Source organism: Eriocheir sinensis, unplaced genomic scaffold (assembly GCF_024679095.1).
Source record: "Eriocheir sinensis breed Jianghai 21 unplaced genomic scaffold, ASM2467909v1 Scaffold495, whole genome shotgun sequence".
Taxonomy (NCBI): domain Eukaryota; kingdom Metazoa; phylum Arthropoda; class Malacostraca; order Decapoda; family Varunidae; genus Eriocheir; species Eriocheir sinensis.
The window spans coordinates 15,001-82,500 of record NW_026111826.1 but is presented as its reverse complement, the minus strand read 5'-3'; the positions used below and the strand labels follow the sequence as shown (position 1 = coordinate 82,500).

The 67,500-nt window shown below is 46.5% G+C and overlaps 1 protein-coding gene across 1 annotated transcript; it reads left to right on the top strand.

The window, feature by feature from the left end:
* The first annotated feature begins 24,940 nt into the window (after positions 1-24,940).
* Positions 24,941-61,674, top strand: LOC126992611 (homeotic protein empty spiracles-like). The gene is made up of 2 exons (XM_050851421.1): positions 24,941-26,009; positions 60,674-61,674. Exons 1-2 carry the CDS (start codon positions 25,517-25,519, stop codon positions 60,919-60,921), a joined length of 741 nt encoding a protein of 246 aa, XP_050707378.1. The 5' UTR covers positions 24,941-25,516; the 3' UTR covers positions 60,922-61,674.
* Positions 61,675-67,500: the final 5,826 nt, after the last annotated feature.

Below are 67,500 nucleotides of genomic sequence, written 5' to 3'. Positions count from 1 at the left end.
GTGGTGGTGGTGGTGGTGGTGGTGGTGCAGGGTCTCTTTGTGTGTGGAGGTGAAGGACTTAACTAAATTTTCGCTCCCTCCTGAAAAGGCCGAAGCGACATAAAGGACAACACACCCGCTGAAGAGGGAACGGCCGCGGTGGGAGGAGGAGGAAGAGGAGGAGGAGGAGGAGGAAGGTGGAAGGTGTAGGAGGAAAAAGAAGAAAAAGAAAAAGTAGATGAACAAGAAGAAAAAAGATGAGGAAGAAAGAAAAGAATAAAAGGAAATGGAAAAGAAAAAAATAAGAGAGAGAGAGAGAGAGAGAGAGAGAGAGAGAGAGAGAGAGAGAGAGAGAGAGAGAGAGAGAGAGAGAGAGAGAGAGAGAGAGAGAGACTGGAATACGACCATTAGCAACATTCCATAAACAAAAACAAACACACCATTACCTCTTCCTCCTCCTCCTCCTCCTCCTCCTTACCGCAAAAGTTAATCCACCCAGAAATTAAACTGACAGAAGCTTCCGTAGGTAACATGTGAAGGAGGAGGAGGAGGAGGAGGAGAAGGAAGAGGAGGAGGAGAAGAAGGAAGAGGAGGAGGAGGAGGAGGAGGAGGAGGAAGAAGGAAGAAGGAAAGGGTACCAAACACACACACCTTTACACACACACACACACGCACGCACGCACGCACGCACAGACACACATCCTTCCTACCTCCACCCCCACTCTCTCTCTCTCTCTCTCTCTCTCTCTCTCTCTCTCTCTCTCTCTCTCTCTCTCTCTCTCTCTCTCTCTCTCTCTCTCTCTCTCTGACGCAAGGCAAATAGAGACACAAATAAGAGAGAGAGAGAGAGAGAGGAGGAGAAGGAGGGGGAGGGGGAGGTGAAGGAGCAGGAGGAGTAGTTGACAATGGCGGCCCCCCAGAGTGACGCCGGCCCCCTCCCCGCCATATTACCCAGGTCACTTATCACCCGCTAACCCACAACTCCCGCCGTCCCGTCCCGCCCCAACAAGTACCATCTCCTCCTCCTCCTCCTCCTCCTCTTGGGCCTCGCCGTCGCCTCGTATTTTTCTCGGCCTGATTACCTGGCGTGTCGTATATTTATTGTGGGCCTTGTTAACATTGCGTATTGTAATTGGCCGTGTTGAGATTGCCAGCGATGGTGAGCGGGATAAAGCCACGAGAAATAGAGGGGAGGGAAGGGAGAAGAAGGAGGAGGAGGAGGAGGAAGTGTGTGTAGCTAAGGTTGGTTGTGGGTGGTTAAATGGGAGAGAGAGAGAGAGAGAGAGAGAGAGAGAGAGAGAGAGAGAGAGACCCGACCTTTTTATGCACCATCCTTGATCCAAATGTTGCTCATCCTCATTCTCATCCTCCTTCTCCTCCTCCTCTTGTTTTCCTCCTTCCCACCTTCCTCCCCTCCTTCCCTTCCCTTCCTTCCCTCCCTCCCTCATCGTCTCCTCACTCTACGAGCCTGACACACACTCACTCAGGGGCGCCGGGCAGGACACACGGTCACACTAAGCACTCACAACCAACGTAAATGAGACGACCACGTTCTGTCCCGCCGTAAATATTCGCCTTACGCCTTACCCCGTGTGGTGGGTTGACGCGGCCACGGTGGCGTTTGTCATTTGCCCTGAGTGTGCGTGTAACTGTTAGTGGAGATGTCTGTTTGGGCCACGCGGGGAAGGAGGGTGGTTTGGAGGGGTGGAGTGAGGAAGGAAAGAGGAGAAGAAGGACGGGGGAGAGGAATGATGCGGAGGGAGTGAGGAAGGAAGGGTACCCTGGCAGGAAGGGAGAGAGGAAGGGAACTATTTTTGTGTTACTGTCCATTTGGCCCATGCTAGGATTGAAGGATGAAAGAGAGGAAGGGAAGGTATGTAAGAAGGAAGGCACAGAGGTAGAGAGGGTTGGTGGGAAGAGGGTGAGGAAGGAAGAGTGGGAGGAAGGAAAAGAAGGAGAAAGGAAGATGTTCGTGTTACTGTTTAGCTCCTGCCGGTATTGAAGGATGGAAGGGAGGAAGAGAAGGTATATAAGAAGTAAGATACAGAGATAGTGAATAGGTGAGGTTGAGGCATATCATACGTGGAACTGATAACAGATAGATAACCAAAAAGTAATGGAGTTGCAACCTAGAAAATAGAAGTCCCCGGGTAATGGATTCCTGCCCCATGCATACAAGCTCAAGGAACAGTGTGACGAAGACAGTACCGTGGTCTGATAACAGGCGGTGATGGCACGTCTGGTCCGCCACAGCCGCTGATTGTCTGCCGCCCACACCCCAATAACCCGACATCAGGAACCACGCCAGGAATTACCACGCCATCCATCGCCCAAAACCACCGTCCACGCGGCTTCGAGGGCAATCCACGGAGCTCACTTACCCCGATAATGCCATCACCCCGAGGTTCCCCCATCCCAGGCACATCAACGGCCCCGCGCCAGGAATTACCACGCCATCCATCGCCCAAAACCACCGTCCACGCGGCTTCGAGGGCAATCCACGGAGCTCACTTACCCCGATAATGCCATCACCCCGAGGTTCCCCCATCCCAGGCACATCAACGGCCCCGCGCCAGGAATTACCACGCCATCCATCGCCCAAAACCACAGTCCACGCTGCTGGGAGGGCAATCCACGGGGCTCACTTATCCCCAATAATGCCATCACCCTTATTAAATCCCGGAGTGCTCCCATGCCAAACACATCACCGGCCCAGCGCTGAGGTTATCACGCCATTCATCGCCCGAATCCACCGTCAGAGGGAGGCACACAGGGTTCCTTACTGCTTACTTACCTCCAATAGAGCCTCAAGTGTTCCCTTAGTAGGTCAGGAGAGGTCCAACGCTGAGGTTATCATGCTTTTCATCGCCCAAAACCATAGTCAGAGGGAGGCACACAGGGCTCCTTACTGCTTACTTACCCCCGATAGAGCCTCAAGTGCTCCCTTAGTAGGTCAGGAGAGGCCCAGCGTCGTTCCCCCAACCACCACCGCCTCCGTCCGTAAAAAGGATTGAGAGGGCTTGCTTACTATACTTACCACCGTTAAAGAGAGATACACAAGGTTCCTTAATGCTCACTCGCCCCCGATAGAGCCTCAAGTGTTCCCTTAGTAGGTCAGGAGAGGCCCGGCAAGGCAAATTTCAGGAGACAAAAATCTGTCACAAATCTAGTGCCTCTCTGTTGTCTGATGTCACCTATGTCCCTTTCCTTCCCAGCCGTTACTTTTATTTCCCATCCCATCCCGTCCTTTCCACTCCCATCCCTTTCCTTCCCTTCCTTTCCCTTACCATCCCAACCCTAACCTTCCCCTTCCTGTCCCATTCCTTCCCTTGCATTTGCTTCCTTTCCCATTCCATCCCTTCCCCTCCCATCCTCTACCGTCTCATCCCTTCCAACACCTTCCTTTCCCCTCCCATCCCACCCCATTCCTTCCCTTCCCTTCCCAACCCTCCCCTTCCCTTCCCATTCCTTCCCTTCCCATACCATCCTCTCCCGTCCACTCCCCACCCCGCTCCCGCCCTTTCCCTTCCTTGGACGCTAGGACAAGACGCCTACAATAATCTCCATCACCGCTCCCTCCTACACAAAGCCCCGTCCACGTCCTCTCCTCCGTCCCTTGGCCTTGCATTAAAAACAGAAGAGATAAGCCCCTGAAAAACACACACATCTTGGAGCGTCTCTGCCATGAAAATCCACGCGGGTCTTCATTGGTTTAATATAAGAGCGAGATAGTTTAGACCTTATAAGAGGCGAGGGTCGGTATCTGCGGGCCGGTTATGTCTTTATTACCGCCATAATGATCCGTAAACGCGGTGCAGGAGGCGGCTGGCGAGGTGCCCCGTCCACAGCGCCGCCGCCGCCCCTCACTCTCCGTCCATCCGCCCGGCAAATGGAGTATATTTACGCCCACTGTCCATTACCGGCCCGCTGAGGTAACCTGATATTTCAGGGGACTATTACTTTTCTTTTTTTCCTTTTTTATACTCTCGTGTCTGTCCTTCCTTCCTCCTCTTCCACGTCTTCGTCCTCCTCCTCTTCTTTCTTCTTACACCGCCTTTACGCCTTGAACGGGAAAAGTCACCCATGAAAGCCCTGTTAGTCTTCTCTGTGGCCTTTGGAAATAGTATTATAGGAATCATGGTAACGTTTATTAATATAGACTCAAAGACCAGGTCGCTCTACACTAAACAACTAGGCAAGGCAAGGCGAAAGACACACGGAGACAGAGACCAGAAGAAAAGACCTATACACATACACACACTCACACACATACATACACACACAGAGCAAGGCGGCGGACGGACGTTATCACAGCCGCCCCAACATTATTAGCCACTAAGCCTGGATGAGCCCGACGCCCTGGCTTATGGGGACTCGGGTAGCCACTAGCGCCATCAGTAACCTGGGCAGCGCGCGGCCCCGGGAGGCTAAGTGGCTCGTAATTCAGGGTGATACAGCCGCCCAGGACCCAATCTGCCACCTCGTGAACGGCAGTGAGGAGAGTGAGCGAAGAACTGGAGAGGATGGATGCTGAAAACGGTGAATGGCCTGTGTTTTGAGAGTTTTCGTATTAATTTAACTTTTTCAGTGTTGCTCGGAATTAAAGATGATACAGGAGTCTAAAACGTAATCTGCCACCTTATGAACAGTAGTGAGGAGAGTGAGCGAAGAATTGGATGCTGCAAACTATGAATGGCCTGTGCTTTGAGGGTGTTTTCGTATTAGTTCGAGTTTTTTTCGGTAAGTTAGTGTGGTGAAGGTACTCGAACTCTAATCTGACACCTTATGAACAGTAGTGAGGAGAGTGAGCGAAGACCTGGATGCTGGAAACTATGAATGGCTTATGTTTGAAAGAGTTTTCGTATAAATTCGAGTTTTTTTTTCCCTTGACATCTTATTTAGTTTCTTACTTGCTTTGATTTGCACCGTATGATCGTAGCTTAAAAATTAACCACTATTATGATATTTTTAACTTCTTGCGTGTATCTATTACATGAAAATAACCACCTTGAGAACCCATAAAGTCTTAGATCACTCTCAGGAAACAGGAAATCAAGGAAATATTGACAAAAAAAATAGTTTAAATGTATGCTTTGATTTGCACCTAATGATCGTCACCTTAAAATATAATGATAAAATGTCCCTTCTTAACATAGTCTTGTGTTCTGCAGGGGACCCATATGTACCACCCTGAGACATCCCCTGACGCGAGGCTGCCGCAGGAGACGCCGCCGCAGTGAAGAGATGGCTCTGGGAAAAATAATTGATTAAATAGTCTGCTTGCGTGGACGTCTCAGGTAAAGTTTTCTATAAGTATTCCTTAGAATCTGATTTTTCGTTTCTTGTTGCTTGGACTTTGATCGCTAATTACTAAAGGAATCTGGAAGTAATGAAACTTTAGTGTTTTGACAGAAATTGTGACATTATATATTTTTTATTTTAATGGACGTCTCAAAAAGATTATTATTCATTAGTTGATATTAGAAATTCCAGTTGAATCATTTTATTGTCACAGATAACTTTGAATAAAGTAACATTTCTTCTAGTGAGTGTCACGGTAAGTAAAGTTCAGTGAAGGTGTCGGTAGGAAGAGTAAAGATAAAAGAAAAAAGTGTAAAAACAGCGATCGAGGTGTTATTGAGATAAACTGAAGTAGATGTGTCGATATAAATGCTGAAGTGATTCGATAGATAAATTACAGTGAATGTGTTCATAGAAAAACTATTAATAAACAAAAAAAAAAGTGAGAGACGTGTTGCTAAGACAAAACTGAAGTGAATTTGTCGATAAAATTGAACTCCAGTGAAAGTGTCGATTAATGAAAATAGAAAAGAAGAAAATTAAAGAAAAAAGCGACCGTGTTACTGAGATAAACTGAAGTGGATAGATAGATAGATAGAGATGCTGAAATGTCTTGATGGATAAATAAGTGTGAATTGGTTGATGGAAAAATAATATAAATAAACGAAGAAAATTACAAAATAAATGAGAGACATGTTGCTTAGATAAACTAAGGTGGATGTGTCTATAGATAAAGAAAATACAGAAACAGAAGAAAATGTGAGAAAAAAGTGATAAAGGTGTTACTAGATAAACTGAAGTGAATGTGTCGATAGATAAAGAATTATAGAAAAAGTTGATAAAGATGTTACTAGATAAACTACAGTGAATGTGTCAGTAGAAAAAAACAATAAAACTCAAAGAAGAAAAAACAAAGTAAAATACAGAAACACGAATTATGAAAAGACGATAGATAAACTCCAATGAAAGTGTCGATAGAAAAAATAAATATAACAAACAAAAAAGCGAGAGGAAAAATTTGATACACAAAGGAAAAAAAACTAACATAGAAGAAAAAACGAAAAACCAAAACAAATACAAACAAATTAGGGAAAAAGAGCAACAAATAATTAACAAAAAAGTAGAGAAAATAAGAAAAGAAAACCAAAAACACGAACGAAAGAGGAGAAAGACAGAGCAAGAAAGAGGAGGAGAAAAAGAGAAGGAAGGAAGAGGAAAAGGACAATGAACAGGGAGGAAAGGAACAAGGAGATAAATAAGAAGAGGAAGAAGAAGAAAAAGAGGAAGGAAGGAGGAGAGGAGACAGTGAATAGGTCCACAGTGTTTATAGCTTAAGTAGTTTCATCTCCCGCTTCACACACACCACAGGATGAAGCGTGGGTCTGTGTCAAGCCCTCACACAACACCGAGCGAGTGGTGATGATGGAGGATGAGCGAGTGTGATGTTGACTGAATGGTGTGTATGGATGGTGAGGATTTGGTGATGATTTTAGTGGTTATTAAGAATAGAGTGGAGAAGAAATAGTTGAAATGGTGATAATGCTCGTGATAATGAAGGATGGTGATGGAGAAATGGTGCGATGGTTGTGATGTAGAATGGTGTAGTAATTGCCACTGATCTGTGTATATATATATTTTTTTTATGTATATGTGTATGTAGATATTGCTTTCCAGGATTGCTATGTATATGTGTGTGTATAAAAAAACAGTTGTATATATGTAGGGTAGTGTGTGGGTGTGCGTGTGTGTGGGTGTGTGAGGGCGTTCAGGGTTCTCCTCACGAGCTTCCTGCGAGTTGTGTGTGTTGCGGGTTGCTCCACTCACCACCACCACCACCACCATCACCACCACCATGAAGACGACGAAAGGTAAGGTCGAGTTAAATAATTGTACGTATTTTATTATTATTTTCCTTTGTCTTATTTTCTTTCTTCATCTTATGCTACCACTACTACTACTACTACTACTACTACTACTACTACTACTACTACTACATCTTTAAATTCTTCCTCTTCTTGTATTGCTATCATTTTCTTTATTTTTTCCTTTCTATTCACATTATCACCTGTTATTATCTTCATTATGTATTTTATTGTGTTCCTTTGTTGTTATTTTCTTCCACAGGTTTAAAACAGGTACGTTGCATGCGACTTATTTTTCCATATTAGTATTAGCATTGTGGGGGGGGGGGGGGGTTTCTCCATATAACAGTTGTCGCTATCATTATCATCACCATTTTTGTCCATCCGTCTCTCTCTATCTATCTATCTATCCGAAATTGACCGAGGCTGCCGCAGAAGTCGCCGCCGGGAAGGGAAGGCCCATAGTAGAGTATTTGCAAGAACTCGGGCAGCGGCGAGGGCGAAGGCGAGGGAGTGAGAGTCGTCGCCGGTGGACATAATGCAGGTGATGTTAAGGCGTTCTAGTATATGTGTTGTTGTGTTGATATTTTTTGTAGGGTAGTTTGGAGAGAGAGGGGAGGGGGAGGAAAGGAGGGGAGAGAGAGAAAGAGATTAATACATAACTTTGCGACATTGCTCCTGCTAATTTTCTCTCTCTATCTCTCTGTCTATCTATTTATTTATCTATCTACTTCCTTATGTTCGTGTTTTTTTGTTTTTGTTTTTTTGTAAGGCGATAAATGTGTTGATTGAGGGTTGAAACACACACACATACACACACACACACACACACACACACACACACACACACACACACACACACACACACACACACACACACACACACCTCGCCACCAACAATATGACGTAATGAAGTCGTCACAGAGAGTGTCGTGAAGGGGGAGGAGGAAGGGGAGGGGGCAGGATAGGGGGAGGGAGGGAAGGGGGCAGAGAGGGAAGGAGGGGAGGGGGAGGTTGACGTTATATGATACATGAGATCCTTTATTAACTACTCTCTCTCTCTCTCTCTCTCTCTCTCTCTCTCTCTCTCTCTCTCTCTCTCTCTCTCTCTCTCTCTCTCTCTCTCTCTCTCTCTCTCTCTCTCTCTCTCTCTCTCTCTCTCTCTCTCTCTCTCTCCCTACGTCTCTTCATCCCTCTCCCTCTCTATCTCTTTCCCTCCCTTCCCTCCCTTCCCTCCAAACCTCGTAATGATCCTCTCTCTCCCTCTCTCTCCCTCTCACTTTCTCTTTCCCTACGTCCCTCTCTCTCCCTCCCCTCTCCTTCCCTTCCCTTCCCTTCCCTTCCCTCCTCTGACAACATCCTAAATCACCCTCATCATCGCCACCAGTTTATTTATCACAGGTCGCCGTGTCCGTTTTTGTCCCTTTGTCCGATTCCGTCGAGTGGAAGTAAATAATGAACTCGTTAACCATCGCCAGGCGGCCCCGCGGCATTGTGGGGCGCAGATTTATGAAGTCCGGCGCACAAACGCTCGGTTATTAGCTGCCTATTACGGGCGCGCTTCGAGTTGAGTTGTCGTGAATCAGGCGGAATGTTTGCCGGTGTGTTATGTGTTGGTAGACGACCCAGGGCGATGAATGGATGCTGCCGTGCTCATCCATGCAGCGCCTACTCCTCTCCCTCCTCCTCTCCGTCTTCTCCTCTCCTCTCGAAAGGATGCTGGCTACCCTGCTCTTTTCACATTCCAGCATCATCTCCTCTCCTCCCTGCTCTTCCTCTCTTTCATACCGTACATGCATCTCTTCCTCCTCCTACTCCTCCTCTTCCTCCTCCTCCACCTCCTCGCACTTTCCTTCTCCTCTCCTCTCCTCTGCTGGCGCTACTCTGATCTTTGCTCTTCCCCAGCATCATCTCCCCTTCTCCTCTTCACTCCTTTTATACCATTCATGCTCCTCCACCTCCCTTCCTTCCTTCTCCTCATCTCTTCTCCTACCCTCCCTAACCATCCCCTTGTCTTATATTTAATACTTTTGGCAGTCTGACGGTTTCCAAAGCTTAATATACCTTTTATTATTATCATTAGTATTACACACACACACACACACACACACACACACACACTATTTTTTTTCCCCGTGGGTCGTCAGTGAGTCAAGGCTGTGAGGCAAACCAACACAACACTCTCTGAAGCGTGAAGGGATCGAGGCTGTAGTAGTATTTTTTTTTCTCTCGGTTTCAATATCCCTCCAGAGTGACTCCCAATACCCTTAGACCTTAGCCTTTGTGCGAGGGCGTGAAAAGAGGGTATTAATAGCATCTTGTCACACACACACACACACACAAACTAACTCAAAAGAAAGATACAGAAAGAGAGAGAGAGAGAGAGAGAGAGAGAGAGAGAGAGAGAGAGAGAGAGAGAGAGAGAGAGAGAGAGAGAAATAAAGAGAGAGAGAGAGAGAGAGAGAGAGAGAGAGAGAGAGAGAGAGAGAGAGAGAGAGAGAGAGAGAGAGAGAGAGAGAGAGAGAGAGAGAGAGAGAGAGAGAGAGAGAGAGAGAGAGAGAGAGAGAGAGAGAGAGAGAGAGAGGGGCCGCCATCGTTAGCCCTCCGTCCGTAAGGCTCCCAATAAATCAGCTCCATAATAATAATAAAAAAAAGCAGCTGATTAATACACGCGTCTGTAATCACTAGTTAAGAACGTGTATTGTACGCGTCCGCTGGGTGATGGATGCGCCGTTTAGTCTGTGTCCTCTTAATGGCGGGTGACCAACGAGGAGGAGGAGGAGGAGGAGGAGGAGGAAGAAGGGGAGGAGGAGGAGAAGGAGCAGATCTTGTTCTTCCAGAGGCACTTGTCGACTCGTGTATGTGTGTGTGTGTGTGTGTGTGTGTGTGTGTGTGTGTGTGTGTGTGTGTGTGTGTGAAAGAGAGAGAGAGAGACAGATACAAACACTCTCTCTCTCTCTCTCTCTCTCTCTCTCTCTCTCACCTGGCTCACACCGTCTCCAGCTGTCCCGCGTCGTCCTCTTCTCCGTGATTTACGCCTCGGCCGGGAAATAAAACAGGCAATAAAGTAGTTCTCGAGTGTACACCGTCTCAATTATATCCTTCTCCTCTTCCCACTCCTCCTCCCCCTCCTCGTCCCCCCCTCGGTCGCTGGCTCTTCTTCTTCTTCCTACTCTGTTTCTTCCTGCTCTTCCTTTTCCTCTTCTTTCTACTTATCCAGATATTTTTCCTGCTTCTACTTCTTTGGTTCTGCTCCCTCTTCCTCGCTCTCCAGGTCTTTCTCTGCCTCCTCAATCTTTCCCTGGACCTAATGCTTTCCCCTTCTAATTCATCAGCTCTTCTTACTTCTGATTCTACGTGTCCAGCTCTTCTTCTTCCTCTTCTTCTTCTTCTCTTTTTCTTCCTCCTCCTTCTTCAGCTCCTCCTCCTATTCTTCCTTCTCTTTCTCCAGTTCTTTTTTATGTTTCCTTCTTCTTCAGCTTTTCTCTCTCTCTCTCTCTCTCTCTCTCTCTCTCTCTCTCTCTCTCTCTCTCTCTCTCTCTCTCTCTCTCTCTCTCTCTCTCTCTCTCTCTCTCTCTCTCTCTCTCTCTCTCTCTCTCTCTCTCTCTCTCTCTCTCTCTCTCTCTCTCTCTCTCTCTCTCTCTCTCTCTCTCTCTCTCTCTCTCTCTCTCTCTCTCTCTCTCTCTCTTCACCCCTTCCCTGATCCCTTTTCATCTGTATCTTTGTTCCCGCCTCTCCCTTCCTCACTCCCCTCCTCCTTTCTTTCTTTCTCTCCCCGGCCTCTGTCTCTCTCTTTCTCCCCCTCTCTCCCTTCCTGCTCCTCTTTCCCGTCCTTCCCCCTCCTCCCTTCCCTTCCCTTCCCCATTATAAGAAGTAATTGGATATCATTCTGCGGAAGGGCCTCGGCCACTCTGACAATTACAGCCATATTGAGGTGCTTAAGACTCTAACTAGGCCCCGACCTGCCAACGGGTGGAAAGGCGACGCAGCCTGGCTAGTAAGGCTTAAAAACACGGGGAAAGTTAGGCACCAATCGCCCTTAAAAAGAAGCTGAAAGATGGTGACTCGGGAAGGTGGTGCAGAGGTAGCGGCTGACAGGATAGGAGGCGCCACGGGTGTGTTCTGGCCCTGGGTGACGTTAGCCTGTGTTGGCTGAGTGACCCTTGGAACCGATGATACCCCTTGGTGTTGGGTGTGGGAAAGGGTCCTGGATCGGGTGGAATTTTGAAGTGGTTTGGTTGACTCCTGATCTTCTGAATGTTATGGTGTTTTGAAGTGATCTTGAACGTAACCTGGTTGACGGAACTGTGTTGGTTGAGACCCGTAGAACCGATGAGACCCTTTGGTGTTGGGTGTGGGACAGAGTTCGTGACTGGGTGGAGTTTTTAAATGGTTTAGTTGACTCCTGATACGTGTTTCGCTATGTTGAATGTGATGTTGTTTTGAAGCGGTTTTGACCGTGATTTGGTTCGGCTTTTGTTGATGACAGGGATTTTGTACGTGGATAACTGTGTAAGGATGCAATCTACGGACGGAGCATCACGGTTTAATTACTGACAAAAACTGGGAGGATATTATTGTTAGTATTAGAATTAGTATGAGAATTTTAACGTCATATCAAAGTGTTCGTCTGTGATTCGCAGTAATAAGTAAATGGTCTCTATACGAACAGAGTGTTAGACTTTAATTACAGCAAAAAAAAAAATCAGAATCTCTTTGTCATTTGAAGTCCCAAAGAGCATCTCATTTGCATATCGCTTCCCGGGAGTCATAAGCCGCTCGCTGAGTCGCTAAAGATCGCTGATAACACTGACGCAGACTCCATTGAAGCCGTTTTGGAGGAGGCCCCGCCCAGCGCCCCCCTCCCGTCCCCGCCGTGGCCATTCTCCGCGCGGCGTCTGGCCGACCCTAATCCCCCCGACTTAGGATCAAACGATGCTCAGATTAGCTTAGTGTCAATGAGCGTCATAAGCGAATCAAGCACGTATTCATAAACGCCCGAAAGTGACGCCGGTGTTGCCAGTCGGAGAGCGGGGTATAAAGTGACACTTCTGCGCTTACATTTCTCATTTCACTTATACCTTTTTAGCTTTTTATTTAGTTTTGATGAGAAGATTTTATATGCCGTGAGTTAACGAGGAACGTCGCTATATTTGTGCGTATGTATGTTTAAAATCGAGAGCCAAGAGAAGAGGATTAGGTCGCCATGAGTGTGCGTTCGTGTATTTAAAATCGATAACCAAGAGAAGTTACAGATTACAAGAATACATCGCAATGCTTTACCGTTTGCCTATGTTTAAAATCGAAAGGCGAGTGTAGTAGTTTCATATTGTGTCATTATACGAGGAATACGTCGCCATGTTTGTGCGTCCGTGTGTTCGAAATCGAGAGGCGAGCGAAACTATATATTCGTAAAAGGAAAATACATCACCCTGAATTACCGTCTATTTGTGTTTGAAATCGAGAACCAAGAGGATAAGTTTCTGATTGTGTTTATAAGGAGGAATACGTCGCCATGTTTGTGCGTCCGTGTGTTCGAAATCGAGAGGCGAGCGAAACTACAGATTATATTCGTAAAAGGAAAACACATCACCCTGATTTACCGTCTATCTGTGTTTGAAATCGAGAACCAAGAGGATAAGTTGCTGATTGTGTTTATAAGGAGAAATACGTCGCCATGTTTGTGCGTCCCTGTGCTGAAAATCGAGAGGCAGGCGGCGAGGTGGCAAGCGCCCGCGTGTATTGTTGTGGTAATGAGGCGAGGGAGAGGGAAGGACTGACTGGCCGGCTGCTGAGGGCGGACCCCGGGCGACGGGCGACCATTGCACACACACACACACACCATGGCCCACCCTACCGCCCGCTCGCCATTCCCAGGACCACCGCGCGGGTACACACACACACACACACACACACACACACACTACGTTATTTTATTTTGTTACAGCGACTCGTTTTTAGCGACACGAAGACTCCCACGTAGTTCTCTCTCCTCCTCATCATCATCATCCTCCTCTATTTATTTATTTATTTATTTATATTCTTCGTTATTCATCACCGACACCATTACTTTCTTTCCTGATCATCATAACCACTATCTCACCGTTCACCACTCTCCTGTCACCATCACCATCACCCCAAACCCTCACCCTCACGCCACGCCGCCATCACCACACCTTTCACCAACATTATATACCGGGAACACCACCACCTCCACCATCAACAGCACCATCAACACCATCACTCATCCTCTCCGTGGTGATGGCATTACTAATTAATTACATACGAGAGAGAGAGAGAGAGAGAGAGAGAGAGAGAGAGATGTACACCTGCATGTAAATTAGGTGAGGTGTCGTTTCTGCAAGAGAGAGAGAGAGAGAGAGAGGAACATGACAATTAGCCTCTATATACGGGCGGCTTAATTGAACGAGAAGTAATAAGTGTTAATGCTGTGTTTAGGTCTCTATCAATTTATATTTTTCCATTAATGTCCTTTCATGGTTCTCAATGATAATAGAAATAGCAAAAATAATAAAAATAATAATAATAATGATAATAATAATAATAATAATAATAATAATAATAATAATAATAATAATGAGTGACAGCCAAAACGTTTATCACAAGAAATAATTTAGATTCATTATTGTTATTGCGTTCTTGTAAAACCGCGTATGTCAGGCAGAGACAGTTAGGTGGCGTGTGTGTGTGTGTGTGTGTGTGTGAGTGAGTGAGTGCCAATTTCCCATACTCAATTTCTGTCACAATGCTTCAGTAACGTTAAAAATGTGCCTTACCAGTAATTAACTCAAACTCAGGTGAAAGAAGAAGCGGCAAATTCCTTTAACACCTTATACCTATAGGGAGTCCAAAATGTTACGCTGAATTCATTAAGTCAGACTAGATTCTAAAATTAGCACACGTGATTTTGCGAAAGTGTGTGAGGTGGCGGAGGCGGTGGTGGTGGTGGTGGTAGTGGTGGTGATAGAGATGGTGCTTGAGGTTAGACGTTAGGTTAGGTTAGGTTCACAGGAGCTGCCTAGCATAGACCAACCGACCTCTTGCAGACCCCTTATGTAGTGGTGGTGGTAACGGTGATGGTGGTGGTGGCGGTGTTGATCGTGGTGGTGGTGGTGGTGGTGGTGGTAACGGTGATGGTGGTGGTGGCGGTGTTGATCGTGGTGGTGGTGGTGGTGGTGGTGGTGGTATCGGATCATCTTGCTTTATGATCCAGTTTTAAAGAGTCATAAGTCTCCTGCGGCCACTAAGGCTTTGAAATCTAGACTACTAATTTGGCCTCATTTGTATCGCTTAATTACTGGGTCTGCGTGCGGCGGGTGATAGGAGACGGAAGGGGAGCGAAGGGAAGGAGGAGGAGGAGGAGGAGGAAGAGGAAGAGGAGGAGGAGGAGGAGGAGGAGGAGGAGGAGGAAGAGGAGGAGGAGGAGCGTATAGTTTTGCTGTTATTCATTATTCTCTTTCGTTCTCGCTCTTTCTCTCTTTCTTTTATTCTCTCTTTTATTCTCTCTCTCTCTCTCTCTCTCTCTCTCTCTCTCTCTCTCTCTCTCTCTCTCTCTCTCTCTCTCTCTCTCTCTCTCTCTCTCTCTCTCTCTCTCTCTCTCTCTCTCTCTCAGGATCTTTTTTTTTTCATTTATTTACTCCTCCTCTTCCTTTTCCTTCCTTCCTTCCTTTCTCTTGGTCCTTCTTCTCCTCTGTTTATTTTCTTTCTTTATTTTTTTTTAATCTTTCATCTTAGTTATTATTTTTTCTTTTCTTCTTCTTGTGTTTTTTATTATTATTATTATCATCACCTTTAATTTGCATCCTCTTACTCCTTCTCCTCCTCCGCCACCTCAAAAAACAACAACTCAGCACCGCCAATAAGAAACATAATCCTTCGTTTTCCTCTTCCATTCGCCTCTAATTCACGCGCCGCCATGCACGAGGAATCAATATGCGGAACGCGGGACGGACCTGCGACACACACACACACACACACACACACACACACACACACACACACACGCACACGGACACCGCTCGCCTCGATGTTATCTCGCGTCGCCCCCGCAATTTACGAGGATATTTACGATGCACTGGATGAAGGAAGCCACCGGGACACCAGGCACCCGGAGGAACCGCTTATACTACTATTACTATTACTTTTTTTACTTTAAAGGAAGCAGCTCAAGGGTAAAAAAAAGAAAAATTGAATAAAAAAGCCCGCTAATCACTGCCCCTTTAGAAAAGTTTTGAAGTGTGGCCGAAAGTGAGGTCAATTTCGGGAAGGAAGTTCAAGTCGTAGGCAGAAGGTACTACTACTACTACTACCACTACTACTACTACTACTATTACTACTACTACTACTACTACTACTACTACTACTACTACTACTACTACTACTACTACTACTACTACTACTACTACTACTACTACTACTACTACTACTACTACTACTACTACTACTACTACTACTACTACTACTACTACTACCACCACTACAACATCCATCTATCCATCCATCCATCCATCCATCCCTACATACATACATACATTGATATATACATATATACATACATATCTCCGTACATGCATATAGATATATAGATAGATGATAGATAAATACAAAGATAGATTGATAGATAGGAAGGAAAATAGATAGATAGACAGACGGATAGATAAATTAAGTCATTAGCTGATTGAGAGATAGACAGATATTCATTATGTAATACAGACTGAAACTCTACAATATAATCAAGATAATATATGTTGCATAAATAATAGTGTGTGTGTGTGTGTGTGTGTGTGTGTGTGTATGTGTGTGTGTGTGTGTCCGTGCATGCGTGCTCCACTTAGTTTCACATTTCTTTCACAATGTTGGATTCTTTGTTTGCCGTAGATCAAAAACCGTTCGATTCCTTTTCCCTGATACTGCAACGCTCGTCCCAATACACAGCACACTGGAGGGTGGAGGGGGAGGGAAGGGAAAGGGAGCAGCGTGGAGGCGGAGAAGGGGCTGTGGACGAGCAAGAGGGAAAGGTGGGGGGACAGCGTGGAAGCTGGGCAGGGGAGAGGGTCAGCGTGGAAGCGGGACAGAGGAGGGGGGGTAGCGTGGAAGTGGAACAGAGGAGGGGGGCAGCTTGGAAACAGTGCAGGGGGGGGAGGGCCATTGGGTTGTCTTTTTTTTCGTATCTGCCTATGGCGCCGGTAGGTTTTCTTGGTGGGACCTGATGGTTGGCCCCAGGCCATTGTGGTGCAGGGAAGTGTTTAGAGTGGCGCCATCATGCTTGGCTCATGCTGCCCCCTGAAGCTCATCATTGACCCTCTCTTTTAGAGGTTAATTTAGAGTCCGAGTTGACAGGTGGTCTTCTGGACTGCATGAGGGTAGTCTTAGGCCACTCGGCGGTGACAATAATCCCAGCTGTGGTACCGGTCTGGGCGCGAACCCGCGTCCTGGACGCGGCGCCGTCAAACTATCCACTCAGCCACCGCCTACCGAAATGGAAGCGGAACAGTAGAGGAGGGGGAGGGTGGAAGCTGTGCTGAGGGGCAGCAGGGGGGCAGGAGGGGGACAGCATGGAAGCGGGGCAGAGGAGCGGTGCAGCGTCCATGGAAGTGGGGAGGGGTCAGTGTTGGGGTCAGCTGACTTAGCGCCACGTGCGTGAGACATAAACTAGCCCGGCTGGTTACTGAGCCTCGCCATGCAGCCTCGGCGTCTCATTTCTACACCAACTTATGGAGAGGCTCTTGAAATATACATGCGTTCTTTTTTATCAAGAAGGGAAAAGGAAAGGAAAGAAAGGAGTACAGGAGGCGGTTTGAGGTTACTGCACCCTGGTAGAAGTACGAAGTGAATAAAGAAGGAGGGAAAGAAGAGGAAAGCGGTTGAGAGGAGGGTAAGAAATTTTAAGAAGGGAAAAGGAGAGGATAGAAATGGGAGAATGAGGCGGTTTGAGGTTACTGCACGCTGGGAGAATTACGAAATGAACAAAGAAGGAAGGAAAGAAAAGAAAGGGGTGGAAAAGAAGGTGGGGAGGCGATTTTGGGCTTTCTTTTTCTGTTCTATCTAGTGTTTCTTTAGTAGGGAGGCAGTTCAAGGGCAAGAAACAAAAAGGCCCGCTAGACGCCGCTCCGATAAGAGAAAACAGGACGAGAGGCCAAAAGAGAGGTCAGTTTCGGGTAGAGAGGCGTCCTGATACTCTCATTTATTATTATTATTATTATTATTATTATTATTATTATTATTATTATTATTATTATTATTATTATTATTAACACCATTATTATTACTGTTATTTCACATCTTCCTATTCCTCCGTAGCTAAAGCGTCTCTGGGCGGAACATTCGGTCGGTTGGTTAGTGAGTTCTGATGATGATGATGATGCAGATGATCGTGATGTTACCCGCTCGTTGCTTCCTTCTCTCGTCCTCGTCTGTGTTGTGATTAATAGTCTGAGGATGACAAACTGTGCCCTGGTGGTGGTGGTGGCGTGCGGTGGGGGGCGGTGTTACAAGGAGTATTGGTGATAGGGAAATGGAGAAGAAGGAGGAGGAATAGGAAGAGGAGGGAGAACGAGGAATAACGGATGCAAAAAGAAGTTGAATAAGAAAAGGAGGAATATTAATAATGATAATTAGAAGAAAGAGCAGAAGCAGAAGAAAAAAGAACTAATAAAATGAAAGATAAAAATAAAGAAGAAAGGAAATAGAGAGAGAGAGAAGAGAGAGAAACCAATTGAGAGAGAGAGAGAGAGAGAGACCATCCATCATGCCCCCCTCGACACCTTCCTTCCTTCCGTGTAAAGAAATCCCAAACTAACAACACCTAATTTCAAGATAATACCACTCGAGAGAGAGAGAGAGAGAGAGAGAGAGAGAGAGAGAGAGAGGGGAGGAGAGGAGAGGAGAGGGGATGAGAGAGAGAGAGAGAGAGAGAGAGAGAGAGAGAGAGAGAGAGAGAGAGAGAGAGAGAGAGAGAGAGATGGAAAACACATCCAGCTGACAATATAATCAGCCGTCCTCCCTTCCCTTCTAGTCCCCTCCCTTTCCTTCTCTTCCCTTCCCTTCTCTTCCTTTCCCTTCCCTTCTTTTCCCTTCCTTCCCTTCCCTTCCTTTGCTTTTCTATTCCCTTCCTTCTCTTCATTCCTGTTCCCTTCCACATTCATTCCCTTCTCTTTTCCACTTCCCCTCTCTTCCTTCCTCTTCCATTCCATTTCCTCCTCCTCCTCCTCCTCCTCTTCCTCCTCTTCGTAGTCATTTTTCAAAGGGTCACAATTACCATTTCCCGCCGTGAACACCGACATTAGTTTGCATAACGTTATCTAGAAGGCGCTGGTGATCATCTCCTCGCGCTGATAAAGAGAACTTGTTTAGGGTCTTATTATCTCTCTCTCTCTCTCTCTCTCTCTCTCTCTCTCTCTCTCTCTCTCTCTCTCTCTCTCTCTCTCTCTCTCTCTCTCTCTCTCTCTCTCTCTCTCTCTCTCTCTCTCTCTCTCTCTCTCTCTCTCTCTCTCTCTCTCTCTCTCTCTCTCTCTCTCTCTCTCTATCTATCTATCTATCTATCTATCTATCTATCTAGCAGTCTATCTCCTTCCTTTCCTCTCTCATACTTACCTCCGTCCCTCCCTCCTTACCTCCTTTCCCTCCTTCCCTCCCTCCATACGCATATACGCCGCGCTGTCCCCTCGTTTAATCCTGCCATTACGACCACATCAACGCATGGACAAATTAGCAGAAAATTATACGCTATTTAATTGAATGACCGCGAGGCTGACATGCAATTAAGGGGCTGTGTGGACGTGAATTAAGACATAATGGAGGGGGGCAGGAGGGGGAGAGAGAGAGAGAGAGAGAGAGAGAGAGAGAGAGAGAGAGAGAGAGAGAGAGAGAGGTAAAGAAAAAAAAGAGAAGGGAAAGGAGGAAAAGGATAGAATAAAGTAAAAGATATTTTAAAAGAAAAGAAAAAAAAGAGGAAAGAGGAAAAAAAGAGAAGAAAGGCGATGAGGGGGGAGAGAGAGAGAGAGAGAGAGAGAGAGAGAGAGAGAGAGAGAGAGAGAGAGAGAGAGAGATCTAGGCTTTCTGTTTATCATAAAAGTGAAGAGAATCTAATTTATGTATATATGAGAGCTTTTTGTCATAAAGTAAGGATTGAAGTGATCGTGTGTGTGTGTATGTGTGTGTGTGTGTGTGTGTGTGTGTGTGTGTGTGTGTGTGTGTTCAATAGATTAGATTCTTTCAATGTTTGTTTTTAATGGTATAATGATCTCTTATATTACTGTTTGTTTTCTCTGTCTGTCTGTGTCTTTGTTTGTGTATGTGTACTTGTATATGTATGTATGTATATTTGAATGTATCTGTCTATCTATCTATCTATCTATCTATCTATCCATTCCTCACAACAAAGATCTCAAATAAATAAATTTTGACCTCTCTTTCGGCCCCCTCTTCTGATTCTTTTTAGGAGCAGCGAGCAGCGGGCTTTTTCATTATTATTGTTTCCTTTTTTGTGTGCCCTTGAGCTATCTCCTTTGTTGTAAAAAAAAAAAAAGGTCATTATATTCTCCTATCTCAAGTCAGCTCCATCACACACTACATAGTATCATTTCATCGTAAGCTCAGTGTCATTACTCTTTCTCTCTCTCTCTCTCTATCTATCTATCTATCTAACTATCTCTCACACAATCCTACAGTCACCCAGACCTTCCATTATCACTACCATTACCAGTTCTAGCTCTTTCAACACCACCCCCTCAATGCCACCACCACTACTACTACCACCGCTACAAGCACTACCACTACTACTTCTAACCACTCCCTCCAGTACCACCATTACCTCTATCTCTACAACCACCACCACTACCACCACCACAACCACCAAGCGAAGCCGAACCAAAGAATCATTAGTCAGTTCTCATAAGTCTTGTCTACCTCGAACCTCCTCCTCCTCCTCCTCCTCCTCCTTCTCCAGCTGGTCCATCTTGTCTCAATTACACGTTGGCGCCGCTAATTACCCCTCGCCATGATTGTTGGTAATGACCCGAGAGGAATAACTTCATCCCTCCCTCGTGGCAGTCAGTGATTATCATAATTTGGGCGATAATTCAACTTTAAGGAATAAGCAAACAAAAAGAGGGGGGGGGAGGGGTACGAATGTGTGTGTGTGTGTGTGTGTGTGTGTGTGTGTGTGTGTGTCAGAGAGAGAGAGAGAGAGAGAGAGAGAGAGAGAGAGAGAGAATGCTTGCCCTCCCTCTCTCTTTCTCTATCTCTATTAACGTGTGCGAGGGGGAGACTAAGGCGAATGTAAAGGGACGTACAGGTATTATTAAAGAGAGAGAGAGAGAGAGATGGAAACACACACACACACACACACACACACACACACACACACATACACACACACACACACACACACATACACACACTTCCTTCCTGCCTCTACCACATCCACGTTGATTGTTTTGTTCCTTCATAAGTACATTTTTTCCTCCACTCTCCTCCCTCCCTCCCTCTCTCCCTCCCTCCCTCCTTTCTTTCTCTCCCTTCCTTCCTTCCTTCCTTTTTCCCTCCCAGTAGGAAAGTGAGGATGGAATGGAGGAAAGACAGAGAGAGAGAGAGAGAGAGAGAGAGAGAGAGAGAGAGAGAGAAGTAGCCACATTCCCTCCCTACCACACCTCATTTTACCTCCATAACCACATCATCAACCACTCCTGATTTACTCCACACAGCTGCTCCTCTTCCTCCTCCTCCTCCTCTTCCTCTTCATCCGCATTATCATCATCATCATCATCATTTTTTCTTTTTATTGTTTATTTATTTTGCCTAAGACACTTATATCAACCTCCTCCTTTTCCTCCTCCTCCTCCTCCTCCTCCTCCTTCTCCTCCTCCCTTCTTCTTTCCTCTTCTTCCTTTCTCCTTATCCTATACTCTCCATCCCCTTTATTTATTGTACTTAATTTTCCTCTCTCCCTTTTTTTTCTCCTTCCTTTTCCCTTTCTCCATCCCCCTATTTATCATACCTACATTTCCTCTCTTCCTTCTGCCTTCTCCTTCTTTCCTCTCCTCCCGTCCTTATCCTGTGCTGGCGTGGGTCCGGGGCTCCACATAAGGGGTTCGGCCCACTCGTCAAAGTCAGCTGCCCCTCCTAGGCCTAGCCGCGCTTACGTACCTGAAGCTGGCCGGCCGTCGCTTACCCGCAGCCTCGCCGATTAACTTGTTCTCGCCGCCTGGGTCTCCGCGCGGGCGAGGGCGGCGAGGCGACTGACTGACCTCCTCGTGTTTAAGATAACGTCCATCAGGTTAATCCTTCTCGTATGTCATCTGCGTGTGTTGTGCTAACCTGCGATGCGATGTTGGGGAGGTCGGTGCTATCAGACGCCTCCTCCTCTTCCTTTCATGTCAACTGTTTTCAAAGGTCAAAGAGGGGGTCAATCGGGTTCTATTGAGTGTGTTTTTAGGTTCATGGTACAGAAGAAGGGTCCATCTACCACCAGGGCCATTAGAGTACTCCTAGAAATGCCCAGAACCCCTACGAAAGCCTGTCAGAGGGGATCAGTCGGGTTCTAATGAGTGGGTTTTTAGGTTCACGATACAGGTGAAGGATCTATTTACCACCAGGGTCATTAAACTACCCCTGGAAACGCCCAAAACTTTTACGAAAGCTTTAATTGTCAAATATGTTTGCTTGGGTGCAGAAAGGTTTCAGAAAACTGCTTTGAGACTGCAGGGATTATCAAATGTTTCGGGTTCTTGTTGCGAATATTTTTTAAGGTCAGAGATGAGCTACGAAAGGGGAGGGAGGAGCAACGGATGGGGAAAGAGAGGAGAGGACAGGAGGGGTATATAAGAGATTGAGGGAGGAGAGAATGAGGAGGAGTCTTATATAGTAGTGTAATGGAGGAAATTCAAGGACAAAACAAAATATTAAAAAAAAATAGAAAGAGAAAATATATTCAATAGATCAGTGCGTCATAATTTTTTCCCTCAATGAAGACGTTGCTATCTGTAGTGGCTCTTCCAGTCGTTCAAAAATAATAGAAAGCACTGATACCCGTAGCTGGAAGTCTTAGTAATGTTCGTAAGACATTCAGAATTATCTATCCATCCTTGTCTGGCTATCTATCTATATCTATCAATTTGTTTCTATACTAGCTACCTATCTACCTACATATCTGTCGATCTATATATACATCTATCTACATCTATCTACCTCAACCTATAGTATCCTCATGTTTTGCTAAGCGTGTATGTTTACGTGGAGGTTGTCGGGCTGTGAGAAGTCTTGCCGGGCCGCTCCGTCGTCACCGCTCCATCCATCACCGCTATAGGAGCCCGCCACCGCCCGCTCCGCCTCGTCCTACCTCGCCCCACCCGACACTATCTCTCGCCCCCTTCCCCACCGCTCTCCAGCCCCCCTCTACCCTGGATGAAGCCGTAGCTAAGCTGATCCTCTGAACACACCTGTCCTGCCTCATGTTAGGGCCAAAGGATGCTAGGAGGCCATTAATATCAGGGCGACGTGACGGAATATGGGGAGAAATAACATGGAAGGAAGGGGACATTGTTGTTGTTGTGTTATGGTAGTACTGGCGGTGGTGGTGGTGGTAGTAGTAGTAGTAGTAGTAGTAGTAGTAGTAGTAGTATTTAACATGTCTATATTTAACGGTAATCGGAAATATCGAATCACATCAACTTATTTGTCACTACTCTTGGCATTAGAAAGAGCTTGATGTATAGAGGACGTTGGGAAAGGCCTCTATTCCGCCCTGCATTAGTCACAGCTGATGATGATGATGATGATGAGCGAGCCAGAACGAAACGCACAAGAAATATTGTTAGCAGAGTCTTGAGGGAAAATTATATCGCTACATTCTTTAGGTTTGTCATTTATTAGCGTTGCGTTGTGGCGGTGAGGAGATGCGTCTGCGTCAACACCACGATTCTGCAGAGGAGGAGGAGGTGGAGGTGGAGGAGGAGGAGGAAGAGGAGGAGGGATGCAAGTCTCTCGTAAGGTTTAGTGTTTGGTGTTCCGTGTCTGTCTGTCTCTTCCTTTCTTCTCCTCCTCCTCCTCCTCCTCTCCTTATAACCCCTCTTCCTTTCCTCCTCTTCCTCTTTCTCTCCTCTTCTCCCTTCTCTCCTCCTCTTCTCTCCTCTCTTCTCCTCTCCACTCCTCATCTAAATCTTCTCTCCCCTTCCTCCTTTTCCTCCTCATACTCTTGCCATCGTGTTCATCATCGCTGTTCCTCCTTCCTTTGTCTCCTCCTCCTCCTCCTCCTCCACTAACATCCTCCATGCAGTCTCATTCTCGCTGCCTTATCCTCCAGCCCCGTTTCCTCTTCCCTCCCTCTCTCTCTCTTCCTCTTTTCTTCCCTTGTAATATTCGCCCATCTGTCAGCCTATTCCCCGGTTCTCATATGCCTCCTTCCTCTCACTCCTTCCCTTCTCCATGAGCCCAAGTATAGCACGTCGCCGCCCACCTCTTACCACTGTTCCTGAAGGGTCGTCTCTATAATATAATACACTCCCGTACAGAGGAACTTCCCTTTGCGGTGTCTAAGATTCCCTCCTCGTCTTTCCCTGCAGGCAGCGACTTGGTGTTCACGCGCTTCTTAACTTAACTTGGTGCCTTGCCTTGCAGATATCATTGTGGTAGTGACTATATGATTTTTTTTTCTTTTCTGTCTGTCTATGTTTGGTTCTCTGTATCTATCTATCTATCTATCACGTACATGCCTATACACACACACGCACACACACACACACACACACACACACACACACACACACACACACACACACTCTCTCTCCGATTTCTTATCTAACTCTCCTGTCCAATACCTTATTCTCTCTCTCTCTCTCTCTCTCTCTCTCTCTCTCTCTCTCTCTCTCTCTCTCTCTCTCTCTCTCTCTCTCTCTCTCTCTCTCTCTCTCTCTCTCTCTCTCTCTCTCTCTCTCTCTCTCTCTCTCTCTCTCTCTCTCTCTCTCTCTCTCTCTCTCTCTCTCTCTCTCTCTCTCTCACACACACACACACACACACACACAGCAATCACCGCATCGTCATCCAACACCATCCGTCACCATCCAATTTATATCCTCCTCCTCCTCCTCCTCCTCCTCTTCCCTGGCGGAGTAACGATAACCAACACGTAACATAATTGTGGGGAGCATTGATAACATTAGAACTTGATTCCCTCCCCCGGACACACACACACACACACACACACACACACACACACACACACACACACACACATACGACCCCATATCCATTACAATCACTTTCACTATACATAAAATACTTTTCCGTTTGTGTGTGTGTGTGTGTGTGTGGTCGAAATCGTTGAAATCTCAGGAACGAACAGAAGTCGGTCGTTGTAGGTGGTGGTGGTGGTGGTGGGTAGAGAAATGTGGTTTAAAATTGAGAGAGAGAGAGAGAGAGAGAGAGAGAGAGAGAGAGAAGGCTTAGGCGGGCCCCTCATCTCCGCGTAACTATATATTTACGTACCGAAAGCCGTGTATGCGCTCCCTCATCCCGTCGGTGCCGGGCTCGGAAGCGACGCGCCCTAAGCCTGACACTCTCGGCGCCGAAACTTAAGCCAGCGCCGCGGCGAATCCGACACAACCATTGGATATAAGAGACCCGCCAGCTTTCTCATAATTCGCTGCCCGTTATAACAATAGCAGTTATGTTTGTATTCCATTACGGCGCCCCGCCCTGAGGGAGGAGCCTGCCTCGCGCCCGCCCCCGCCGAACTCGCTCTTCGACCTGCCGCCAGAGGTCACTAGTTGGCGAGGATTTTCAGTCGGGGTTCTGATCGGCTTCCTTGTTATTCTCTTGCTTCTGCCATTGAGTTTCCTGCGGCTTTTTACAGTGAAACTTGTTTCCATCAGTCTGGAATTCACACAAATACAAATAACCGCAGTTTAATTAAGCTTCTTTACTAAATTGTAAAAATCCCTCGGCGATAACAGTATCTATTAATGGTGGAGGAGGAGCCGCTCTTGAGTTAACAGCGCGGCGGCCAATCAGCGCGGAGATTTGCACCTGCCTCGCCACGCGGCGGCCAATCACGGCGGGCCCCGCGGCATGGCGATCCAGGCGGTAAGCTCCATGTGTTGATCATGTAGTCAACATCGTGTAAGTGTCAACATTACTATCTAGGCTTCCTGTCCGCCTTTCCTACGTGTTGATGGGAGCTTCGGGGACGTGCCAGCCCGTGTGAGCAAACCCGACGGAGTGTTCGTGCGACGCCTCGTCCCGCTGAGCCCCAGACGAGTGTGTGAGGAGAGAATGCGGTGAGCGAAGCGAGAGCGAGTAGCTGGGCAGCGGCGCTACACTGCTGCTGCGGCTCCCGTGTGGCGGCGGACGGCGGGGTCATGATTCCCACACCCTCCACCGTCATCCACACGCCCTCCCGCCCCAAGCTGGGCTTCTCCATTGACAGTATCGTTGGTCGTGGTGGAGTAGGCTCCCGGGGGTCGCCGCCCCCCTCCCCCGGGTCCCCCCGAGGGAGCCCCAGGCCCAGGAGTCCCCTGGGGTCCTTCAGCGACGTGCACAAGCCACAAGTTCGTATCCCTGAACCCATCCACCCGCTGGTGGCCACGTCGGTGCCCACGTCCCTGGCCCACCATGTGACCGCGCCCGCCCTCCACTCCCTGCCGGGGCTGCACATGCCCCAGGCGCTGCACTTGGCCACGCTGCTGCCCCACGGAGGAGCCCCGGGGCTGCCAGCGGCCATCCCGCCTATGTTGCTGGGCCAGATGCCACACCTGGGCACCCCCCTACCCCCCGCGCCCGGCCCCAGGGAGTTCCCGCTGTACCCGTGGCTGCTGTCCCGACACTCGCGGCTCTTCGGTCACAGGTTTCCAGGTAAGGCCCGCGATGCTTGTTTGTCCCGCCGCAGCGTCTGGCGGCTGCCTGCCCGTGGGGGCCAGCCGTGGCCAGCCATGGCCGCCGCAAACCCACACGTCAGACGCCCACCGACGCACGCCTCCCTGCTGTCCCGCCGCCCGCCGAGCGCGTGTGCACGGGCGTAGGGCTCAAAAACCTTCCTCTCGCGGGACTAATTAGCGGCCCTGGTGTACGTGTGGCCGAGGCTGTTGTGCCATTATTAATAACACCCGGGAGCCATTACGGCTGCGGCGTAGCGGGCGGGGCGTGGCGGCGTCTGGGTTGTCGCGGTCGCGTTGTGGCGAAGGAGGGTGATGAGGTTGATGCGTGGGAGGAAAATAACAAAGATGGTAATAAACAAATCATATGTAATGTTAATATTTTTACTATATTTATTTTTGGTATTATTAATATATTATTATTATTATTATTATTATTATCCTTATTATTATTATTATTATTAACATCATTATTATTATCTTATATATCTTTTTTTCGTTATTTCTATTATCATAATTACCATTACTGATTATTGTTATTATTATTATTATTATTATTATTATTATTATTATTATTATTATTATTATTATTATTATTGTCATCAGTATTATTACTATCAATATTACTTTTGATTATCGGTTATTATCATCATCGTAATCATTGTCATATTTTAATTATGAACTACCATTGTATTATCTTTATTTGATATTCGTTATTATCATATTTTTGGTTATTATCAGTAGCAACAGCAGCAGTAGTAGGAGGAGTAGGAGTAGAAGTAATAGAATTAGTAGAGTAGTAGATGTAGTAGTAGTAGTAGCAGTAGTAGTAGTAGTAGTAGTAGTAGTAGTAGTAGTAGTAGTAGTAGAAGCAGAGGTAGTAATTATAATTGCTTTTACTACTACTACTACTACTACTACTACTACTACTGCTGTTGCTGCTTCTAATACTTTTACTTTTACTGCTGCTACTTCTTTTTCTACTACTATACTACTACTACTACTACTACTACTACTACTACTTCCATCACCACCACCACCACCACCACCACCACTATACTCTTATCCCGTCCCCGTCACTAACACCAAGTCTCCAGGCACTAACGTTTTTGCCCATCAACCAATTGCTTCTCTAAACAACGGAGCGAGGTCGTGTTGGCTTTATACGCCCGTAACTCTTGCCTTATGGACCAAACGTTTTCCTCGTCACTACAACCAAGTCACAATGGCCGTCTCGTAAGTCACGGTAGCTGAAAGTCGCCCTTGTCCAAATGGCGGGTAATGTTACGTCTAGTTTTTCAGCGTCTTAGCAGCGATGTAAGAGCTTCTTGGTACAACGTTACACTTAAGTGGTTTGGCTGAATAATGCTGAGAGGGACATCTTTGTTAGTTACCCAGTCAGTCAGTTACCCATTCAGGCAGGCAGGCAGGTAGTTAGTTATTCAGTCAGTCAGTCAGTCAATTAGTCAGTTACCCAGCAAGTCAGCCACTCAGTCAGTCAAGCAGTCATTTAGTCATTCAGTCATGCAGGCAAGCAGTCACTCACTCACTCACTCACTCACCCAGTTACCCAGTCAGTCAGTCAGTCAGTCACACGGCACACCACACAAATTGATAGGAATATATATTATTTGAGAGTGATGATTCGGGTTATCAAAATGTTCTTATATTCCTAATCAGTCAGTCATGTGTGCTATTTCACTTAAAAGTATTGGTAACAGTGGTGCTAGTGGTAACAGTAGTAGCAGTAGCAGCAGTAGCAAAAGTAGTAGTAGTAGTAGTAGAAGTAGTAGTATTATCAACATTGGTGTTCCACAGGCCTCTGCCCTATCACCCACTCTCTCCCTGTTATTCATCAATGATATTCTTTCCATAACAAACTGTCCTGTCCACTCATGCGCTGACGACTCCACTCTGCATTATTCAACTTCTTTCAACAGAAGACCCTCTCGACAGCAATTGCGAGACTACAGACTGGAGGCTGCAGAACGCTTAACCTCAGACCTTGCTATCATTTCCGATTGGGGTAAAAGGAACCTTGAGTCCTTCAATGCCTCAAAAACTCAATTTCTCTACGTATCAACTCGACACAATCTTCCAAACACCTATCCCCTATTCTTCGTCAACACTCAGCTGTCACTTTATTCAACACTAAATATCCTCGGTCTATCCTTAGCTCAAAATCTCAACTGGAAACTTCATATCTCCTCTCTCGCTAAATCAGCTTTCTCGAGGTTGGGCTTTCTGTATCGTCTCCGCCAGTTCTTCTCCCCCGCACAGATGCTTTCCATTTATAAGGGGCTTGTCCGCCCTCGTATGGAGTATGCATCTCACAGCTCTTCTGGACAGAGTGGAGTCTAAGGCTCTTCGTCTCATCAGCTCTCCTCCTCTTACTGATAGTCTTCTACCGCTTAAATTCCGCCGCCGTGTTGCCTCTCTTTCTATCTTCTATCGATATTTTCATGCTGACTGCTGTTTTGAGCTTGCTAACTGCATGCCTCCCCCCCCCCTCCCGCGGCTCCGCTGCACACGACTTTCTACTCATGTTCATCCTTATACTGTCCAAACCCCTTATGCGAGAGTTAACCAGCATCTCCATTCTTTCATACCCTTCACTGGTAAACTCTGGAACAGCCTTCCTTCATCTGTATTTCCTCCTGCCTATGACATCACCTCTTTCAAGAAGAGTGTATCAAGACACCTCTCCACCCGAAATTGACCTCTCTTTTGGCTACTCTTTACTTTTGTCTGTTATGGGAGCGGCGAGTAGCGGGCTTTTTTTTTCACTCTTTTTGTTGCCCTTGAACCGTCTCCTTTGTTGTAAAAAAAAAAAAAAAAGTAGTATATATCGTAGCAGTAGTAGGAGGAGGACGAGGAAGAGAAGGAGTGGTAATAACAAGAACTTAAGCAAAGCAAGTAAATAACTTACTTCACGTTAACAAACATATCAACATCAGCGACGGCGGCGGCAGGGGCGGGGCAGCAGAGTCTGGCCGCCATACTGGAAACGCAAAGGGAGGTTGAGGGGAGGGGAAGGGTCGAAACGGAAGAACGGGAATGAGAAGGGTGAGGGAAAGGGAAAAAAGGAGACGGTAGAAGTGAGATTAGGCGTGGAGGGAAGAGAAAAAGAGAAGAGAATGAGAGAGGGAGAAGGGAGAAAAAAAAGTAACAGGCGGAGAGGGGAATGGGAGGAAGAGAAGGGAGAAGAGGGAAAGAGGAAAGGGAGGGAAAAAGATAAAAGTGAGATTAGGGGTGGAGAGAGGAGAAAAAGAGGGGAGAGAGGGAGAGAAGGGAGAATAAAAAGTAATGGAGGAGGAGAGGGGAAAGGGAGAGTGAGTGAAATATCGAGAGGGGAAAAGAGGGAAAGGGAGAGAAGTAAAAAAATGGAGAAGAGGAACAGAGAGAGAAGGAAAAGGAGGTGGAGGAAGGAGCGGAGGTAAAGAAACAGGCAGCGCAGAGAAGAGAGGAAGAAAAGAGGGGAAGGAAGGCAAAGAGAAATAGAGAAGGGGAAGAAGGAAGGAAGAAAAATGAGAGAGAAAAAAAAGTAAATAGAGTGCAGTGGAAAGCATGAAGAGGAGACAAGAAGGAAAGCGGAGAAGACAGAGAGACAGAGAAGGAGAGGGAGAGAGAGAGAGAGAGAGGGAAGGAGAAGGAAATCGAGAGGAACGGGGAAGAAATCTGAGAAGGGTCGTGGAAAAGGACATTGAGACGGGACAGAGAAAATGAATAGGAAAGGATATTGGTGGAGTAGACGGAGTGGACAGAACGGGCAGTCTCTTAAAGCCACGAACACAGGAGACCAGTGACTCGCCTCTTTATCCCAACCGTTGTATCGTTCATAGCATTGTTAGTGTTCGTTGTTCTAAGAGTCACATTTTTAAACATATCGTCGCCCAAGCTCACACATAATTAACCCCTCCGCTGCGATTGGCACGGATTTGGCTTTCACTGGTAGCCTGGTAACATATTATAGTCCCAGGTCTTTCTCTGCCCCTGTGGTGGATAGTTAGTGTTTCCCATGTGGTATTGGTGTGCTGGATATCCCTCCCAAGATGCAGGACTTTACATTTTTCTTCATTGAATTGTAGCAGCCACTTTTTGTTCCATTCCTGTAGCTTGGTGAGGTCTTCTGGTAGGAAATCTGCAGTTAAGGGGTTAAGGCTTTCGGAGGAGTTCTGGGCATTTCCAGTGGTATTTTTATGACCCTGGTGGTAGTTTGACCCTTTCTCTGTACCATGAACGTGAAATAACACTCATGAGAACCCGATTGGTATCTTTTCTGGACTTTGGAAACAGATGATGTGAGAGGAGGAAGCGTCTGACAGTACCGACATTATTCCGAAAGAGTGGTGCGAGGGACAGGCTGTGAGCGGTATGGATGAGCAGGGAGGTGAGGGTAGAGAAAGTAGGATCTCCCTCTATTACTATGTTTCTCAAAGCCACAGAGAAGACTAACCGGGTTTTCCTGTGTGGTGATATTCCCGTTCAATGATGTAGAGGTCGTGTAAAACTATCACAAAACAGTCCATGAAAACCCCAGCAACATCTTCTACGAGAGGCTTTTCAAACTTGCGAACTGAGGCGCCGAGAAATCTATTAACCCGTCCGCTGCGATTGGCACGGATTTTGCCTTCACTGGTAGCCTGGTAACATATGCTCCCGGTTCTTTCTGTGCCTCTGTGGTGGGTAGTGGAGTGTTTCCCATGTGGTATTGGTATGCTGGATTTCCCCTCCCAAGATGCATGACCTCACATTTTTCTTCACTAAATTGGAGAAGCCACTTTTTGTTCCACTCCTGTAGCTTGGTGATGTCTTCTTGTTGGAAATCCGCATCCAAGGGGTTAAGAATACGGGCCTAGGAAGGGAGAGTTTCAAATATGGGCACAAGTTACCGAAGATTAACCCGTGGCAGATCACTATTAGATATATATACACAAGGTCCTTTCCCTTTAGTTTTGCTTAATTATATATACGTACATTTGTTATATGAGACATGAGGATTAGCTGCACACCTCTCCTATGTCACCACGTGTTGAATAAGGCAGGAATAAAGAGCTATACGATACAGGAAGTTGGGCTGGGTTCTGGGTCCCTTTTCACTACTTAAACACACGAGGTCCTTCCCCTTTAGATTTCCTTAATTATATATACGCCTGTTATATGAGACGTGAGGCTCAGGTGCACGTCCTCGTATTCCACCACGTGTTTAAAGAGGCAAGAAATCAAGATAGCTTTACGGTACAGGAAGGAAGAAGGGTTGGGTGGTGGGTCCCTTGTCATATACATAGAGGATACATATATTGGTCCAAAACACCGCTCAAACTGTATATTCACGTTTACTTTATCATTATTATTATCAGAACGCTTTGGCGCGTCTCCCTTCACCTTCAGAGTGTTATTATCAAAATGTTTGCCTCAGCGTCCTCCCGAAATTGACCTCTCATTTTGGACAGTCCTTTGATCTCTATTCAGGAGCAGGGAGTAGCGGGTTTTTTTTATATTTTTTTCTTTACGCCCTTGAACTGTCTCCTTAGCTGTAAAAAAAAAAAAAAAAATCAAAAGCGACTACACACACACACACACACACACACACACACACACACTGCCTGCCTCCAAATCATCAAGACGCCTCACCACCCGAAATTGACATATCTTTTAGCCACTCTACTTTTCTCTTTTATAGGGGCCGCGATTACCGGGTTTTTTATTTCTACACTTTCTTTTTGTTGCCTTTGAGCTGCTTCCTTTGCAGTTTGTGTAAAAAAAAAAAAGAGGGATGGCGATGATGTGCCCAGCAGCAAGCCTTCACGCAAGCTGTGGTCGCTCGTGGCACAAACATTGTCCTGAGGTCTTGCGTGCTGTCATATATTTGATTTATTTTATGTTTAATAATTACTATACGTGCTTAAAAGGTGCATGAGGGTTCCGGAAGATTTTGAGAAACTACGTGCCATATATTTTTTGTATGATTGCATCCATAAACCTTTACAGATTTTGACATTATAAATAAAGTCTATATTGTGTTGGTCAGCGGCCGCGCGAGGCATGGGTGGGAGCCTGGCTCTTGGTTCGATCAGCGGAACTTAAGGTCATGGTCCATATTCTTAAGCGTATCGGCCTCCTATTACAACTATTTCTCAAGGCCACAGAGGAGATTAACTGGGTTTTCATGTTGTTGTTTTTCCCGTTCAAAATGCAGAAGTCGAGTGAAACTATAACCAGCATCACAAAACAGTCCATGAAACAACAGCAACTTCTACAACGGGAGGCTTTTCAAACAGCCGAACCGAGGCGCCGAGACATTTAAAAATACGGGCTCTACTCTCCCTCCTTCTTAACTCATATCGTTCACGTCTGTTCTGTCTCCTCTAAATCCTTCCCTCATCGCCGCAGCCCTTTCAGTCCCTCTCTTGCCTAACGGAAATGTGTTACTATCCCTCATAACTGGTCCCTCATTGCTGCAACTCTACTTCCTAACACCTTTCAGCCCTCACTCACACCCACAGCACCTTCCTTCCTCACCTGCACACACCCCCACCACCGCCCTTCCCTCATATCCATCCCTCACTCCCAAACCCTATAACCATTCCCTCATCTTTTCAGCCCTCACTAACACCGTAGCATCTTCCTTCCTTATCTCCGCACAGCCTCACCACCACCCTTCCCTCATATCCTTCCCTCATATCCTCCCAAACCCTCATAACCTTTCCCTCATCTTTTCAGCCCTCACTAACACCGTAGCATCCTCTTTCCTTTTCTCAACACAGCCTCACCGTTACCCTCCCTTCATCTCCACATCCTTCCCTCATCTTTTCAGCCCTCACTCACACCGTAGCATCTTCTTTCCATACCTCCACACACCCTCATCATTACGCTTCCCTTCATCTCCACATCCTTGCAAACAGCTCCCACTTTCCATATGCTCACATCCACTGGCATCCTTACCCCTTACAGCCTCTCCCTCACACCACCGTCACCCCTCTATGTCCGCTGCTCTATATTTCTCTCCAAGCAGTTCTTTATTTCTTTATTCTCTCATCCATATTCATCCGTTCCACTCCCACTCCACTTCACTCCACTATACTACTCCTATGATACTTTTTTTCCTCACCTTGTCTTCGCCTCTCTCCTCCTCCTCCTCCTCCTCTTCTTCTTCCTCTTACCCTACCTGTTTTTCGCTCTCCCTTCCCTCCTTCCTTCATTCCTTCCTTTCTTCCTTCCTTCTTCTCCTTAACCAGCTCTTTTTCTTTCTTTTTTTCCTTTTTTTTTTTTAGCTCTATCTCTTTGTAACTGTCTTATCTTGTGTAATTCTCTCTCTCTCTCTCTCTCTCTCTCTCTCTCTCTCTCTCTCTCTCTCTCTCTCTCTCTCTCTCTCTCTCTCTCTCTCTCTCTCTCTCTCTCTCTCTCTCTCTCTCTCTCTCTTTCTCCCTCTCTCCTCCTCCTCCTCCTCCTCCTCCTCCTCCTACTCCTCCACCCCCTGAAACCACTAACCACCGGACGCGCCTTATAAGAATACAACTAACAAATGCTTCTCCTCCGCCTCCTCCTCCTCCTCCTCCTCCTCCTCCTCCTCCTCCGTCCATCCGTCCGTCCACCCATCATATTTCTCTCTCTCTCTCTCTCTCTCTCTCTCTCTCTCTCTCTCTCTCTCTCTCTCTCTCTCTCTCTCTCTCTCTCTCTCTCTCTCTCTCTCTCTCTCTCTCTCTCTCTCTCTCTCTCTCATCTCTTCTCTTCTCTTGTTCTCTACCTTTCCCTTCCCTTCCCATCTCTTCTCTTCTCTTCCTTACCCATCCGAAAACCACCATCATCACCACCACCACCACCAACAACAACAACAACATCACCACTATTCCCCTCCACTATACCGCAAAAGCCACTCGCCCATACACCACTACCACCACCACCACCACCATCATCACCCTCTCCCACGGCCAGTCATCACCTCGCTAACTCTCATTATTGCCGCTTAATCCGGTTAGCGAGACACAGCTGCCCCGCGAATGTGCTAAATCTGGGCTGGAAAAAGTGTGTGTGTGTGTGTGTGTATGTGTGTGTGTGTGTGTGTGTGTGTGTGTGTGTGTGTGTTTAGTAATGGTAGTGGTAGTAATAGTAGTAGTGGTAATTGTAGTAGTAGTAGTAGTACAGGCTCAATAGGTCTGTTACTAACGCTTCCTCTGGTTGTGTTTTCCCATCCTACGCTCCAATATGAGACTCACGCAACTTCTTTTCTCCTAGGTTGAAAAGAGGAAGGCGAAGAATGATGAGACAATTAGAGACAAAGGTTCCTATTCCTAAACGTAAACATCGGGCCCCCAATACGACTATTTCCCAAGGCCACAGAGAGGATTAACCGGGTCTTCATGGGTGATTTTCCCTCTCAGTGTGCAGAAGTCGTGTAAAACCATCACTAGAGTCTCAAAACAGTCCGTGTAGATCCGAGTAACTTCTACGAGAGACTTTTAAAACAGGCAAACTGAGATGTCGAGGTGTTTAAATGTATGGTACAAAGGCCTGCCCGTCCGATCAATACAACTAAGAGAACTAATACAGCTAATTCGATGATCTCTCAGTATAAGATATTTAATTCACATCCTAAAACTTTTGATATACTTTGTTGATTACACACACACACACACACACACACACACACACACACACACACACACACACACACGTATTTTTTTCCTCATAATGCAGGTGTTAACATTATTCAACATTTATGCTTATTTTCTTCATTCATATTCAGTTTTCGGAGAGAGAGAGAGAGAGAGAGAGAGAGAGTGTGTATGTGTGTGGGCGGGTAGGTAGTCCTTGGTCATTCAACATATGCTGCTTATTAAGGGGGAAATATCGATGACTCAAAAACAGACTGACGCATTTATAAGAGAATTCTGTATGTCTTGGCACGAGGGAAGGAACATAGGTAGAGGGGAAGGGAGATGGGCTAAGCTAAGGTCGGTATCGTCAGACGCTCCACCTCTCACATCATCTATTCCCAAAGGCCGAAAAGGAGGTTAATCAGGTTCTGTGGAGTGGTATTTTAGGTTCATGGTGCAGAAGAATGGTCAACCTACCACCAGAGTCATAAAACTACCCCTGATAAAGCCCACACACAACTCCTACGAAAGCCTTGTCAAATGTGTGTGCTGGGGCGCCGAAATGTTTGATAATTATATGACCCTAAGTTAGTCAATCTACTCATGCTGTTTGTTAAGAGAGCAGCGTCGCGGGGGCACACACACACACACACACACACACACATTTTTCAGCGTCAGGGAGGAATTTTGAGCGTAGCGTCCAACGTGTCATTACCGCGGATAAGAACTCGCATTTATAACCAATAGACGCAAAAATAATGTTTGTAAAAGCCTGCTGCTGAATCTGTTTATGAGATTTAATGGCTTGTGGTGTCTCGAAGCGATATATTATGCTTTTCTTCGCACTCTGAATATAAACTTATTGATGTAAATGTAGTGCTTGTTGTTTTGTTGGTCATGGAATTATTTATTATATGCGTGGAAATTTTCTGGTGATCTCTGTGGATTTAGTGGTAGAAGTGGGGGTGGTGGTGATGGTGGTTATAGTAGTAGTAGTAGTAGTAGTAGTAGTAGTAGTAGTAGTAGTAGTAGTAGACTTGTTATTTTTACTTTCACTCTCTTTCCTCCTCTCATTTTTTCTTGATATCGTTTTTATTGTTATTATCTCTCTCTTTCCCCTCTCATTTTTTTTCCTGGTATTGTATTTGTCATTACTATCATCATGTCTACTATTATCATTATCAATCTTATTATTACTCCTGCTCTCTTTCCTTTCCTCTCATTTTTTTCCGGTATTGTTTTTATCGGTATTATTGTTTCGTCCGCCGCTCGAGACCACAATCGCGACAGGTGTTACGAGAGACGCGGCCTTATCGAGACGCGTCGCGAGATGCCCCAACAACACCTGTCCAAGGGAGGAGGAGGAGGAAGGGAGGGAGGCGGAGAGGGAGGCGGAAAGGGAGAAGGAGATGGACGGAGTGGGAAACGGAGAGGGAGAGAGAGATGGAGATGAAGGAGAGAGAGGAGAGGGAGGAGGAAGTGGATAGGGAGAAGGAGAGGGAAGAGAGGAAGAAAAAAATCCCTTCGTGTGCATATGATTACTATGAGGTGCCCCGTGTGTGTGTGTGTGTGTGTGTGTGTGTGTGTGTGTGTGTGTGTGTGTGATGTGAGCTTCAGTTTGTTTCTTCATCACCTCCATCACCATCACCACCACCATCACCACCACCACCACCGCGTCCGCCACTTGTCGGATAGCGGCGGTGGTGGTGTTGAAAGACGTGCATATCACCACCATGATCTAGACTGCATCACCAAGTTCAGGAGTGGGCAAGGGTGAGGGCCGCGGCGTTACCATATCATCCTACTTCCACCACGATATATTTTCCTTTTTCCCGCCCATACCCAAAAAGACTTCGATAATCTACGGTATGAACGATAATGCTAATTGGATATCGTTATTGGTATAGGTGCGAGAGTTCGAGGTCTGAAACGGATAAATGCAATGTTCTGAGTGCAATAGTCTGCTGGTATCGCTAATGACGGGGTCTGAATTATTTCGGCGCCCAAGCATACACATATTAGACAAGGCTTTCGTAAGAGTTGTGGGCATTTCCAGGGGTAGTTTTATGACCCCAGTAGTAGTTTGACCCCTCTTCCGCACCATGAACCTAAACAAACACTCATTTGAACCCAACTGATCTCCTTTTCGACCTTTGCGGATAGTTGATGTGAGGAGTGGTAGCGTTTGACAATACCGACCTAGGACAAGTCACCAGCTGCCAGGGTTGTGCCTTTAGGGGGGCATCAGAGACATCTAGAGTAGCTCAATTTTTTTATCCCTCCCCACCTGTCTTGTCACGGGATTGAAGGTCGTGGGACGGGAAGGGGAAGAAAGGAAGAGGGTTGGCAAAGGAAAGGCGTCCGTGGATATCACAAAACACGGAGATCAACCGGACATTATTATCATTAAGAAAACATAAAGAGTTACAGAAGACCAAAATATATTGATAGAGGTGGTTCGAGGACGAATGAGAATCAGACAGCAAAGAATGTAAAATTGGGAGGTTAGACAGAAATACAGATAGAGATAGATAGAGAGAATATATGATAAAAACGCAACAAAGTCTGTAAAATAAAGATAAAATATAGATAGATAAAGATAGATAGACAGAGAGAGGGGCAGTGATCTCTCTCTCTCTCTCTCTCTCTCTCTCTCTCTCTCTCTCTCTCTCTCTCTCTCTCTCTCTCTCTCTCTCTCTCTCTCTCTCTCTCTCTCTCTCTCTCTCTCTCTCTCTCTCTCTCTCTCTCTCTCTCTCTCTCTCTCTCTCTCTCTCTCTCTCTCTCAATAGCATCACGTGGTAGTGTTATGTAACCTTTGCCCCGACCCAGCTACACACACAATGAAAATATGCTATGAAATGACACGAAGAATTGAATGCTCCTTATGCAATGTTAGATGGAGAGAGAGAGAGAGAGAGAGAGAGAGAGAGAGAGAGAGAGAGAGAGAGAGAGAGAGAGAGAGAGAGAGAGTATGGAGGCTTCTTTCTGTCTACTTCTGTCTATATTTTTATCTTCATTTTTTCCTGCTGTCTTTTCTCATTTTATTTTCATCTATATTTTTTTTCAGCTTCAGTTCGCGTTATTTGCTGTCTTTTCCCTCTCCTTTCTTTCTCTCTCTCTCTTTCTATCTTCGCTCTTTCTATCTACCTTTTATCTATATTATTGTCATTTGTTACTCTTTATTTTGTTTTCTTTTGCTGTCTTATTCTCATTTTCTCTATCTATATTTTTTTCCCTCTAATTTGTGTATTTGCTGTCATTTTTTCACTCCTTTCTTTCTCTCTCTCTTTCTATATATCTTCGGTACTTTTGCACATTACATAACGGTTGAGGGAAATGTATCACTACCACCACCACTACCACCACCACCACCACTACCACCACCACCACGAGCATAACTCTCCCCTCCCTCTATACCCTTCCCATCCTCTCCCTGCCCTCCCTCAGAACGATAAAATACTACCCGCTAACAACACCACATTCTTGCTCTCTTCATAATTTATCAGCGATCGTTTGTGTGTGTATATATTTGTATTCTGATTAAACTTTATGTCATCAGGACCCCGAAGTAGCGGAGCGCGCCCTAGGACACCCCTGCCCATGCCCCCCAACCCCCACTTTAGGATTTTTTTTATTTTTCCCTTCTCTTTCTTTCTCTCTGTCTACCTGTTTATCTATCTATATTTTGTCTTCGTTTCGTGCCTCTGTCTATCCCTGTATTATTATTTTTTTATTTTACTTTTTCTTTCTTTCTCTCTTTATCTATCTATATTTTGTCTTCATTTCCTGCTCTTTGGTGTCTTCTCATTCGCTCTCCGTCTATCCCTCTCTATATATTTATTTCTGTATATTTTTTTCGCTTCTTCTTTGTCTCCACTTCATTCAGGATTCTTTACGCGCTGCTCGGCGGGGCTCAGGGCGACTAGTGGCAGTTGGTTCTTGACTGGCGAGGCTTAAACACTGTTGACTCTATTTGACATGTTTATATTGGGACGCTGCCGCCGCCCCCACCTCTCCCCACCACACCCCAACCTATCACAGCTACCCACCCCTTTTGTTGGAGTCGTTTTAGATGCTCATTTGTTTCCTCTGTGTGTGTGTGTGTGTGTGTGTGTGTGTGTGTGTGTGTGTGTGTGTGTGTGTATGTGTGTGTGTGTGTGTGTGTGTGTGTGTGTGTGTGTGTGTGTGTTTTCATTTATCTTAATTATTTTTCGTTAAACGTGTATATAGATGGACAGTCCTTGCGAATAGGTCGTCTTCGTGGCTCTTGACAAACTATTTCCTGTTATTTCAGTTATAGAATGTAGATGGAAATAGGTCCATATTTCTAAACGTATCGAAATCCCAATTACAACTATTTTTCAAGACCACAGAAATGATTAATCGGGTAAAACTATCACCAGGATCACAAAACAGTCCATTGAAATCCCACCAACTTCTACGAGAGGCTTTTCAAATAGGCGAACTAAGGTGTCGAGTCGTTTAAGAATACGGGCTTAAAGGGCCAGTCTCACAGTTCCCCATGATCGGTTAGTAAGCTCCCAAACCAATACCAGAGCCTTCGAAATTTCCTTGTATAGTGTCTGGTGTTTATATTTAAGTTCACAAATTTGATGAAACTATACAGGAACAGTCTTGTGTATTTAGTCTGGCATCGAAGACCTCCCCATTTTGAATTGTATGGGATTCTATGTTCGGGCTGTTACGAAGACACTGTGTTGGACTGTGAGATCGGCTCAAAGTCTTTAGCTCTTTTAGTGGTAGAACGCGACAACCGGGAAACGTTTCATGTCTACGGGAATTGTCTGCTCGCTTAGATTCGAAGTGTAAAAAGATGCAAAATTTGGAGATATTCTTTTCACGAGGCTGAGGATTTTTTTTTTTCTATTTCTTTTCGTTTTTACTGAATTAGAGAAGTCAAACACCGTAGATATTATTATTGTTGTGTTGTTACTTTTATTATTTTTTTATTATATTATTACTTTCTGTTTCCTTTTCTTTTTCTCCTTCCTTTTCTTCTTTTTCTTCCTCTTATCATTATTATTCATATTATCATCATTATTATTATTATTATTATTATTATTATTATTATTATTATTATTATTATTATTATTATTATTATTATTATTGTTATTATTATTATTATTATTATTATTATTATTATTATTATTATTATTATTATTATTACAATTAGTATCAGTTATCATTTCATTTACATTTCTCATCATCGCTGTACGTACTTGCTTGTGTTATTAATCTTTTCATTCATATAATTACTGTCGTTGTCTTTGTTTTAAGCTGTTCTTTTGTTATATATTTTCGTTATTATTGTGTGTTTTGTTGAAGGTGATTGTGGTGATGATGGTGGTGGTAATGGTGATGATGGTGTAGTGGTGCTGGTGGTGATGGGGATGCTATAATGGTGTGTGTGTCTGTTCGTGTTGGTGGTGACAGTACTGGTGGTGGTGATGATGGTGGTGTTGGTGGTAGTGGAGGTGATGGTGGTGGTGGTGGAAGTGGTGATGCATTGATCGAGTTTTTGAGAGTCCCAGAGTGCTGACATCCCCCCTCCGCTGGGACGTGGTGTGTGTGTGTGTGTGTGTGTGTGTGTCTGTGTGTGTGTGTGTGTGTGTGTGTGTGTGTAATTACTGCTTGCTCAAGTGACGTCATCCAGTAAGGTTCTCGCGGCGCCGAAGTTTCATTATTTTTTATTAACGCCATTATTTTTTTATTATTTTTTACGTAACTTCTTTTTAGTTTTTAGTTTATTATGATCTTATTTTTTCTCATTCCCTTATTCCTCTTCCCTTTAATTTTTTTTTTCCTTTCTGTAATTTCTGTTCTCTTATCTTCGGTTTCTCTGTCTGTTTTTTTTTTTTTTTGCTCTCCTTTATCTCTTTCTGTCATTCATTATCTTTTATTCTCTTATTTTTTTCTCATTTCCTTATTTCTCTTCCTTTATGATCTCACTTTTTTCTCTTCTTGTTTTATTCTCTTCTTATTTTTTTTTCTCTACGATTCTCCTTTTTCTCATTCTCTCATTTGTATTCTTTTAATCTCTTGTTTCTTTTTTTCTTATTCTGGTATTTATATTTTCTTATTTTCTTATTTTTTCCGAATTTTCTCTCTGGTGTTCTGTATTTTTTTTCTCATTCTCTCATTTGTATTCTTTTAATCTCTCGTTTCTTTCTCCTTTTCTTATTTCCATACTGTAATTCTTTTTTTCTTATTCTGGTATTTATATTTTCTTATTTTCTTATTTTTTCCGAATTTTCTCTTTGATGTTCTCTATTTTTTCTCATTCTCTCATTTGTATTTTTTTAATCTCTTGTTTCTTTCTCCTTTTCTTATTTCCATACTGTATTGCTTTTTGTCTTATTCTGTTAATTATATTTTCTTATTTTCTTATTTTTTCCGAATTTTCTCTTTTATGTTCTCTATTTTTTCTCATTCTCTCATTTGTATTTTTTAATCTTTTGTTTCTTCTCCTTTTCTTATTTCTATTCTTTTATTCTCTTTTTTTCTTATTCTGGTATTTATATTTTCTTATTTTCTTATTTTTTCCGCATTTTTTCTTTGGTATTCCCTTTTTTTCTCATTCTCTCATTTGTATTTTTTTAATCTCTTGTTTCTTTCTCCTTTTCTTATTTCTATTGTCTTTTTTTCTTATTCTGGTATTTATATTTTCTTATTTTCTTATTTTTTCCGCATTTTTTCTTTGGGATTCTCTGATTTTTTCTCATTCTCTCATTTATATTTTTTTAATCTCTTGTTTCTTCTCCTTTTCTTATTTCTATTCTTTTATTCTCTTTTTTTCTTATTGTGGTATTTATATTTTCTTATTTTCTTATTTTTTCCGCATTTTTTCTTTGGGATTCTCTGATTTTTTCTCATTCTCTCATTTGTATTTTTTTAATCTCTTGTTTCTTTCTCCTTTTCTTATTTCTATTCTTTTATTCTCTTTTTTTCTTATTCTGGTATTTATATTTTTTTATTTTCTTATTTTCTCCGCATTTTCTCTTGGGTATTCTCTTGTTTGTTTTTTCTCATTCTCTCATTTGTATTCTCTTGTCCTCATTTTTTTCTCATTCGCCTATTTGTATTTTCCTGTTCTTTTTTTTTCTTCTCATTTGCACATTCCTTAATCATTTTTTTCTCCTCATATTTGTATTCTCTTTTTTTCTCTTTACTCAATCGCTGATTTCTCTTCTCTTATTTTTTTCTCATTCGCTTATTTGTATTCTCTTATTCTCCTCTGCTCTTACATAACATCGCAAGGCAAAAGAACGTAATGGGAAGGGATACAAAAGACCCAATAGCATAACATTCTACCAAAACAACATTAACAAAACTCGATTTCAGAACACTACATGACACCGTAAAGCTAACCACCGTATTGGAGACTCAAAAACAAGCGTACAAGCATGGCATTACACGTCCCCGATGCCCATTTTGATCAGTCTGCCCCGAGGAGAAAAACATTAAAAACCGCGTCCCAGAATGAAGTGGCTGTGAGCTCCTCCTCGCTGGCCTTATACGTCTGCTGGGCCAAGATTAAGACGCTCGCTTGTCTCGGCCCGTCTCCTGCAGTGGCCGCCTGTTCGTCCATCTAATTTCATTATCTTGAAGGGAAAATAAACGCGCTGGCGAGGATAGTCATGTGTCGCCGGGTGAAAAATTACAACCGCTTGCCTTCCACTTAGTCCTGAGACATATGAGTTTGCTTCTGCTGCCTCTGCGAGCGTACATGGAGGAGGAGGAGAAAGAGGAAGAATAAGAAGAGGAGAAGGAGGAAAAAGAGAAAGAATAAGAGGAGGAGGAGAAGGAAGAGGAGAGTAAGTAAAAGGAGTTAGGAGAGTAGGAGAGATACAAGTGGTTGGTGTCTCCTAACGAACTCTTGGTGTCCCTGATTATGCCTCTGAGCTGCTTTTGCGCGAGGTAGATGAAAAAGAGGAGACAAGTGCTGAGGAAATGCGAGGTACAAGCGGATTGGATATATGGGCAGCTGGGGGTGTTAAGTAGCGGAGAAAAAGTGCATATGAATGGGAAGTTACGAGTAATAGGACAAGTAGATGGGCTGAGGGAAGCATATGAAAGAGTCGAGATGGTTAGAAAATAAAAGATACTAGTGAATGGTATTATATCTGGGCAGCTGTAAAAAAAGAGTTGTAGATGCTTAGAAAATGAAAGGTATTAGTGATGGGGACTATATGGACAGCTATGTATGGATGTAAAAATAGAGTAGGGATGCTTAGGAAATAAAAGGCACTAGTGATGGGGACTAAATGGGCAGCTAGGGAAAGGTGTGAAGAAAAAAAATAGATATGCTTAGACTAGGAAAGGTTTAAGAGTGATGGGCTATGTAGGGGTGATTCTACTCTACAAGCCAGCATGTGGTGATCGGATGCGATTCTATTTGGTGAATCTTTTTAAGTTCCCACATTTAGCTTCCGATGTTACGAACTGTTCTCAGATCACGCGCGATTATTGATGCTGATCATGATTATGTTACTGGTCTGTGTGTTACGCTATTGCAGAATTTGATGTGGTAGTTTTGCTTATGTGTTGGACCTTGATTTTCTGTTTTATTTTAATGCCTGGACTGTGCTTCCGATGCGGGCAGTAGAGTGGCTCGCCAGCTGGTTTGGGGAGAGGTGGCTTCGTACACAGGTGGTGGTGGTGGTGGTGGGCCTGACCGTGTGGCAGGGGCGAATTTACACAAACAGATAGATGGTGGTGGTGGTGGTGGTGGTGGTGAAGAGCCTGATAGTGTGGCAGGGGCGAAATTACACAGACAGATGGTAGTGGTGATTGTGGTGGTGGTGGTGGTAGTGGTGGTGGTCGTCCTGGTTGTGTGGACACGAGTGACTTTATACAAGCAGGTGGTGGTGGTGGTGGTGGTGGTCCTGGCAGGGGTGACTTTGTACAAGGCAGCAGCTGGTCTTTCTTTGCTCTCTTGCCCCCTCTCTCCCTCTCCTTGCACCACATATTCATCTCTCTCTCTCTCTCTCTCTCTCTCTCTCTCTCTCTCTCTCTCTCTCTCTCTCTCTCTCTCTCTCTCGCACGCACGCACGCACGCAAGCCCCGCCCATCCAGGTGGTGCAATTACGTCTGGGTGTGAACATGCTCCCGTGGCTGCGTCTCCTCTAGCTCTCCTCTAGCCGGCGGCGTGACGGGCAGAGTTTTGCCACAAATGGACTCAGATCCTTGTCGTATGGTAATTTTTCGTCGCCATGTCAGCACTTCGCCGTCACCTCTAGGGGTCGTCGGCGGCCCGAGGGGCGAGAAGTGTTCAGCGTGGATGGATTATCTCGTGTTTCAGGATAATTGCAGCGGGCAGGCGTTGTTTTGGGCGGGGAAGGAAGGCCATCCATTCCTCTTTCTTTACCCATGGCGGCGGGCGGTCTCGTGTCCGTGGCGTGCTGGCCGGGGCGGCGGGCGGCCAGGCGGGCTGGTGTTCGGTCCGAAGCCGCGGCCATCCGGGAGAACCATTTGAGGGGCCGCTGCCATGGCCGCCCGGTGACCGCCACCTGAGGCTGGCGACTCCGTGACCCTCAGCTGCCTGACGCAGGGACTGGACGTGACCTTCCACGGTGTACCTGAGGTCATGTCTGCTCAGGCAGGACCCCTCATGCCTTGGAAGCTTAGCCTAGGATATATAATTATACAAGTGTGTTGCGGTAGGACTGGCACCCACGTTGCGGCACAGGAACGGTCGTGATATTACTTAAGCTTCCCTTTGAGCCGCGCTGGTCAAGTTCTCCTCAGTGACACAGTTAGCGCCAATCTCTATTCGCACGACCTATTTAAAAACCTTTTGACCGTACTAGGAGCCTTGACCCTCCCGGCCCCCGTTATTTAGTTAACGTTTTATGAAGAAGTGGCGACACGGCGAGCTCTCGTGGCTCAGTGGTGGGCCGCGACCCGCACACTGACGAACACAGACTTAGAGCGTGGCCGACACTAGGGGAACTATACACGCGAGGCTCCACGCTCCTGGTCACCGGAGAGTGGTGACCTATAGTGTTCGTGATAGCTGGAGGGCCGCTGTCTGGTGTTCCTGGTCACGGCGAGGCCTTGGTCACACACTCCAGGGCAGGGCTGGGCGCCGCGTCACGAGCGTGGCGTGTCGGCGATACCATGCACAGAACGAACACGGGAACACGTCAGCGTCTCATGGCCGCTGCCCAACGTATCCTCTCGGCGCCGCACCTCCCGCCCTTCCTGGCCCGTCCCACCCCACTCTTGACATATTCGGCGAGGCCTCCTGACGCCGTATATGCCACCGTCCTCCTGCCGACCCTCTCCCTTCTCGGCGCGGCCCCCGACGTCTAGCCCGACGCCAGTCATCTGTGCAGCAGTCACCGACAGCCTTGACAGCCACACACTCGTCAGCCCGAGGGAGCGTCCCGGCGCGCGGGTCCCATTAAAACTTGACTTGTGGCCACCAAATAGCGGCAAACCTGCGGCTTTTTGTTATCGGCGAGAAAAGTGTTCATAATTTCAATAGATGTCGAGAGCACAACATTCCTCCATAACTAACCTCCAGACAATATTCCCAGAGCCACAAGCTGCTTAGAATTAAATTCTCATTCAAATATGCGGCCATTTATTACCTCCCGGGAAGGTGTTCAGAATTTCAGATTATGTCGAAAGCATCGCGTCCCTCCCTTCATAACCTCAATGCACTGTCTTCCGAGCCACGACTTGCTGATGATAAAGGTCATGTTTAAACAGTTGGCTCCTTGATAAAAAGATGTTTTGCGGCCTTTTGTTATCGCAGAGGAAAATGTTCAAAATTCAATAGACATCGAAAGTACGGCATTCTTCATACAATATTTTCAGAGCCTCAGTCTCTTAATAATAGTAATAATAATAATATCTTACCTCTTTTCACAGTTCTCCAAACCCTGTATTGCCCCGCCTGGTCCCGAACGCAACACGACATACCCCGCAGCAAACCTCCCTAAGCTCAGTCACTGCATTGATGTCGTTATATAAGTAATGACCCTTCAGCAAGCATCCCTATTAGTTCACCTTGCGTATAGAGGGGCCCGCTAATCACCTCAACCCCTCAACAAGCCTCTCTAAGATCAGTCCGTGGATTGATGTCGGTATATACGTATTGACCACTCAGAAAATATCCCCATGAGCTTACTTAGTGCATACAAGGGTCCGCCAACCACCTCAACCCCTCAGCAAGCCTTTCTAATGTATGGATGTCAGTATATATGTAATAATGGGTATATACGTAATTTGGGTAGGCGGTGGCTGAAGTGGCAGCATGCTGGGCCCACATTCACCACGTGATGGACGACACGAGTTCGAATCCCCACGCTACCACCTCGGATTTTTCAGTCACCGCCGAGTGGCTTAAAACTACCCACATGCTGTCCTGAAGACCACCCATCAACCCATACTCTAGAGGAAACCGTCCAAGAATCAAGAACAAGTTCCGGGGGGGCAGCATGAGCCAAGAGAAGATGGCGCCACTATAAACACTTGCCTGCGCCATGACGGGCTGGGGCTGAATGCCATCCAGGCCCCTCAAGCAAGGCTACCGGCGCAATAGGCGGAGACGTAAAAAAACCAAAAATCAGAAAGCCTCCCATAAGCTCACTCAGCGCATAGAAGGCCCCGCTAACCTCCTCCAATGAAGCAGTATCACCAAGGACCTCGCCTCCCAGTCAGCCTTTATCGCAGACTCCACATCAACGATCGAAAACCAATTAGGCGAGGTGGGCGCGACTCAGCACCTCCTCGCCGCGCTGTTGGGCCTCTGATCACGTTCCCGGCGGCCCAATAATTTCACGGTGTTATTGCCCAATGATAAAAAGGCTCGCGAGGTTATAATTGGCGTCTCACCTCTTTCATTTCTTTCTCTTTTTATTTATTCTATTGTCATACTCTTTATTTTATTTGTACTATGTCTTTCTATCTATCTATCCATCTATCTATGTATATCTATGTGTTTGTCTTTCTTCATATGCTACAGACCTGCATGACCCAACTCTCTCTCTCTCTCTCTCTCTCTCTCTCTCTCTCTCTCTCTCTCTCTCTCTCTCTCTCTCTCTCTCTCTCTCCATCATCATCACCATCTTTATTCTTGGTCTTGTTCTCTTTCTGGTAGCTTCCTATTATCATTATTATTATTATTGTTATTATTATTATTATTATTATTATTATTATTATTATTATTATTATTACTCATGTCAACGAATTGGTGTCATATTTTTCCTTCGTTTTCTTCATTATTAATTAACTCGAAATGGTCTTGCCGTCTGTCGTGTTTTCTCTACCCCCTGCTTTTTAGGATAACATTAGCGTGGCCTCATCTTCAGATAGTCTTCAGTAAATATTTGGTCATATTATCTTCCTTTGGTTTATGGACGTAGTTCATTTTAACTCGGCAATATTCCCTGTTTCCTTATTTATACTATTTTCCTTGCCCTTAGTACAACACCAATAGGGGTATATACGCAGAGCTTTTACAAAACTACCACTAAGCTCAGGAAACCACTCATGGAAACCCCTACAACTTCTGCGAGGGCCTTTGGAAATAGATGGACTAGGGTTTCCGAGAGTTTAACAATACGGCCCTGAGTATCCTGTAGTCCGTCTGTCTGGTCTCGCCGCTCTTCACGCCTGGAGACTCGTTGCCACCAGCCGTGTGTCTATATAAGCCGCGTGTGATTACGGCGAGTATTGCTCATTGTTGTCCATACATTGACGATTAGAAGTAATGACACGGCACTTACGCCACGCCGACACGCTGTTGCCGTTGCTGTCACTACCACCACCACCACTATCACCACCATCACCGCTGCTGCTTCCAATTCTAACAGTACCGTCAACACCATTACTCCCCCACCCCGGACAACACCATCACCACCACCATCACCAAAATAACTGCCCACGAAACCCGAGACAACCTCCACCTCTGTCATCACCACTCCGCCATCAACACCACCACATAAAACATCACCACCACCACCACCACCACACCATCACCACCACTACCAGTCTGTCATCACCACTGCTATCCCCACCACCACCAACACCACCACCGTCGCTCTGTCCATTACTGTCTGGCTGTCAACTGGAGACGTGGAGGAAGGGAGGGAGGGGGAGGGAAGGGTGGGAAGGGGGAAAGGAGGAGGAGGGAGGGAAGATTCTTGATACGACTGACTTACACAGATCCTTCCATCCTTCCCTCCTTTTATCTCCCCTCCTCCCTCCTCCCTTCTCTCCCTTCCCTCTTCCTTCCTTCCATCCTTTCTTCTTTTCTCCTCTCCTTTCCTCTTCCTTCCTATTCTTCTTTACCTGTTTTTGTCTCTTTGTCTCTTCTCTCCCTCTCTTCCTCCCTCCCTCCCTCCCTTCTTCCATCATTCTTTTCCCTTTCCTCCCCTCCCATTCCCTCCCCTCCCCTTCCCTTCCCTTCCCTTCCCTTCATATCCCTTCTGTTCTCACCCCTTCTCTTCCCTTCCCTTCCCTCCCCTTCCCTTCCCCCCTCTTCCCCTCCCACCTTCCTTCCCTTCCTTCCTTCCTCCTTCCCCTCACCTTCTCACACTCATGATTACTGTGATCACTCCGAGCCCGAGCAAGTCTTAGTCCGCTTTACGACGCCTATACAAGGTACTTACGTGATAATTGCTCCCACTCCTGATGATGACGATGGTTGGCTCACTCACTCAGACACTCACAGACAGACAGACATATAGACGGACAGAAGGGAAGGGAAGGAAAGGTTAGGAAAGGAAAGAAACGAGTGGAGAGGAAAGGATAGGAAAGAAAAAAAAAGAGAAGGAAAGGGGAGGGAAGAAGAGATTGATTTCAAACGCATGTGTGAGAGAGAGAGAGAGAGAGAGAGAGAGAGAGAGAGAGAGAGAGAGAGAGAGAGAGAGAGAGAGATGGGGGGGATTGGGAAGGGAAGTTTAGTTAGGTTTCCCATGCTTTCCTCTTCCCTTCCCTTAGCTTCCCTACCTTTCCCTTCCCTTCCCTTTGCTTTCCTTCCCTTCCCCTCCCTTCCCTTCCCTTCCCTTCTCTTCTCTTTCCTGCTCTTCTCATCCCTTCCCTTCCCTTCCCTTCCCTTCTCTATCTTTCCTTCCGCCACTCTCACTGACAAGCTAATCATCAAATCTCCAGATTGATTATACTTAAGATAAATTTATTGGCATGTTTCACTTTCCCTTTTCCTCTTCCTCCTCCTCCTCCTCCTCCTCCTCCTCCTCCTCCACACAAAACAATGCAGTACGGGGAGTGAAGGAAATTACAGCCAGCATTATCTCCATTATATTCTTCCTTCGTTTTTTTTCGCTGTGTCTGTACATCATCAACTCGTCGGCGTTCACAGCATGGAAATACGACTCGCTAGGGCTGTAAGAAGCACTAAGGCTTGTTATGTAGTGCTGGCGCCCTCCTGTTGCCTAATCTGTTCTGCGGCTTCTTCTTCTTCTTCTTCTTTTTCTTGTTATTATCATTATTTCTTCTTCTTCTTCTTTTTCTTCTTCTTCTTCTTCATTTGTTCGTCTCTTCTTTGCTTTCCCTTTCCTTCCTTCCCATCTCAGCCCCTTCTTTTCCTTACCTTTCCTTCCCTTTCCTTCCCTACCTTCCCCATCCTCTCCCCTGCACACACACACACACACACACACACTCGCGGGAGGCCACGTGGCTTGCGCATTAAAGTTTCTCGTATACACCTTCCCAGGATGTCACAAGCGGCCCGCGGAGGACAGCTGCCGCGCCGCGATACTGATCAGTGCCGCCAGAAACAATGGTCACGTCACGACTGTTGTGGAATTGTTGTCCCTTGATGGGTCCGCTAGAGAACCTTGGCCAGGGGGAGGAGGGGAAGGAGGACGGGGCGGCGTTGGATGAGGTAGTGTCGGAAGGAGGGCAGTATTGGATGAAGGGTCGACTGCTTGGTATAAATAAAGAGATTATTCTCCCTTGATAGTGGAGGAGGAGAAGGAGGTGAAGGAGGCGTTGGATGAAGGCTGGACTGCTCCTTCTCCTTCCCTTTTCTTCCTTTCCCGTCCTCTTCCCTTTTCCTTTCCTTTACTTGACATCCCTCCTTAATTATCTTTCCTTCCCCTCCTTTCCCCATACCTTCTCAGCCATTCCTTTCCCATCCTTTCCTCTTCTTTTCCTCTACGTCCCTTCTCATCCCTTCCAAATTCCCTTCCCTCCGCCGAAAACCTTGCGGAAAAGGACGCGAAGATGAGCTTGGTCCATGAGATGTCTTGATATACCCACCCTTCAAAGAGTCTGAGAAACAGGGTGAAGGAAAGACAGCTATAGGAGTACTGTGGCAGTGGAATGACACTTCGCTCCTACTTCGATGTCAAAAGAAACTTGCCTCATTGTAATTACGTGACAGGTCGATGTAGCTCCCTAGTAGAGGCACGTAGAGCAAAGGGTCATTCAGTTCTTGTGCTTGAAAAGGAGACGCATTGCCAAAGAGAAGCACAGCGGAGAGACGGCTATGGTGTGTTAGTGTATACGTGCAGGTTCGCAGGCGCGTGATGGGGCAACGCATTGGACAAGATTAAAAGCAGTGAAGGGCGCGGAAGGTCAGAAAATATGAATGGAGGTGGCTATTTGAGGACGCTGCGAGACAGCTGCGGGTGAGGGGCGCCGGGCAGGAGATGAAGGGATAGTCAGGAGGCCGGGGAGGAGGAGGGACAGAGGCCGCGCAGGCAGGCACATGTGACATGGGCGCCATGCAACGCCTCGCCAGCGCCTCGGAGTTCTGACCTTCCAGCTTTCACGCGCCTGACCAAAAATTGTGTGTGTGTGTGTGTGTGTGTGTGTGTGTGTCATCAACGAGACATGAACGCCTTTCCCCGCATTGTTTGCCTGATGGGTGATATAAGTGTTATACAAGCACCGGGTCCTATATGATCGTGGACGCAAAACGCGGCAAAACCTGGCCCGCGGTGACGTCCACGGAGCGGTTGTCTTCCGCATTGTTTGGCTGATGAGGTGACGTCGCTAGTCCGCGTTATGCAAGGCCAAGGTGTTATATGGCCACAGGCGAGGCGGGGAGGCGCTGGCGGAGTCGTCAGCGTGCGGCTGCCGTGTTCTGAGTGACCCAGGTTCAAGTCCCGCTCGCCGCTTCCAGTTGACAATTTTCAGTCACCGTCGAGAGGCCTAAGACTACCAAAACTCCATGGAATCAAGTGGAGCAACTGGGGGCAGCATGAGCCAAGCAGGATGGCGCCACTATAAAACACTTGCCTGCGCCACTAACGGGCTAGGGACGATCAATAGGTCCATGAGAGCCTACCTACACTTTAGGCCAAACGTAAAACAAGGCAGCAAGCACGAGGGAACAACACCTGGCCCGCGGTGACGTCCAGGGAAGCTTTGTGACGCGTGGCGTTTTTGCGTGATCACCGGGACAGGTGCGGTGTTGTCTTTGCTTTGTTCAGCTGATGAGGTGACCCTAAACCCCCCGCGTCACACAAACCCAGGCTGTTATATGATCATTGACGCCAAGCACGAGGCTAAACCTGCCCCGCCTTGACCTCCACAGAACCCTTGTGTTGTGTGTGTGTGTGTGTGTGTGTGTGTGCTTAGGCAAAAGGACAGACGCGATTGTTCTCCTCATTGCCGTGATAGAAGCCGTCCCGAGATCTTATCCATGGAGATGATGTTGAGTCTGTGATACGCGTGGATGGAAGTGAACAAGCTTATATATATATATTTGGCTTTTCCCATCCATATAAACGTTGTCTTAAGGAGTTTGTGTTTTATCCGCGAAGGTGATGAGTTTGTGTTATACGTGGATGGAAATGAAGAAGCTTTTATATCTTGGGCGTTTTCCATATAGTCATTATGAGGTGAGGTGAGGTGAGGTGATGTAAGGTATACGGAGAGCAGATGTGAGGCGGATGTCAGCGGGCGGTGTGTCAGGTTGAGTGAAGGGAAGGCGTGAGCGAGGGGTGGGAGAGGTGATGGAGGGGTGGCAGGTGAGTGGTGGAAGGGAGTGAGTGGGAAGGTAAGGGAAGGTGTGAGGGAGGGACGGAGAGGTGATGGAGGGGTGGCAGGTGAGGGGGGTAAGTGGTGTAAGGGAAGGTGTGAGCGAGGGACGGAGAGGTGATGGAGGGGTGGCAGGCGAAGGTGTAAGATGCGAAAGGGAGTGAGGATGAAGGGAAAGGAAGGTAGGAAGGAGTGAAGGGGAAAGGAAAGGGAGTCGAGACCATATTTTCAGAAGCTCTCGACCCTCACAACAAGTATTCACACAAGACCCCAAAAAACATGCATGAATCTTGCGTTCCTCATGAGCGTTTGTCACATTCATGGTGCAATTGTCTTCTTCAAACTATCACTAGGCTCATAAAACTACCCTCGAAAATACTAACACCACAACCTCAACGAAATTCCTACTAAATGTGGGTGTGTGTAAGCCACGAAACGTTTGAGAATACAGGCGTGAGGGTCATATTCTTAAACATTTCAGCGCTCAAAGCATTCGTAGGAGTGGTGAGCATTTCCAGGAGTGATTCTATGACCCTATTTGTAGTTTCACCCTTCTTCTCTACCATGAACCTGAAAAAACACACATTAGAACCAGACTTATCTCCTTTTCGGCTTTTAGAAATAGTTGATATGAGGGTGGAAGTTGAGGCGTTCGCTAAGCGGATCATTTCCAGTCCTTATCAGCGGCGAGGGAGTGAGTGAAGGCTCTGACAGACTCACTTAAGCATCTGACGCACGATAACGCGGCCACTTGATCATCGGGATTGGCAGGCACAGATGCGCCGCTTAATTTCGGTTGGTTCTCTCCGAGGCCGGGGGTGTCTGGGCCATGAAGTCAGCCAGCCACTTAGTAAGTCGGTCATTCACTCAGTCAACCAGCCAGTCAGTTAGTAAGTCAGTCATTCAGTCAGTCAGCCAATCAGTTAATCATTAAGTCGGTCAGTCAGTCAACCACTCAGTCAGTCAGTCAATTAGCCAGCCAGTCAGTCAGTCATTCACCCATTCATTCAGCCAGTTAGCCAGCCAGTCAGTCAACTCAACTCAGCCACTCACCCATCCATTCATCCAGTCAGTCAACTCACCCGCCAAGCAGCCAGTCAGCCATCCCTTCATCCAGCCAGTCAGCCGATCCGTCTCCTGATAGACTTAACACGAAACTGACCTCGCCAACTAAGCGTGTAATTACACTCGTCAGGGTCACTATAAAAATGATTGAAAGGTTGCGTCGCCGAGATAAAGGCCGAGGAGAAAACAAAGAAAATGGGAAAAAGAGAGACGTTTGTTTAGAGGCGGGATAAGGCGGCTGGTTGCTAACGTTTTATGGTGATAGGCGATCGGGGTTTGAAGAGAGAATCGGAATGCATGTCAAAGCGGCTCTTTCCTCTGTTGTTGTTCTTGTTGTTGTTGTTGTTGTTGTTGATTCGTATTACTTATCTGGAAAGTGTCTGCATCGGTCCACCACCACCAGTTGTTATTGTGTTGGTTTGTCGCGGCTTGTCCATATTCTTCTTCATTCTCAATTGTTTTAAGATCAGATTATTCGTTTTTTTGTCAATCTGTTTTGTTGTTGTTCTCATCGGTCCACCATAACTGTTTGTCATCGTGTTGCTTTGTCGTGGCTTGTCCATATTCTTCTTCATTCTCAATTGTTTTAAGATCAGATTATTCGTTTTTTTGTCAATCTGTTTTGTTGTTGTTGTCGTTGTTGTTCTCATTGGTCCACCATAACTGTTTGTCATCGTGTTGCTTTGTCGTGGCTTGTCCATATTCTTCTTCATTCTCAATTGTTTTAAGATCAGATTATTCATTTTTTTGTCAATCTGTTTTGTTGTTGTTGTCGTTGTTGTTCTCATCAGTCCACCATAACTGTTTTGTCATCGTGTTGCTTTGTCGTGGCTTGTCCATATTCTTCTTCATTCTCAATTGTTTTTAGATCAGACTATTCATTTTTGTCAATTCTTATCCAACTTTCTGTAACACATGTTTCCCCCCGTTGGCTCAGTCTTCCTGACCATATATATAAAGAAACACCCATTTATCGTCTTCGCAGTACACGCGCTACAGAGTAATGGCGCTGTAATTGCCATGAAGACTGTTATCAGGGCCGCATCTCACCCCGGACAGGCAGACGTCACCACCAAGGCAAGAGGTAGCGAGTGTGTGCTGCCCTCAATTACTCGCCTTCTCGCTGCCCAGACAAAGAGAATGGTTGTTGTGACTGTCATCTCGAAGTGCGTTAGGATGTCTGTTATTTATGCTCCGTAGTGTGGCAAAGACGTTACCACCAAGCCAGAAGGTAGCGAGTGTGTGTTGCCCTCCATTACTCGCCTTCTCGCTGCCAAGACAAAGACGACGGGTGTTATGACTGTCATTTTGAGGTGCGTTGGGATGGCTATCGTTTATGCTTCTTACCGTGGCGAAGACGTTACCAAGAATTACCTGTCCCCTTTTAGCCGCCAAGACAAAACACCGTATTTTTAAACGTCTCGGCGCCTCAGTTCCCTTGTTTGAAAAGCCTCTCGTAGGTAGAAGTTGCTGGGATTTCCATGGACTGTTTTGTGACCCTCGTGTTCGTTTTACACGGCTTCTATATCTTGAACGGGAAAAAAACACCCATGAAAACCCGATTAACCTTCTCTGTGGCCTTGGGAAATAGTCGTGATGAGAGACCGATGTGTTTAAGAGTATGGACCAAAGACGACTGCTATTACGACTGTATCTTGAGGTGCGTTCGGATGGATGTCATGTGTGCTTCTTACTGCGGCGAGACGGCGAAGGAAGAGGAAAAAAAAAGTATATAGCGGATGCATGTCAGCCTCAACTACTTCACGTTGGCAACATGGAGAGGAAAGTTCAGTTAAAATGACAGCCAGACTTGTTCCTTCCCCGCGCCACACGGACAGACAAAGGAGAGTAATTTCAGGCGTTTATCCTCCGCACATTGCCAGCGACGAGATAAGTAGTGCGAGGCGGGAGACAAAAACGATTAAGCGTGCTCACTCGTACATCCTCGGTGGTTATAGACGGACGTAGCACCTAAGGAACCTTAACCCTTCACGTTGCAATCACCGTACCATAACTCCCATTCTTTCCCTGTACTTCCATACTTGCTCCCTTACGTTCTCTGCCCCCCATCTTCCCCCATCCCTGTTGCAAGCCAAGCCAGACAGTGAAGGGGAGAGTAAGGCGAGGGAGGAGGATGAGCAGGATTAGGTTAGGTTCTCAAGTGTCTTTATTCGGCTTCTTTCACCTTGTAATTCCTGTTGCAAGTCAAGCCAGGGAGAGCAGGGCGAGGTAGGAAGTTGAACAGGGCTAGGATATGTTCTCAAGCGTGTTTATCTTCAGTCATACAAGCTAACGCCTCTGCAACCACGCTTATTAGACGGCCCTTAATTATACATACCTCCCGCGTCACGTCCTTAGCATTGTAGCAAGGTGGCGATTCGTAGCACCAAGAAAGAAGGGTAATCGGGCGCGTTCATGTACATCCTCATCCACACACATCAAACTACCATGAAAACACTATTCGAATGTCCTTACTTACTTATATACCCCCGTGTCATGTCCCTCCTTAGCCCTGTAGCAAGCTGGCGATTCGTAGCACCAAGAAAGAATGGTAATCGGGCGCGTTCATGTACATCGTCATCCACACACATCAAACTATCATGAAAACACTATTAGAACGACCTTACTTACTGACATAACCCCCGCGTCATGTCCCTCCTTTACCCTCTAGCAAGCTGGTGATTCGTAGCACCAAGAAAGAAGGGTAATCGGGCGCGTTCAATTGTACATCCTCATCCACACACATCAAACTACTGTGAAAACGCTATTAGAACGACCTTACTTACATGCCCACCCCCGCGTCATGTCCTCCCTTAGCCCTGTAGCAAGCTGGCGATTCTTAGCAACAAGAAAGTGAGTTCGTTCCTATCATCCCATTCATGCGGGCGACGTGTGTACCGCCGCAGCCACACGGGGCGGCGCCGGGACGTGTATGGAAGCGCCCAGGGAGACAGGATGCGTCGGGGTGACTAGCGAGGAAAATTGGCCTCTTGTTGTCTTGTTCCCGAGGCGTAGCGATCGGCCCGTCAGAGGTAATGGGAAGGAAGGCGGGCAGGGAGGAGTTGATAAGACCCAGCACAGGACTTAGATTCGTATTCTTAAACGTCTCGGGCTCCCAGTATACGACTATTTCCCAAGGCCACAGAGAAGATGACCCGGATTTTCATGTGCGATTTTCCCATTCAAGATGCAAAAGTCGTGTTAAACTACCACTAGGAACGCTAAACAGTCCATGAAAGCCCCAGCAACTTCTACGAGAGACTTTTCACACGGGCGAACTGAGGGACTGAAACGCTTAACAATACGGGCTTAAATTAGTGTGTGTAGGTGTGGGTGTCTGGGTGTCCGGGTGAGAGGTGGGGGACGGATGAGGAGGAGAGCGTAAACAGTAACAAACTCCATTTCAGAAGCGAGCAAAGCATAGGTAGTGTGGACAGGAGGTCGTGAACGCACTTATTTAAACTCAGCACGACACTTCCTTCCTCTCTACGCGTACGACTATCTTGTTTCCGCGGCGGGCGAGGAAATACGCTCCCGGTCATATTTTCTTCAACATTTCGGCGCCCAAACACGCACACTTGTCAAGGCTTTCGTAGAAGTTGTGGGGGGAGGCACTTCCATGTGTAGTATTATGACCCTGGTGGTAGAAAAAAAGGAAGAAAAAAGATTGAAAAGATGAAGGTAGAGAACGAAAGAAATAAACCAGAAAAGTAAGATTCATAGAAGGAAAGAAGGAATACGGAAGACACACAAGCTGGCAGAGAAAAAGAGGAAGAAGAAAAAGAAAAAAAGATGATTAGAAAAATAACATTAACCATTTTGAGGAGCGTAGACATCGAGAGAGAGAGAGAGAGAGAGAGAGAGAGAGAGAGAGAGAGAGAGAGAGAGAGAGAGAGAGAGAGAGAGAGAGAGAGATTTACATAGATTTACATAGAAAATCAGACCACACAGACCCCATGGTCCAGACTTGGTGGTCTGTCCTTAAACCTAAGTGATTTTACATTAATCAGAAGACTCCAAAACGTTGCATTTCTACTCTAGTTGATATTAAATTGAAGGAAGTGACGGTCGAGCTTATTTTTGAAGGAGTCAATCGTGTTACACTGGACCACTGACGGTGGAAGCTTATTCCATTCTCGCACTACAACGTTGGTGAAGAAAAATTTGGTGCAGTCTGAATTTACTTGTCTACATCTGAGTTTTACGCCATTGTTCCTCGTGCGCAAAGTGTCATCGATCATAAACAATGTTGATCTGTCTACATTCGTGAAACCATTAAGTATTTTAAAACATTCGATCAGTTTTCCTCGGAGGCGACGTTTCTCAAGAGAGAACATGTTAAGGGTAGAAAGCCTTTCTTCGTAGGATTTGTTGCGCAAGGAAGGGATCATTTTCGTTGCCCGACGCTGAACACCTTCTAATTTAGCAATATCCTTTGCATGGTGGGGAGACCAAAACTGTACCGCATATTCCAAGTGGGGTCTGACTAAACTGTTGTAGAGCGGGAGTATTACATTTTTATTCTTGAATACAAAGTTTCTTTTAATGAAGCCCAACATTCTGTTCGCTTTATTTGCTGCATCGATGCATTGCTGTGAGAATTTGAGGTTTGACGCGATTTTGACCCCCAAGTCTTTGACGCATTGAACGCTTTTGAGTTTAACGCCGCGCATTTCGTATTCGAACTTCTTATTCCTCGTTCCAACTTGAAGGACCTGGCACTTGTCTACGTTAAAGGGCATCTCCCATCTATCCGACCAAGCTGAAATTTTGTGCAAATCCTCTTGGAGGCTTTGCCTGTCTTCGTCAGTGAGAACCGAGTTGCCAATCTTTGTGTCGTCTGCAAATTTACTAATGCGGTTATTGAGTCCAACATCCACGTCGTTGATGTAAATAATGAAGAGCACTGGGCCAAGGACCGAGCCCTGAGGGACGCCACTAGTGACAGGCGCCCACTCTGAGTTAAATCCGTCAATCACTACTCTTTGTTGTCTGTTGCTCAACCAATTCGCGATCCATTGGTTTACTTGACCGTCAATACCTATTTGCTTTAATTTGTAAAGTAATTTATGATGCGGACTTTATCAAACGCTTTCTGAAATCAAGATAGACTACGTCCAGTGATTTGGTTACGTCATAAACAGTGAAGAGGTTATAAAAGGTTAATAGGTTTGATAATAGGGATCTTTGAGAGAGAGAGAGAGAGAGAGAGAGAGAGAGAGAGAGAGAGAGAGAGAGAGAGAGAGAGAGAGAGAGAGAGAGAGAGAGAGAGAGAGAGAGAGAGAGAGAGAGAGAGAGAGAGAGAGAGAGAGAGAGAGAGAGAGAGAGAGAGAGAGAGAGAGAGAGAGAGAGAGAGAGAAGGGGAGTGGAGGGGGATGAGGGTATAGAAAACGAACCATGACCACACCAACAAACCATGGAGACAGCCTGACAAAATGTAGTCGTGTGTGCAAACAAAGGCTCGGGACCCATAGACAAGAGAATGGAAGGCGATGTGGTAATATGTACGTAACGAGATAGAGCGCCGGGAGATGAGACCAAGATCACGATGTCTATAGAAGCAGCCGACACTGTAGCCAGGGAAAAGACAGACGAGTTGGGAACACGGGGGTACGCACGGCAGGTAGACAGACAGACAGACAGACAGACTCGGGTGAAAGAGTGGAATAAAACGAATAAGTTGGAAATGAATAGATTCGACCAAGATCAGATTGTATTTTGAGAGCCTTTTTTTGTTGTTGTCGCTGCCTATAGCGCCGATAGGCTTTGTTGAGGGGTCTATTGAGCGACCTCAGCCCGCTAGTGGCGCAGGGGAATTTTATCAATAGTGTCTGCCGTGATGTGTGACTTGCTTGGCCCAGGCTGCCCCCCGGTGCTCCACTTGAACGAAGTCGCTGAAGTTAGGGTTGAATGAAGATCTGGGCAGCATGTGGGTAATCTTCCACCACTCGGTTGAAAACTGTCACCGAAGGAACAAGAGTGCAGGATCAGTGTTAACCCGGTAGCAGCGAGGGGCCAAATTTGTGGCTTTACCGTGTACCAGCGACGGGCCATATTTTTGCATAAAGTGCAATATTGATGCATAAAGTGATCACAAATGCATTGATATATATATATATATATATATATATATTATGAAATGGTTTGCATGAGTGATGATTTTTTCTCATTAATTCGCTTATAGGGGCCTTTAAGAAACACGATCCCCGCAGCTACCAGGTTAATGTAGAGCCCAGTAGACTGCGACCAGCCAAACAGAGACACAGGCAGACCAGCGGACACGTGATAAGTGAAGCCCACGCAGAGAAAGTCGGCCAGGAAGGAACAAAAGCAGCCGTTGTCAGCCACGCAGGGACAATCAGCCAAGGAGGGAACAGAGCACAGGATCAGTGTTAATTCAGTGCCCAGTAGCATGTGACCAGCCAGTCGGAGACACAGACAGACGAGGCCAACGCAGGAAAGTCGGCCAAGGAGGAACAAGAGCAGCCGTTGTCAACCACCGCGGTATTGTCATCCCTATCAAGCGAGGATCGGATGTACCTGGTGTAATATGCTAATACGGCGCTAACACGCTAATGAGAGTGACACCAGCGACAGGGAGAGCGGAAGGGAGGCTGGGGAGAGGAGGAGAGAGGGCGGGTAGGGTGATCTGAGGGGTGCTTCTGAACAATGGTGACCCAGCCTTGTCATGAATACGGAATGAACTGATAAATGCTTACAGACAGACGCACATACACACGCACATCCGCACATTCATACATACATGCATACTAGAGAGAGAGAGAGAGAGAGAGAGAGAGAGAGAGAGAGAGAGAGAGAGAGAGAGAGAGAGAGAGAGAGAGAGAGAGAGAGAGAGACAGACAGACAGACAGACAGACAGACAGACAAAGAAACACACACACACACACACACACACACGCGCGCGTTGTTCATACCTTCCGCGAGATAGAAGTGGAGTTTTTACCCAGGAGGCAGTTAGTCCTTCACCTTTCTCACCTTATTACGAAAATCTACGTAAAAACTAATGACATTTACATCACTCCGCGAATCAACCGCTGCGCAACTTACGGCCTTTCACAGATCAGACAGACAGACAGACACGTTGACAAAAATAATATTGAAACCGATGCACTAAAAAGAAAACATACAAAAACATAAAAAGTCATACAGAGATCAGATATTCGAGCAGCGTTTACACTTTTACACACACACACACACACACACACACACACACACACACACACACACACACACACACACACACACACATTATCACGCACCCTGCATTTAGCGCGCTCATGAATGCTGTCATCAGATTACCCGTCGCGGGGTGGCGCCGCCCCCCGGTGTATTTAGGGCTCAGCCACCGCCGCCGCCCCTCGTGTGTGCGCGCCGCCGCCTGATGCTCACAATTAAGGGATGGATTGAACGCCCGCACCAAGGCACATCCGACCCCCGCCGTGCTATTAAAAGGGCGTGTTTGGTGACGGATTAATCTGATGCTGCAATTGCGGGAAGCGCCGAAAATGTAATCTCGTATTATGTAATGAAATGGAGGTTTTTACTGGTATGTGTGTGGGGTGGGGTTGAGTGTGTATGTGTGTGTGTGTGGGGGGGGGGGGGGGTTAAATGTACATATAATTAAAGAATTTGTGTTGAAATAATACCGAAAAGGAACAGAATGCAGTAGTTAAAAATTACTGTTAATGGTCTGCCTGAAAAAGAAACTGACGATTACAAATATAAAATCTGCAAGTTTTATGAAGCCGCTGATAATGTTGGACAAATTATTATGATATGTCCATAGTGTGCTGTGCTTCATTATGATTAGATAGAATGCTGGCTATATCATGGAAAGTAAGGAAGCGAGTATTGTGGGCCTAGCAACAGCAGCATGGAATTTGTAACGTTTAGAATGTGACTGTGCATATCTTAACTGATCTTATTCATCGTCGTCTTCATCGTTTTGATTCCTCGTCACTTTTTTTTTCTTCCTCAGGTCCAGACTTCCCGTCCTTCCTGCTGCCCTTCCGCAAGCCCAAGCGGATCCGCACGGCGTTCAGCCCGAGTCAGCTGCTGAAGCTGGAGCAAGCCTTCGAGAAGAACCAGTACGTGGTGGGCGCCGAGAGGAAGCAGCTCGCGCAGTCCCTCAACCTCTCCGAGACGCAGGTGAGTCACACCTGCCTTGACGCAGTGAAGGGGAGGTTTAGTCAGTTCAACAAAGTTCCGTCGCTTCATGACAGGTGAAAGATTTTTTTCTCAAGGTAACGGAGACTATTTTCGTTATACATTCTTTAGAAAGCCAGGGGAGCGATTCTTTATAAGCTAACTCGCTACATGGCGGCAAGCGTGTTTTTGTTGTTTCTTACGGTAAAGGAGACAGACTGAGGACCAAATAAAAAATATATATAACAATCGCAAGGAACTCTGTTCCTTCAAAATGAACAGGGGAAAAGACAAAAAGTAGATTATCAAGCAAACAAGCAGCAACTCTCGATCCTTTCCGTGGCGCCACACTAGAAATATCGTGACCGAGTGTTCAGGCGGCGAGCCTGGCAGCCCTGCGGAGGAGACACCGCCGTGCTGGCCTCTGCCCCGGAATGGCCCTCATTAACGATGCATGCGCTGCGTCAGGAACTGCCCTTTAATTACAGTGCCTCCAAATATTATATTACATGTTGAGGTCGTGAACCGTTGCTAAGCGAACTTGTTTATTGCTCGTTAGCCAGCGTGAGGCTGAGACACAGTTTTGGATCAGGATGACGACTATTAATGATCACGGGAATAATAAATTAGTGCGACCCCTAATTGGCGCCCCTCTGGACCCGCCGCTGTTGACAGACGCGCGGCCCAACCCACAGCCCTGGCAAGGCGGCTCTGTCCCCCCTTGTTGGCCTCAGCGCCTTTCAGCACAGCCTGTTCCGTGGGACTGTGGACTGCTGATAACACTGTCTTGGCAAGGCGGCTTTGTCCCTCTTGGTAACTGCAGGACTCTCCGAACAGCCTGTTATTGCAGACATGTGAGAGGATTTTTAATATGGCATTAAAGTAAAATCAAGGACCAAACTATAATAAAAAAATACGCCTGCATTACGCTGCCCCACAAAATATATACACAAAGGAATATTCCAAAGGACAAAGGTCTATTTTGGTTGAAACGGCGTCGTGATCAGCCCCTACATAAAAAATTCAGACATATGAAGCCTGTTCTAGAGTTTACTATTAAAAGGGATAAAGGAATGAAGATACCGGTTGGCTTTAGCAATAAGGCAGCTTACGGATGAACTTGAATAGAAAGTTTTTTAGAGGGACACTGTGGGAAGAGTGATGGCATGTATTTAGCAATATGAAAAAAAAAATTTAAATAGTGATAAAGGCTAACAATGGAAGCACCACTGCTGCTGATAACACACCTAGGGCTGAGTAATGGCCCTCGATGTGTTTGTTATGGCGCAGTGGTCGCCTAATTGACCTCGGCACCTGTACCCGCCACCTCCATGCCTCCTCCCGCCGCCGAGCGCTCCGTATCGTCACCTTTATCCTTCATCTCCGTCTGTGGCGGCCGTCCCATCCCGCCCCGGCCCGCCTCGGCCAAAACATTCCGTAAACGAGGCCCCGATCACGCACTACCGCTGCCGCCGGGCCCTCATATATAGAGTCGGTGACCACCACCCCTCGCCTCACCCCGCCCCGCCCCGCTCCGCCCCGGCCCTCCCCAGGACACGGCACCCCAAATCTTTACTCCTTGCACAATGCTTTTTTTAAAATCTTACTTCTCGGATAATCCTGAGCAACAAGGTAACACTCTGCTACAAGGCTGAACGTGGCTCTGTGACTGGCCGGTCAAGGCGAGGCAGGAGCGGGCGTTGGCAGCGTTGCTTGGCTGAGTGTGGCGTGTTCGGCGCCTGTCAACGCTGGCGGGTCTTGCGTGCAATAATGCTAAATATACGAGGCTCGGCAACACCCTAATCCCGGCAGCACTCGGAGGGGCGGAACTCTCGTGCATTCATGAGGCGCGTCTCGCCCTTGCCGGTAGTGAATGTAGCGGCGCCGTCCATAGATTTTCTCAACACGTAGTCCTCGGGAGACACTAACGGCCAGGCGCCCGGGTCGATGGGGCCAGAGTTCATCCCGTGTGTGTGTGTGTGTGTGTGTGTGTGTGTGTGTGTGTGTGTGTGTGTGTGTGTTGCGTAAATGGGTAACTTCTTTGCTGTGATTACCAGAAAAATCTACCTATCCGTGTGTGTGTGTGTGTGTGTGTGTGTGTGTGTGTGTGTGTTTACTCGCGCACGTCTATTCCCCACACAGACCGCTGGCAACACAAGCACTTTCAAGTTCCTCTTCTCTAAACCGAGTGCATTAGGGCGCAAAACTCTTCATTATCCTTCCTTAGTGGGTGTATTAGAGTCAGGAAATAGAAACACCCGCGCGCCGCCCCGCAAGCAGCCGAGAAGCGCAGGACACCCACACGACACTCGCCTAATAAAAGCCTGAGTTAAGGTGTGAATTATTTCTCGTAAATATAAGCCGCGTCACGCAACTCCCAGATTATCAACACGAGGCGGCCGAGCGGTGGGGCGGGCGAGGAAGGGAGGAAAGAAGGAAGGGAGAGAGGGAGGGAAGGAAGATGGAAGGAAGGAAGGAAGGAAGAAAAGAAGGAACGAGAGGAAAACATTGGTGTGGAAGGTTTTGTGTTCAGGAAAGAGAGAGAGAGAGAGAGAGAGAGAGAGAGAGAGAGAGAGAGAGAGAGAGAGAGTAAGAGGAAAACAAGTGGACAATAAATCACTTTTCATTAATATCTTTGATTAAAAAAAGTCAGCTTACTAATTCTCCCTTCCTTCATCACCCCTCTCCTCCCTGTGACCCTTTGCCTCACATCTCCCTCCCTCCCCACCTTCCTCGCCCTTCCAATCCTATTACCTCTCTTCCCCTTCCTTTTTTTTCTTGTCCCCTACCGTTTCTCGTGTCCCATCTCCCCCTCCACCTTCCTCTTCCCTCTCCTTCTCGTCTCCTCCCTCCTCCCCCTTCCTTCCTTCCCCTCAACAATCGTGATGGTCCACAAATTGATTCCTATTAATAGAAAACTCGACGGAGACTGGACACCCCGACCCCCTCCTAAGCCTTCCCTACCCTGCGTCAGTGAGTGGATCTTTTGACGCATATGTATTCTGGGGTTAGTTCTGAATTTGGTTACGACGTTAGGTGAGGTATATGATAGTCTAGAGCTTAATATTTTGACTTTGGTTTTCTCATATATATAGTTTTGTTGTCTTTTGATGTATAATGTGCTGGGGTTGGTTCTGGGCCGGGTTATAATATTAGTTGCGGTGCATAAGAGTCTGGAGTGAAATATTTTTGGCGTGTAAAATTTCGGCATTGGTTTTAACACGTAGGTATATGGTTCTGATGGTGCTTTTGCCATAGCTACGAGAAGTTCTGGCCTGGGTTCTGACACTGTTGCTGGTGTATGATAGTTTGACGCATAGAAATAAAATAATGATAGTTTAAGAAGTAGAAGAAGAAGAAGAATATTTTGGCGTATAAGAAGGTAATACTGATAGTCTAATAATGACAATAATAATGCTGAGATAGTCTTGCGTATGTTAGTGTGGCGTATAATGAAAGCTTGGCGTAAAATAGTCTTTGCATAGGATAGTTCTGGCGTTGGTTAAGACTTAGAATAACAGTTTGTTGTATAGTATGGCGTCTCAACAACAGTTTGCTTTAAAGAGAGAGAGAGAGAGAGAGAGAGAGAGAGAGAGAGAGAGAGAGAGAGAGAGAGAGAGAGAGAGAGAGAGAGAGAGAGAGAGAGAGAGAGACGGACAGACAGACAGACAGAGAAAAACATGCATCAGTGGGGCTCTAGCGCGGACGTCACCACCCAACAACACACAGGATCGCGCCGTTGGTCCGTTGACAGGCGGACGGCGTGTTCTTTCCCATCATGATATTTACTGGAATGGTTATGGCCGAGGGAATGCCGCTCTTCAGAATCATTTCCTTTCCGGGGCCCTGCGAGGAGGAGGAGGAGGAGGAGGAGAGCGGGTAGGGGCAGGGTAGGGTAGAGGCGGGCGGAGTCCACTCACTTTTTTGGGCGAGCTTTGCCATAATGTCCACCACTTCCGGGCCTTTCTTCCCCTCCCCCCTTCTCCCCTACCTTGCCTTCCCCATCCTCCCTCTTCCCTGCCTCGACCCTCCGCCACACCCTCCCCGCCCCCGCCGCCGCAAGGAAGCCCCGACAAGATGGCCACCCACAACCGCCTCTTTATTAGCCCCGAGACCACAAGCGACCGGCCCGGCGTGACTCTCTACATGTCCTGCCCGCCGTGCACACACACACACACACACACACACACACACACACACACACACACACATACACACACACAGACGGTCTCCTTGTTTGCACATATTAACAGCGTAGACAATAAATGCTCGTGTGTGTTTGTGTGTGTGTGTGTGTGTGTGTGTGTGTGTGTGTGTGTGTGTGTGTGTGTGAGAGAGAGAGAGAGAGAGAGAGAGAGAGAGAGAGAGAGAGAGAGAGAGAGAGAGAGAGAGAGAGAGAGAGAGAGAGAGAGAGAGAGAGAGAGAGAGAGAGAGAGAGAGAGAGAGAGAGAGAGAGAGACCTTGATAAAAGAATTTGATATTTTTCCTAAATTTTGGAAGAGTTATTTTCGACAGCAGTGTGTAGCAGAAACTTTATTATTACTATTGGATGAATGTAGAGAAGCTTATTATTATTGTTATTATTATTTTTATTATTATCATTATCATTTTTATTATTATTATTATTATTATTATTATTATTATTATTATTATTATTATTATGAGGAGGAGGAGGAGGAGGAGGAGGTGGAGGGTAGAGCAAGAATTGAACAAAAGAAAAAACACAGCCCACACCAAGTAATATTCCCTTAAAGTAAGAAATAGTTAATGAAAAATGATTGATCTATATTAAGCCTTTCATCTCCTCCCTTATAAAACCTTTGACCGATATTAAGGTTTTCAGCATAACGAATCATATTTTACTCGTTCGAATTTATATTATCTTGCATATTCTGTTTTTGTGTGTGTCTGTGTGTGTGTGTGTGTGTGTGTGTGTGTGTGTGTGTGTGTGTGTGTGTGTGTGTGCGTGTGTGTGTGTGTGTGTGTGTGTGTTCCTCGTGCTATTCCCCTTCCCCCAAAATCACTTCTCTCCCTGCTTCCCCTTCCCTCCCTTCTTCCTGTGCTCTCCCATCCAGACGTTTCTCCCTCCCTCCCTACTTTTCCTCCCCAACCAGATTGGTCCTCCCTCTCTTCCCCAGCCGAATGCTCCCGTCCTTCCCCACCGGTGCGGCTTCTCCCTTCCTCCCTTGCTTTCCTCCCCCGTTGCACGCTCCCTTCCCTTTTCTCGTCTCGTCCTGCCGCACCTCTCCGTCCCCTGCGCCACCCGCCGCGCCGTGGCTCCCCGCGGCCTGACAAGCTGTCCCGGAATATCACTTTTCCCGCCGCCGTTGGGTCGCCGCAGCAAATTGTCCCATAATGGCGTGGCGGCGGCGTGTCGTGTCCCGGGCCGCCGCGGACGACACCCTCAGGAGGCCCTCACCGCCGGGCCGAGCCTGACTTATGGGGTTCGTAAATGTCCCGTTATGCGCCAAAATGACGATAATTGTCCGCCTAATAACATGCTCCGTAATGGCAGTAATTTATCTGTAACTATATTTTGCGAACACCCGAAACGTAATGGATATTTATGCAATACATTTTCCGCGAGTAACGTAAAATCTGCAAGGTCTCCATCAAGATGGCGGGGCGATAAGGCGCCGCCGCACGCCACGCCGCCGCGAGGTGTCCACCGCGAGCCGCGTGTTACACCGGGAATTTATTGAACATGAAAGTCTCATAAAACATATCAGGGGTGTAAAATTGACCAATTTAGAACACTGACCTATTGTTTACCGGGAGTAATTGCCGAAGAAATATTTTAAAACAATAACCTTAACTGCAGGTCGCGACAGCTGCAGCGGCGGGGGGCGGCGGCCACGCACACACTCGCGGCCCCCACGCGGCGCGGCCCGAGCAGCGCTGCCGGGCCGCGACTTTCCCGCCATCTTGGGCTGTAGCAGCTCAGCTGTTTTTCAGAATGCAGGCTAACTTTTTATTCATTTATGTAATGGGCTATTTTGGGCTCATGGCAGCTCCATCACCACCACCAACACCACTATCATCACCACCACCACAGCCGCCGCGTCAGGCTCCGCTCAATACTGATTCACTCAGCATGCAATCACGCACTTGAGCAATACTTATTCTTATCACGAGGGACAAACTGTATGTTGTTGCCGTGATGCTATCATGGTATAATGTCTTTAAAAGCACGCATTTCGACACGGAGAGCGTTGGCATCTGAATGTAGCAGAGCCTGTCATGCCCAGGGGCTGGGCGGCGGGCTGACATGGGCAGGCGAACAGAAAGGCGGGATGGTGTTCTGGCATGGGCGGGAGAGCAGAAAAGTGGACAGGGGGATAGGTTGACTTGAGCGAGGAGGAGGGAAGGAAGGGCGCCGGGATGGTAAGGATGGTGAGGTGGTGGCGAGGGGGTGTCGGTGAGCTGGAATAGGCAAGGAAGTGGATCGTCGTGCGTGCACTGGCGGTCAGGCGAACCTCGCTAAAGACTGTCAGGCGTGTGCACCGGACCGTCACCTGGGCTACCTGTCATCACAAGCTGATAAAACGTTTTACAGAGGCGAGCAGGCAGCTCACCAAGTCAGCCAAGTGTGGGAAGTGGTGTCTATCTCACCTAGGGGCTTTTTTATCTATGTGCAAGCCGTAACGCCGGTAAGCCATG

Excerpts from the sequence above, each read along its gene's own strand:
- LOC126992611 (XM_050851421.1), top strand. The coding sequence starts at position 25,517 with ATGATTCCCACACCCTCCACCGTCATCCACACGCCCTCCCGCCCCAAG. Across the intron at positions 26,010-60,673 it reads CTTCGGTCACAGGTTTCCAG|GTCCAGACTTCCCGTCCTTC; the intron begins GTAAGGCCCGCG and ends TTTCTTCCTCAG.